Source organism: Cannabis sativa, chromosome 1, assembly GCF_029168945.1.
Source record: "Cannabis sativa cultivar Pink pepper isolate KNU-18-1 chromosome 1, ASM2916894v1, whole genome shotgun sequence".
In the NCBI taxonomy this organism is placed as follows: domain Eukaryota; kingdom Viridiplantae; phylum Streptophyta; class Magnoliopsida; order Rosales; family Cannabaceae; genus Cannabis; species Cannabis sativa.
This window is the reverse complement of record NC_083601.1, coordinates 2817415-2887295: the sequence shown is the minus strand read 5'-3', so window position 1 is coordinate 2887295 and position 69881 is coordinate 2817415. Positions and strand designations below refer to the sequence as shown.

The window sequence follows — 69881 nt, the reverse complement described above, 5'->3', positions numbered from 1 at the left end:
TTAAATCCTGAATGATCTAGTTAGAGCACATATATGTCAGATAATTCCAAATTCCAAGTTCAATTCCCAGCCCCGAATAAGAAGAACAGAAACACCAGACAATTGGAAGCAGTTATGAGGCAAGAACCAAATTCTTAAAATCTTTTACCTCCTTCAGAACATCAATATTGATTTCAGTCTTTGATAAAAAATCCTCTGCACAAGGTTTAACATTAGTCATTCTCAAACGGCCTCTTTTGCTAATTTTCATATGCGATATTGCAGTTGGCCGTTTACTATCAATACAGACCGACCTGGTTTGTACATTGTTGGCATTCATATAACACAACATAGCCTCACCATAGTCATCACTACCAAGTTTCCCCATGAAAGCAACTTTACCACCTAAGCTAGCAAGAGCAATCGCAACACTTCCTGCAGATCCCCCCGGAGCCCTTACAAATTTTTCAGGAGCCCAAAAGGCTTGATTCATTCTTTCGTGTACTTCATAATCTATAAGTCTGTTGGCTGGTCTTCCTGCCGGCACAAAAGCATGTTGTGCAGCTCCAAAGCAACAAACAAGAGGTGGCCAACCATAAGTGAAGCTAATATCCTCTCCCTCATCAATTTTCAACTCTTCCTCACTTTCATCCTCAACATTTGCAATGAAGGTTGACTCCTCAGACTCACTCATTTCTGAGTCACTAACCAAATCATCATTATCAGAATCATCTTTCTGCTTAATCTTCCTCCTCCTCCTTACCTTCTTCTCAGTTATCACATCCTCCGAGCTACTAGTAGCAGAAGAAGCTGGAAACAATTATGCTAATATGTTTAATGCTGACCAATCGAGGTTGACCAAAACATATATGTACTTAAAAAACAAGAGTTGCACAAAACAAAAAGCAATACCTTACACTTACACTAAAAAGATTATGTTAAGAGGAGGGGGGATTTCTTCCCATCCAAACAAAGCTCATTCTCTACCCTAAGGGCACCAACGCTTAGCCAATCCACAGTTACTTAAACAAGCAAGAGTTGCACAAAACAAAAGACAGTACCTTTCTTTCGAGTCTTCCTTGGAGACTTCTTAGTGTCCTTACTAGACGCAGAAACTACGTTATTAACACTCTCTCCATCACTAGTTACCTCCAATTCAGAATTCTCTTCAGGAGTTTCCGTTATGGGTTTCTTCCGAGTGCGTTTGGAAGTTCTAGTTGTCTTCTTCTTGACCACGACCTCATCCCCATCTGGTGTTTCTGAATCCAAATTCTCTGCAATTTTCTTTCTAGCAGCAAAAGCCCACTTCTTATTTTGCAACCTCAAACCCTGCAGCTGTACGAGTTTACATGACGTATAACACAACGGCCAATCCGAGTGGCACCTGCACATTCCAGTCAGAAAATTTCACAGTTTTAAGCTAGTACAGAATGCTTCCATTTCAGGGTTTTAGAGGCTTATGTAAACATTACGAAAACAAACAAGAAATTCGGGTTCCTTGCCAATATTTGGTACAAAATGGTAGTAAAGCAGTACAATTACAATGGCTTTCAATCAAAAGAAATAAGTACTTTTTTTTGTTCCTTCACAAAAGCAAAACAAAAGATAAAGGATAGAGGGGGAAGGCAGAACCTGGGTAACGAGAACAAGTGAGCGAACGAAAGAGACGCCATTGAAGGAGCTAGAGAGAGCTAAATCTCAGCTCTTCCTGTTCTGGGTAATCCTCTTTGGCAACGAAGAGCAGAGAGATAGTGTGGGTTTAAGACGTGTTTTAGCGGTATGATGATTGAGTCTCTGCACCGCGGGGCTTTACTGTATTGTCAAATGACGAAAACACCCCTTCAATAGGATTCACTTCCTTAAAATCAACGGTCTCTAATTTGACACGTGGCTTAATATTTTCAGTCTTCTTCTTCCCACGAAGCAGTGTTAATATGAAAGTGTAATAATTCTTTGTTCAAAACGGTGGCTCAAGCGTTGCCGACCTATGCGATGTCTGTGTTTCTTCTTCCGGTTAAGACTGTTTCACACTTTGAGAGCTTAATGTCAAAGTACTGGTGGGGGTCCTCTAATAATAGAACAAAAGGTGTCAGTTGGTTTAGTTGGCGTCGGCTTTGTAGAAGCAAGAATTCAGGTGGGATTGGCTTTCGTAATTTGTAGGATTACAATCTTTCCTTGATAGGAAAGCAGGGATGGCGTCTTCTTCTATATGAAGATTCTCTTGTGGGACGTATTTACAAGGCCCGATACTTTCCAAATGGTAATTTTCTTACGGCTGAGATAGGTCCGAACCCAAGTTTTATTTGGCGGAGTGTGTTTGAGTCACAACGACTGGTTCGTGATGGTGCTAGAAGGAGAATCGGGTCTGGCGTGTCTACCCCTGTGCTTAATGTCCCTTGGCTGGTTTCTGCTGTGAACCCTTGTGTCATTTCTAGACATCCTGTGTTGGCTCATAGCACGGTCTCGCAGTTGATGTGCATCGATCGTAAGCAATGGGATCTTGAGGTCTTGCATGATTTGTTTGAGGCAAGGGATATCGAGTTGATAATGCAGGGGCCTCTAAGTGATAATGTTAATGTTGATTCTTGGTTTTGGGGTAAAGAGCCGAATGGGTTTTACTCGGTTAAGAACTCCTATCGCTATCTTCAAGAACTGAAAGATGAATGGGGTGTTTAGTTGGAGTCTGACTTATGGAAGGTTCTCTGGAAAGTTAAAGTCCCCCCCAAGGTTCTTCACTTCGCTTGGAAAGCTATCTTGGGGTGTCTCCCAACTCGTACCCAATTGCGTACAAAACATGTTCCTATTGATCCTCGCTGTGTGTTTTGTAATTCTGATGAAGAAACCATTTTTCATGTTTTGGTTGGCTGCCATTTTGCTTAATCCTGTTGGCATAGGTCGGGTGTGGGGTTACATTTTTCTGCAGAATCTACCTTCGCCGATTGGTTTAAGGCATTTCTGTTAGGAGGTAGAGTGGCTTTGGTGGATGAGCCCTTGATGGTAGCATGGGGTATTTGGAAAGCTCGAAATGAGCTTCTTTGGCAGGGTCGTTCTTCTCAGGCTGCGGATGTGGTTCGAGTGGCAAGGTCGTGTCATTCTAGTTGGCTGTTGGCTCAGGAGAACAGGTTTGAACCGCTGTTGTTTGATGCTACTGTTGTTGGTAGCAGTGTTTGTTGGGTAAAGCCGCCTGCTGGGAAGCTGAAGATCAACACGGATGGGGCGATTTTTGAGGCAACAACTCAATATGGTACGGGCATGGTCATTAGGGATTGTCATGGGAAGTTAATCGAAGCTAGTTCCTCTCTGCATTCTGGGGCTTGTCAGCCGGCTGTGGCTGAAGTATTGAGCGTCAAGGAGGCCCTTAGTTGGTTGAAGTCGAGGAATTTGTCTAATGTGCTAGTTGAGATAGATTGTATTGTTGTTGTTCAAGCTCTTAATAGCTCGGTTGCTCTTCCATCAGTTTTTGGTTTGTTTGTTCAGGAGTGTCAATTGATTCTTTCTTCTTTACATAATGATTCGTCATGTTAAACGATCTGCTAACAAAGCCGCACATTATGTTGCTCGCGGTGCTTGTTTTTGGTCTGATGGTCTTTTTACTGAGAGCAATGTTCCACATGCTCTTCAGTCTATTGTGATAACGGATATTGCTGTTTAATGAATTAATTTTTGTTCAAAAAAAAAAGTGTGATAATTCTAAGTCACTTTTGCCCTTTATAAAATGATGTATTTATATTATGTCCTTGGTTGATTTGTCAATGATTCAACTTTTATTCAACTCTCTCTCTTTCTTTGATACAGTTGAGATCAGCTCTACCGATGAGCTCCGACTCTTACAAACATATTTAAAAGTATTCTGAAAAAGAACACATATAAGGATAACAACAAAAGTATAAACTTATTATTTGTGTTAACAAAGAAAAAAAAAGAGACAGATTAATTAGTGGACATAAGACGTGAGATTAAGACCTTAAATATCAGGAAAGTTATCTCAGTAAAACACCAAATATAAAATATCACTAAAAAGTACAACAAGAAATATAAAGTATCACGGCACAAGCAATTAATCAAATATGAATATTTGCATAAAAATAGAAAACTAGAATATTTGTTCAAATAATAATCTTAGTTGGCACTGAGAAAGTTAAAAGTAGATTAGCACAGTAATATGAGACAATTATTATTGTTCAAAATTGTTTCTTATTTAATCTTGAGTACAGTTATTACAGTTATTATTGTAACAACTCAGTTTATGAACATGTTAATATTACTTGCCAAAAAACTATATTCGTATGAATTTAGTGAATAAATTTGCCTGCCATACTAATTTATATGTTATAACTCCAGTTTATTCAAGCCCAACACTATCAGCCTTCATCAATAGACACTACTGCTTTTGGCTTCTCTTCTCCAAACTTCAATTAATTCTCCTTTCATTTTCTTTGACGATTTTATTTTATCACATTAGAAGGCATTTTCAATCCAAGAAAAATCAAGTGCATTTGCAGACATCGACTATAAAAAAACACTACCAATCGAGTAAGGGTTACAAAGGTGAAAATGTGAAAAACAGAAAAATACAAAACTATCTTATTATGAAAGAAAAATAATATCAAAATATTAACAACTCAACTCATAGTTCTCATAGCCATTACATTCTCATCTCTCATTTCTCACTTTTAAGTAAATTGTACTCGAAACAAAGAAGACAATAGAAAAAGCCATGCTTAACAGAACTACTCAACGTTGACATGTAAAACGTCAGACCTCTCATCTTCTTTGACCTTAGGCAGAACCACTTTGAGCACACCATTCTTCATCTCAGCCTTGATCTGATCAGTCCTGTACAGTTTCTCCGGCAGGTCGATCCTGCTCATGTACCTCCGTCCACTCTCTTCGTCGCCTTCCTCTTTGCCGCCTTCGCCTCTGATGGTTAGAGTGTTCTGTTCCACTGAAACCTTCACGTCCTCTTTGCTGAGTCCTGGCATGTCCACTCGGAGATGGAGTGCATCCTCAGTCTCCTTCGCATCCCACCCTCGCCGAAGCCCGGACCCGGCGCCGCGAGAGGCTGAGAGGAGCGGATTCTCCATGAGATTGTCCATTAGGTTTAGGACCTGGCTAAGGCTCCTTGTTGGTGAAAATGGATCAAACACTTCTGTTACATAACAAAGAAAAGATTCGAATCAAGTTTAGAAAAATGCTTAAATTCACATCTCAATTAACGTTTTCTAACTTAAATTCTCTCAGTAACAGACACTAAAGGTATCTAAGAAAATCAAACACTGAAGGAATTACAACAATTTAAAGAAGAAGAACACAGAGCCGAAAAAACAGAGCCATTCAACTATTATTTTTTCTAATCGTAAAAGCGTTCGTGAGAGAAGAAAATGGATCTCTGAAAGGTTTAAAAGAAGGATCAAGAAGACGACTACCTGAGAGGAAATCATCGCGGCCTAGTCGGCGAGAGGGAGAACGGTCAGAGCGGCGGTCGATGTCGACACCGCGCTCGTCGTAGTCGCCGTCGTCGTAACTCCGTACGGCGTTGGTGTTGAAGTACCTGGAAGCGATGGAGGGAGTACTAGCTATGGGGCGAACCGGATAGAGAATGGAGTTGGAGCGTAGGGTGGAGGAGAGGAGGCGCTTGAGAGCGAGTGAGGAAGCCATTAGAGCTGAGCTTAGAGCTTGACAAGAGAAAAAGGAAAGGAAAGAGTAGAGAGAAATGAAATGAATGTTAGCGTTACTCTGTTCGCAGTAGACTAGACTGTGTTGGTTTCTTTTGGATCAAGGCAATGGGTTTTATAGTGGAGTCAGAACAGTGTGGAAGGTCCTGGAGGTGTCGCTGTTGCCACAAATCAAGAATCTTCTAGAAAAATCAGTATGGGTTATGGATATTTCTCGACCCCTATTGATTTGTATTAACATTTACATAACAATACATTAGCATAATCTAATGAAGAGATATAAATATGTTGTATTTTTTTTTAGTACATATGGCTAAAAATTAAGGTAATGTAAAATATATGATAAACTACTAAATAATTCGCTTTTGTGATGAATATTTTAAAATAAATTATAATTTTTATTTAATGAAAATTAAGTAATAAATTGTATTAAATTTTAATTTAATTTTTTATATAATTTTGTATGAAAAATTAAGTGTGATAAATCTAACTTGTATTAACCAAATCTTGTTATTATAATGGAAGTCAAACACGATTTTAGTTAACTACTCACTTTTATAAATAAGTAATTTGTATAATTTTTTTTTTTATAAAAATAGGATAATTACCATTTTGGACTCTGTGTTTCGTAAAAGTTACCAATTAGACCCTCTATTTTGTTAAATGATAAAATAAACTCTGTATTTTCTAAAATTGTACAAATAGGACCCTGAACTGATTTTTTATCAAAATAAAATTTAATAATAATCCGATCTAAAGGTGTTATGACAAAACTGTTTATATTTTCTGTAACTGTTCGTGTTACGAATTGCCTTCAAGTTGGTTATATTAAAAAGAAAAATGCCAAAAATTAAGCTTATGGTCCTATTTTTACCATTTTAGAAAATACAGGATTCATTTTGTCATTTAACAAAACAGAGTATTGTTAGGTTATTTTTAATATTAATCTTAGATTAAGTTTAGAATATTTTTAATTGAGTTTTAATCGTGTTTGGAGCATTTTTATGCTGATATCTTTTATTTTTGCAGATTTAAAATAAAATAAGATTAGAAAAATTTTAGAGAAAAGATGGAAAAAGATAAAAATATCATGATATTTAAAATAGAGAAAATTGTGCAATGAAATAAAGCTGAAACTTCAAGCCTGAATTCGACGATGTTCTGATTAGATTTTGGAAAAAGTCAAAACATAAAAGTTCTAGATCTCTCTTTTATCTTTCCGGAACATCTTGAATCGTCCAATTCCAAGCAATATAGAGAGAGTTATTACCAAAATACTATCAGTCGACGCAGTAGAAAAAATATCTCGTTTGAGGTTTCCCAAAAATTTAAATTCGAATAGGAATTTAAACATGTGCGTTTTTTTCCATATTTTTAGGCCTTCAATGCCTATATAAAGGGAAGAATGGAGTTGATTTCAGCGAGCAATTTCAGAGAGAAAAAAGAAAGAGAGAATTCAGATACAGAGTGGAGAGATCAACTGCAATATTGGAGGCATACTTCTCAGGGTTTTCAGCATTCTTCTCTTCTTCTCTTCTCTATTTTCATCTCTTTTCTTAAAGTTAATATGTGTAATTGTGCTTCCGTGAACATGTGTAGCTAAACACTTTATTAGGATTAGATGGATATTGTTTAACATTGTTTTATAGTTTTAATATGATTTATTTTCCCCCTAAATTCTATGTATTTTATTTCATTCGTACTTATTTACTTTTAATTGTCTGGCCACCAATTAACTGTTTATGATTTTGATGCGAGATCTGAGAAGTGAGTGTCAATTATGCTATAGTGAAATAAAACTGAATTTCGATATAGGACGAGAGTACCTATATGGTTTAGATAGCTTATAGGGTTTCTGTGTTTAATGCATGTTGCATGTTAAATTTATCACGAGAGTAGAAAGTTTGCATGTAATTGAGATTTATATATCTGAGAAGACTATAAATTACCTTAGTAACCTGCTATTGCATAGAAATTAATATTAGGAAGATAATCATATTAGGCCATAATAGATAGAAACAATTGAAATCGAAGCCCTAGTTTTTATTAACTGTCAATTTTCTTAAATAATTGCTTCTTACTAGTTCCTTATTTTTAATTCTTTCTTAATTTTCATTCAACGAAATAGAAGTAAAAGTTTAATTTTAACGTAATTAACTGCACTCCCTGTGGGATCGACCTCACTCCTGGTGAGTTTACTACTTGAAACAATACATACACTTGTGTGTGCAAAATATCGCAACAAGTGTCCAATCGATAACTTTTGCAAAACACAGGGTCCAAAATAGTATTTACCCACAAAAATAATATGTCAAATAAAATCTATTAATTAATAATGAAAAAATAGATTAAATTGTCTCAAATAAGTAATGTGTTTTCTTAAAAAAAAATTATTAAAATAATATAAAATTATTAATTTTGTAAATTTATGTTCTAATAAAATATAAAAAATAAGAGAATTATGGAGAGAAAAGAAAATAGCTTATTAAAATAATGTAAAATATCAATTTGTAGATTTATGCTCTAATAAAATATTAAAAATGAGAGAATTAAGGAGAGAAAAAAAATAATTTTGGAGAAATTTTAAAGTGCCATATCACCGCCTCATATCTCTCATTTATATATATAGATAGATTTCGTCTAAGTTAAAAATTGTGTTAAATTTAACACGAAAGATAGTATGTATCAAATTTTAGCTAACAATAAATATTATTTTTTAATGAGTAATTTGCGGTTAAATCTTCTGAACTCTCATTTCACTTACAATTAACTCTCTAAACTCAAATTTTAGTAGTAAAAACCTCCAAACTACTAAACTGTTAGTAAATTTAAAGTGATATTTATTTACCACAGTTAAGTACCAACATAAATTACTTATGTATACACATAACATATTAATATTGGTACACATAATATTATTATTTATAAATTATAAAAAAAATATTTCAAAATTTATTTTAAAATTAAGAAAATAATTCAAAGTTATAAAATTAATAAATAAATGAATATCTTCAAAAAAAAAATAAAAAATAAAAAATAAATTATTTTTATTTTCTTTTTTTTTATTATTTCTTTGCTAATGACTCTCTCTCTCTTCCCACGCTCTCTTCATTCACTATTGTCACCACCTCCATCACCATTGCCACCACCCCAACACCATCACCATTACAACACTACTATCCACAACCAACACAACCACAATCTTTGCAATAACAATCACTTCAAACTAACACTAAAACACCATGACACAAATCTAAACCTAGATTTTTTTTTTTAAAAAAAAAAAAAGTGGTCCAACCCGAAAAATAAATAATCGAACTTAGATCTAAAAGAAAAATAATGCCAAACCCATATTTGAAATCATTATGAATCCTTTTTTTTTTTTTTGAGAAATTAGAATAATATATTGTCCAATAAATATATTATAACCTAAGCACAAGTGAGCTCTTTCTCACCCTAAAACAATCAATTATGTTGTAGAGTGAGCTTTTTCTCACCCTAAAACAATCAATTATGTTGTAGAGGCACCTTCCACAGAAAGCGAACGGTTCGAATTGATCGTCAAGAGGGCATCCGACGGATGGAAATGAGAAGTCGAGAGGGTGTCTCACTTTCCAACAGTCGACTCCCATCGTTACATGCATCGTAGAAAGCAATCAGCAAATAGAGAGTCACTCAAATCCAATCGTCGTTGTTTAAGCTTCTCACAAAACACGCGCCCAACACGCGCACAAAACCCAGAAGTCGGCATTTAAAATCCTGACAGAAAGATAGAAGAAAATATGCCTCCCGAATCATGACACTTTAGTTTGGCGACTGATGACATAGTGCATCAAATAACTCACCATAAGTCCCACATGCGCAAAACTTTTCAAGAGGAGATACTGCAAGCTCCCGAACCATGGAATGTCCCAGAACTTAGGGGTAAATATTATCTGCATTTTCGTAAGCACGACACGTGGATATTAATCAAAGAAGGTCAAAAATTCGTTAAGCCGCCCAAATGATTCACTTAGCACTCTGAGAGGACGAAGGCATTAATCTCGCAAAAAAGGTCTCTGTGAAAGAAGTCTTCCCGACTGATTGACCATACGAAGGGTATCCCTAAGCTAGAGCCTCATTCCATTCAGAAATCGAGATTGTTTGCTCCTGCGAGGAATATGGATCTTCTCAAACCCGACCAAAGCACTTCGAGGATGCACCAGTCCGGGGTACGCCTTTTGACCCGCGGAGTTCAGCCCAAGCGTGTCAGGCTACAGACTCAGTGATTAGACTTTTTCATGTACGATGTCAAAGATTATCCCCCACGAGACGCAATCGTGCAGAGCATGTGTGTCCTTGTGTACTGGGCTAAATGATCCAACAACTAAGAGCAAGGGAAATTCAAATGAGAATGACCCTGAGGTGACACGCGTCTGAAGCCCAGCCTGTACAGCTAGTACAATCTGACACCCATAAAAGTCACATGGGAAATACGTCACCTACCAATTCAATGGTACGTCGTATTAGTTCTCTTAGGGTTCGTTTGGAACGCCGTATTAGACCGTATTGTATTGTATAGTATTATATTAAATTATATTTTATGCAATATTTTTATATAAAATTATATGTAGTATTAACTTTGGGATTATTTCACAAATACATAAAAACAACAAAAAAAATTACAAAAATACGATTTTACAGAATTTTAAACATTTTTATGATTTTTTTGATTTTATTTACAAAAAATACGATCTTTTTATGTTGTACTCTTGTTACTTTGTTATTGATTTTTTGTTATCTGCATGTTGTTTTGATGTAATTTAGATGTTATTTTCATGTTATTTTTATGTAGTTTTCTTATTGTTTTCGTGTTGCTTTATGAAAAACCGTAAAAATGTAAAAAAAAAAAAAAAATTCTGTAAACGTAAAAATGTAATTTTTTTACAAAAAAAAATGGTGCCTCATGTAATTATCCCATTAATTTTTATGGACACCTAAATGTATAATATTTTAGTATAAATTAAAGTTTAACATAATATTATATAAAAATATGATATGTAATCCAATTCAATATGATACAATACAATACGACCTAATACTATGTTCCAAACGAGCCCTTATAATGTTAATTCTGAGAGTGCTAACAGTTGGATCCAAATCTATAATAAGTTATAGATTAACTGTTCACATTGAATTAATGGTATATAAGTAATCATGAGATAATTAGAAGGGTAAATAAGTATTTTGACTAACTATAATTATGAACTAATAATTGGAGGTCGAACTTGTAAATTTTCAATAAAAAATTAAATAGTTACAGTACCAAAAATAAAACTTAAACAATTATTTACCACACATATAAGAAAAAAAATCATGTTCATGAAAAAAAAATAGACCAAAAAACTTTTTTAAATGCTAAAACAGATAAAAGTCTACGAAAAAATCTCTTTAAGGAGTGTACTATAGACTTGGCCTATACATATTAAAATGAACGACATTTTTATAAATTTTATTAAGTAACAAAACTCATTCAAAATAATAAGGTTAATTAAGATTTTTGCGCCCTAAATTTTGATATGTACCAAATCGTGCTCTTCAAACTTTTTAAGATATTAAAAATTCTTCTTGAACTATTGAGATTCTTGAATTCTAAGGACTTCTATTCACTTCCATTCAATTTTACTAACGTGACGATTATATATCGTGTCCCGTGTACGTACCTTTAAACTTTCATCTACATTAGGCATCGATCAATAAAATTAGACAGAAATCTTTGAATTCAAAAATTTTAATAGTGTGGGTCAAATTTTCAATGGCCTATAAAGTTTGGGGAGAAAAATTTAGTACATACTAAAATTTAGGATAAAAATCTTAATTAGAAGAATAAGAAGAAAGCCCCTTGTTATTTGCTTTTATTGCAAAAGGCACTTCTAAATGAAATATTGCAAAATTTTATTGCTTTTTCATGTACGATGTCGAAGGTTATCCCCCACGAGACGCAATCGTGCAGAGCATGTGTGTCCTTGTGTACTGGGCTAAATGATCCAACAACTAAGAGCAAGGGAAATTCAAATGAGAATGACCCTGAGGTGACACGCGTCTGAAGCCCAGCCTGTACAGCTAGTACAATCTGACACCCATAAAAGTCACATGGGAAATACGTCACCTACCAATTCAATGGTACGTCGTATTAGTTCTCTTAGGGTTCGTTTGGAACGCCGTATTAGGCAAGTATTGTATTGTATAGTATTATATTAAATTATATTTTATTCAATATTTTTATATAAAATTATATGTAGTATTAACTTTGGGATTATTTCACAAATACATAAAAACAACAAAAAAAATTACAAAAATACGATTTTACAGAATTTTAAACATTTTTATGATTTTTTTTATTTTATTTACAAAAAATACGATCTTTTTATGTTGTACTCTTGTTACTTTGTTATTGATTTTTTGTTATCTGCATGTTGTTTTGATGTAATTTAGATGTTATTTTCATGTTATTTTTATGTAGTTTTCTTGTTGTTTTCGTGTTGCTTTATGAAAAACCGTAAAAATGTAAAAAAAAAAAAAAAAAATTCTGTAAACGTAAAAATGTAATTTTTTTACAAAAAAAAATGGTGCCTCATGTAATTATCCCATTAACTTTTATGGACACCTAAATGTATAATATTTTAGTATAAATTAAAGTTTAACATAATATTATATAAAAATATGATATGTAATCCAATTCAATATGATACAATACAATACGACCTAATACTGTGTTCCAAACGAGCCCTTATAATGTTAATTCTGAGAGTGCTAACAGTTGGATCCAAATCTATAATAAGTTATAGATTAACTGTTCACATTGAATTAATGGTATATAAGTAATCATGAGATAATTAGAAGGGTAAACAAGTATTTTGACTAACTATAATTATGAACTAATAATTGGAGGTCGTACTTGTAAATTTTCAATAAAAAATTAAATAGTTACAGTACCAAAAATAAAACTTAAACAATTATTTACCACACATATAAGAAAAAAAATCATGTTCATGAAAAAAAAATAGACCAAAAAACTTTTTTAAATGCTAAAACAGATAAAAGTCTACGAAAAAATCTCTTTAAGGAGTGTACTATAGACTTGGCCTATACATATTAAAAGGAACGACATTTTTATAAATTTTATTAAGTAACAAAACTCATTCAAAATAATAAGGTTAATTAAGATTTTTGCGCCCTAAATTTTGATATGTACCAAACGTGCTCTTCAAACTTTTTAAGATATTAAAAATTCTTCTTGAACTATTGAGATTCTTGAATTCTAAGGACTTCTATTCACTTCCATTCAATTTTACTAACGTGACGATTATATATCGTGTCCCGTGTACGTACCTTTAAACTTTCATCTACATTAGGCATCGATCAATAAAATTAGACAGAAATCTTTGAATTCAAAAATTTTAATAGTGTGGGTCAAATTTTCAATGGCCTATAAAGTTTGGGGAGAAAAATTTAGTACATACTAAAATTTAGGATAAAAATCTTAATTAGAAGAATAAGAAGAAAGCCCCTTGTTATTTGCTTTTATTGCAAAAGGCACTTCTAAATGAAATATTGCAAAATTTTATTGCTTTTTCATGTACGATGTCGAAGGTTATCCCCCACGAGACGCAATCGTGCAGAGCATGTGTGTCCTTGTGTACTGGGCTAAATGATCCAACAACTAAGAGCAAGGGAAATTCAAATGAGAATGACCCTGAGGTGACACGCGTCTGAAGCCCAGCCTGTACAGCTAGTACAATCTGACACCCATAAAAGTCACATGGGAAATACGTCACCTACCAATTCAATGGTACGTCGTATTAGTTCTCTTAGGGTTCGTTTGGAACGCCGTATTAGACCGTATTGTATTGTATAGTATTATATTAAATTATATTTTATTCAATATTTTTATATAAAATTATATGTAGTATTAACTTTGGGATTATTTCACAAATACATAAAAACAACAAAAAAAATTACAAAAATACGATTTTACAGAATTTTAAACATTTTTATGATTTTTTTTATTTTATTTACAAAAAATACGATCTTTTTATGTTGTACTCTTGTTACTTTGTTATTGATTTTTTGTTATCTGCATGTTGTTTTGATGTAATTTAGATGTTATTTTCATGTTATTTTTATGTAGTTTTCTTGTTGTTTTCGTGTTGCTTTATGAAAAACCGTAAAAATGTAAAAAAAAAAAAAAAAAATTCTGTAAACGTAAAAATGTAATTTTTTTACAAAAAAAAATGGTGCCTCATGTAATTATCCCATTAACTTTTATGGACACCTAAATGTATAATATTTTAGTATAAATTAAAGTTTAACATAATATTATATAAAAATATGATATGTAATCCAATTCAATATGATACAATACAATACGACCTAATACTGTGTTCCAAACGAGCCCTTATAATGTTAATTCTGAGAGTGCTAACAGTTGGATCCAAATCTATAATAAGTTATAGATTAACTGTTCACATTGAATTAATGGTATATAAGTAATCATGAGATAATTAGAAGGGTAAACAAGTATTTTGACTAACTATAATTATGAACTAATAATTGGAGGTCGTACTTGTAAATTTTCAATAAAAAATTAAATAGTTACAGTACCAAAAATAAAACTTAAACAATTATTTACCACACATATAAGAAAAAAAATCATGTTCATGAAAAAAAAAATAGACCAAAAAACTTTTTTAAATGCTAAAACAGATAAAAGTCTACGAAAAAATCTCTTTAAGGAGTGTACTATAGACTTGGCCTATACATATTAAAATGAACGACATTTTTATAAATTTTATTAAGTAACAAAACTCATTCAAAATAATAAGGTTAATTAAGATTTTTGCGCCCTAAATTTTGATATGTACCAAATCGTGCTCTTCAAACTTTTTAAGATATTAAAAATTCTTCTTGAACTATTGAGATTCTTGAATTCTAAGGACTTCTATTCACTTCCATTCAATTTTACTAACGTGACGATTATATATCGTGTCCCGTGTACGTACCTTTAAACTTTCATCTACATTAGGCATCGATCAATAAAATTAGACAGAAATCTTTGAATTCAAAAATTTTAATAGTGTGGGTCAAATTTTCAATGGCCTATAAAGTTTGGGGAGAAAAATTTAGTACATACTAAAATTTAGGATAAAAATCTTAATTAGAAGAATAAGAAGAAAGCCCCTTGTTATTTGCTTTTATTGCAAAAGGCACGTCTAAATGAAATATTATTATAATTTCGCCCCTCTCATTCACAAACATCATATTTTCTCTTCAAAGTCTCAACTGTAAATGTAATGATATAACAAACTCAAACTTATCTGACATTCATTTCATTCAGGACCTATCTGAGTTCACTCGTCCGATCCTGAGCGACCTCGGCGGTCAGAATGATGATGGATCTAGGTCCATTCTCGGCTGATAATTTCGACCCGAAGAAATGGGTGAACTCGGCCTGTCAGACTCGGCACCCGGAGGACTCAATCGACAACCATCTCGTCGATCTGGAGATGAGACTCCAAATCTTATCTGAAGAGATCTCCGCCTCGCTCGAGGAGCAGAGCTCCGCTGCCCTACTTCGCGTCCCGCGGGCCACCCGCGATGTGATCCGCCTTCGTGACGATGCGGTCTCACTACGTTCCGCCGTCGCCGGAATCCTTCAGAAGCTCAAGAAGGTACCTACATGATGTCACTGTTTCTGCTATGTTTCTTCTTTTGTTCTGCAATTCGAATTTTGGTTCATGATTTCTTTTTGGATTTAATTCACTAGAAGACGTTAAGTGTGGAAAATTTGGACAATATTAGGGTGGCAGGGTCAGATTCACTGCATTTCGGAAGTTGAGAAAGTATAATTTTCTAAATATGCTATTCCTTGATGCCAAATTTGAAGCTTGGTATAATTCTCGGCTGAGTTTTGTCAATTTTCCCAAGTGAACGAGGGAAATTTGAGGAATATTTCCTAATGTAAAAATTTCAATGCTAGTTTTTTGGACATTTGAGAACTAGTGTTCTGTAGTTTGAGCTATTTTTTTAGCTCAATCTTTTGGCAATGAGTTAGTAAATTTTTGGAAAATATTACAAATCAGCTGGCGCCCTTTTGGTTAAAACGTCTCGTGTTCTCTTTCTCTGGTTAAGAATAAATATATGGAATCACATTGAGTTATACACATGATATACCATGCATATAACTCAAATAGTAGCCTAAATAGATTTGTTCTGCTTTCCATTAGGTTGCAGAGCATTACTATAAATTATAGTAACAAGTTCACATTAATGTACCCACGTTATAATATATTTACCAATGTAATTGGATTATATAATTTACATCGGTAGATAGTTGTTGCTGGCTTAGCTATGTTTATATGGTTTGAGTTTTTAGCTTTTTTCTTGATACATGTGTATGTGTGACAATATTCTCTCTTTCAAACAATTGGTTTTAATTTGCAGGCTGAAGGATCATCAGCTGAATCTATAGCTGCTCTGGCCAAAGTTGATACTGTTAAGCAGAGGATGGAAGCTGCTTATGACACATTGCAGGTGGGTATTTAATCGCAGAAGTTGTAATCAGTGCTGTATTGGCAAATGTTGATGTTGCATTTGATATACTCATTGTGTATGGGTCAACAGGATGCTGCTGGGTTAACTCAATTAAGTTCAACTGTGGAAGATGTCTTTGCCAGTGGTGATCTTCCAAGGGCTGCAGAGACCTTAGCTAACATGAGGCATTGCTTGTCTGCTGTGGGGGAGGTAATATTTTTCTATGATTGTTTCACCACTATACACTACATTTGGTATTTCTAAAAATTTTGAAAGTTTAACATGGTTTTTTATTTTTTGTTTTAGGTTGCTGAATTTGCTAATGTGAGAAAGCAACTTGAGGTCCTAGAAGATAGGCTAGACGCAATGGTCCAGCCACGTTTAACAGATGCATTATCCAATCGGAAGGTTGCCAAATTTATACAGCGCTTATTTTGCGTTTCACTTGCTTTCTGCTCAAGCCACCTCGTATCAACTCTTTTTAGTACATATCATACACAACTTGAATAACTTACATCTATTATAATCCTGCAGATAGACATTGCTCAAAATTTGCGGGGTATTCTCATTCGAATTGGAAGATTCAAGTCACTGGAGCTACATTACACTAAAGTTCACCTAAAGCCTATAAAGCAGCTTTGGGAAGATTTTGATTCAAAGCAACGTGCTATTAGGCTTGCAAATGAGAAGAGTGAAGCTGAAAGGCTATCAAGCCATGAGTTTCAATCAAGTTCTTCAACAATTTCCTTCTCAAGTTGGTTGCCAAGCTTCTATGATGAATTGATTCTTTATCTTGAGCAAGAGTGGAAGTGGTAAATTCTTCTGACTTAATGTTATTTTAAGCACCGGGTAACATATTGTTGACACATAGAAGCTTTCACTGAATTTAGAGATTGAGCTATAACTGTCATCTGCAGGTGTATGGTTGCTTTTCCTGAGGATTATAAAAATCTTGTTCCAAAGCTACTGATTGAGACAATGGCAACTATAGGACCAAGCTTTATTTCACGTATCAACCATTCAATTGGAGAAGTTGTTCCTGAAACAAGAGCTTTGGGGAAAGGTTTGTACTGACTTTTTTTATTTTGTAGGCATTTAATATTTTAAATATCTTTCAATTGGAGAAGCTTTAAGTTATACAATTTTACTTTTGGCAATTCACAAATTATTCTGTAAATATCTTATGTTTCTTTTTATATAGGTTTATTAGATATTATGTCTGGTGACATGCCCAAGGGAATTAAGATTCAGAGGAAACATTTGGAGGCATTGATTGAGTTACATAGCGTGACACAGACTTTTGCTAGAAATATTCAACATTCATTTTCAGATTCTGATCTTCGAGTTCTAATGGATACACTCAAGGCAGTGTACTCTCCCTTTGAATCATTTAAACAAAGGTAAGCAATCATAAAATTGTATGCACGCACTTCCATTTTCTTCTTTTAAAAAACTTCGTTCAGTAATGTTTTCTTTGTCATTTACTAGATTCTGTAACGGCCATATTCATTTTTTAATTAGTGATTAAACATGCAATCTAGGTATGGACAGATGGAGCGGGCCATCCTTTCTTCTGAAATTGCTGGGGTGGATCTTAGGGGAGCTGTTACTCGTGGTGTGGGTGCCCAGGGGATTGAACTCAGTGAAACAGTTCGTAGAATGGAGGAGTCTATTCCTCATATCATTGTACTTCTTGAAGCAGCTGTAGAAAGGTGTATCAACTTTACTGGTGGTTCTGAAGCAGATGAGCTAATTCTTGCTCTTGATGACATATTGTTACAATATATCTCAGCTTTGCAAGAGACACTAAAATCGTTAAGAGTAGTCTGTGGAGTAGACCAAGATGGTGTTGGTTCAAAGAAAGAGATGGGATTGGACAAGAGAGATAGCAACACTGCACGAAAAGTTGAATTGATTTCAAATGAGGAGGAATGGTCCATTGTTCAAGGGGCTTTGCAGATCCTCACAGTTTCAGACTGTTTAACTAGCAGGTCCTCTGTTTTTGAAGCTTCCTTAAGAGCTACTTTGGCTAGATTGAGCACGACATTGTCTTTTTCAGTATTTGGTTCCAATGTGGACCAAAGCCCATCACATGTTGGTGATGACAGCAACGGGGAAGCATCTGTGGGTGGAAGGGCTGCTTTGGATGCGGCAGCAGTGCGACTTGTTGACATCCCTGAGAAGGCTCGGAAGCTCTTTAACCTTTTAAATCAGGTACATAAAGCAATATTTCAATTTCAGAGTCACGGTCTCTACATCTCGTACATATTTGTTTTTAAAGACTTTGAAAAGATATTTTGTTGCATTCCTGGCTAGAACTTCTTGTGGGGTAATGGAACGATGCTGACAAGCTTTGCTTTTTGTTATGTAGTCTAAAGATCCCAGGTTTCATACACTTCAGTTGGCATCTCAAAGAGTGACAACATTTGCTGACACAGTAAATGAACTTGTATATGATGTCCTCATTTCCAAAGTACGGCAACGACTAAGTGATGTTTCTCGTTTGCCAATATGGTCGTCTGTGGAGGAGCAAAGTGCTTTCCCTCTACCAAGTTTCAGTGCTTATCCTCAGGCCTATGTAACCAGTGTTGGTGAATATTTACTTACTTTACCCCAACAATTGGAGCCACTTGCAGAGGGCATTTCCAGCAATGACGCCAACAATGACGAGGCCCAGTTCTTTGCAACTGAATGGATGTTCAAGGTACAACTTATATAGTAATAAAGAATATCCTCAATTTTGCATATTATTTTTTCAGAATACTAGATTGTGTTCTCTTTTTTCTTTTTGTTTTTTTGGTTGGTTCCGTGATTGTTGGTAATAAAAGAACATTTTTTTTTGTATTTTCTTTTAATGAAGGTTGCAGAAGGTGCTACCGCCCTTTACATGGAGCAATTGCGGGGAATACAGTACATAACGGATCGTGGTGCACAACAATTATCAGTGGACATTGAATATCTGAGTAATGTGCTCTCTGCTCTATCAATGCCAATTCCACCAGTTCTTGCAACATTCCACACTTGTCTTTCAACAGCGAGAGACGAGCTCAAACAGCTTGTTAAATCTGATTCGGGAAATCATCAGCTTGATCTTCCAACAGCAAACCTTGTTTGTAAGATGCGTCGAATCAATTTGGATTAACAAATTTTGTCTTGAGATAAAAGAGTTTACTATACCAATACAGTGTGCCCCCAAAATTTGTTCTTTTACACACATGTTAATCACACTGTTGCTTCTTTATTAATTTACCAGTCTTTATTCTTTTTTCTTTCTCATATAAATCATAAATGTTTCCAGTTTTGTTTTCTCCATCTAGGATTTCAAAGTAAGTAAACAACATATTACAATGTGCGCATAATACAAATACTTTTATTATTATTATTATTTAGCTCAAGCTGCTATATTTGTGCGTGCATCTAACGACTTTGCCTTTTTTTTACTTAATTATTAACAGAATCTATCTTTGTCTCTTTCTTTCCTTCCTTTTGGCGTTGGTTTATTGGAATTGATCTTTTTCTATCGGTATTGGGGCCAAAAAAACTGGACCAATGAATGTCATTCATACAGAAAACGAAAAAAGATGCCGCATAGCTGAATGTTTTGATTATACACCAAATCATTCTATAGGTTCAAAAGCCCAAAGGCCAAAAAGCCTGACACATGAATCCTCAACGAAATAACAGCATGTCCTCGATTGTATTAATTATTACACTGTACCTAAAATACAAGAAGAGAGACCAAAAGGGGTACCAACTACCAAATGAAAGTTCAGCATTCACTACACATCGTCCAAGGCCTATTTCATTTGTATTTTGTTTCTGAAATTCCAAAAAGTTGATCAAACTGCTTTGTAATGGAAGTGGTTTCCCCTGCACGAACCATCCTGATTAACAGATTTTTGTCAGCCACCGGACACATCTAATCATCATAGTTTCCTGCCTTGTACCGTTTATTTAAAATACACACTTTTACAGATTCTATACCTCAATTTGCACATAGACACACACTGAAACAAAAAAAATAAGGCATTGTACCACCATCAAGTGCAAATTTGAACCAACATTTCAGCTCAAGTCACAATACAAAAGCCAAATAATAACTTGCACTAACGTGGGTCAGTCAATCCGGAATATGAATTGTCTAAAAATCCAAAATTTACCTATATTTTGTCACTAGAGTACAATTTCACAGCTCGTATTCCTGAGTAAATTGTCCTTGTCAGTTAACCACGAACTGAATTGGCTATGCCACACCAGTTATTTTACCAAAGCGATTGCAGCAGATAGGTTAATACTGAAAGAGCCACAAACTAATTTTTTTTCTTCCTTGCATTGAATCCATGAATATTCAATTAAATGATTATTGACAGCAAAGATGAGATTTACAAGTTACCTCAAGAAATGAAAAAACCCATTATCTCTCCTGCTGCAGTCTCACAGTCAAAGGTATTCATTCATACATAATTGAGTCCGATGTCTAAAATATGGGACACAGAATATATTATATATCCAACAAACAAGGGACGGAAAGTAGACTCCGAAAACATTGTTTCAGAGAAAATGCATATAGAGGGCTAAATGGAATTTACTTCAAACAAAGCCCGAACAAATTGTAATACAAATTGTAGTTGAAAAATAAATAAAACGAGATACCTACCTCAACCTTTTTCTCCTTTTAACAATATTGATGAAAGGAAGATGATATAGTGTCAGTCTACAAAGCTGTGAGATAGGAAACAAAAAAGTTTCACCCATGAAGACAATAAGTCAGGGCTCCAAAAGCACGTGTTTGTAAAAGTTTTGGGATAAAAATCTACCTCATTAAATATCAAAGCTCAGACATCTATCTACAATTTCACTAATATGGGTGAACTGGACTTCTAGGTGACCTCCTGTGTCCATGCCTAACAGGGGAGCGTGACCTGCTTCGATCACGGTTCCTGTCCCTAGCTCCATCTCTTCCATTTCTGGATCTCCATTCCCCACTTCTTCCTCCATCTCGATTACCTCTACCATTCCAATCTCGAGACCTTTCACGATCCAAGTCCCGATCTCGATATCTGTCCCTCTCTCGCTCACGATCACGATGCCTGTCTCTATCACCTGAAACACTTCTCCTTCTACTATCAAGTTCCTTCTCTCTTTGTTTCCTCCGCTCTTCTGTTTCTTTCTCCCTTGCTAACCTTTCTTCTTCCCTTCCCTTTTCCTTAGCCAACTAAAAAGCAATAGTTTTTACTTATTACTAATAGAAAGAAAAATTAGACTTTTCTAAGTTGATTGCTCTTGAAAGGGGAGAGTTACCTTGTACTCAGAAATGAAATCTCGAACCATGCCATAACCAATATGCTGTTTCCCAGTGATATGGGATTGAGTCCTCTCCACAGCATCATTGGCTACGAGAAAAGAACCACAAATCTCACAAAGGGCCATCTTCTTCTCTTGTGCAAGCAGCAATACTTTATCAGGCAGGGTCTGCTGAGTCAAAGCTGCCTTCTCAGTATTAAGCGTGTCTACCTGTTGAAGCAAGAACAAGAGCTCCAAATTAACTACATTAAATCTCATGGTGATACATTCATTAATAGTTAAAAATTTCAATGCTAAGAAATATAGAATTGATGAAGTTTGTGAAAAAGTTTGGAGAAGTAGATGAGCAATCAAGGAATGATTGATGGGCACCTTTCTCATGAGTGCTTCAGCTTCATCCACCTTCCCAGCTTCACCGAGAGATTCCACTTGTTCCAGCAAGTTCTTTATCTTATCCTCTAGCTGAGATAACTGTTCAGCTTTTTCAGATGACAATGGCTGAGCAGGTGCAGGTTCCACCTCTTGAGCAAGTCGTTCCCGTCCACGCCTTACTCTTCTGTCCAAGTCCATAACCTACAGATTTCACATGTAGTAACAAAGTAAGCTTTGACAACATATTGAAAGATAATCATTAGAGATCATAAAGCCGAAAGGAGAAGTGAATCCCACCAATTTCTCACAAAACTGAGCTAGCTCAGTTTCAAATTTTGGCACAAATACGTCATGCCTTGGAGACTTCTCAAAACTATCATCACAAACGAAAAATAAAGTCACCATTAGATTTGAAGGAAACAATTTAATATTACAATCGCATCAGAAAATAAAATAATTATGAACTTGCACAAATTCGAGCAGGAGACAATTGTCACAAGGCTATGTAAAGCCAGCAAGTTATCGGGGTAAGTGAATTATATAATGCAAGATGCACATAAACAATTGTAAATCAATGTTTTATATCTTAAAGAACTTGAGAGAAGAGAATGCAGCACAAAATTCAAGAAGCAGAAATTAGTGTAGTTTGCTTGCATAAGATTCAACTGCATAGCACAAAATTCATCAGCAGCATGTATCAAAACCTCATAAAACATCAATTCATTCACCTTTCTTTCAACTTCGGGTCGTGTATTCTTGGGCATGGTCCTGAAGAAGGTAGAAAAAAGACATCTATTAGCAACTTTGCACTTAACATTATGCAAAGGAACATGATAAACTACTTAAAGACTTCAAAATTCAAATTCTAAATGAAATAATAATAATAACACATTCAACATTTTTTATTCAACAATTTGATACTTGAAGATTCAAATAAGTCAAACTGAATAAAAATTCAACACAATGTAACTCACCTAAATCGCTCCGAGTATTGACGAAGAGATCGTGGGGACAAAACCGAACCATGTACGCACCGCAAACCTCCTTATCATCCCAAGTAACTTCTTTGAACCCTTTTCTCTCTTCGTCCGTCATATTACGAGCTGGGTTTCATCATTCAATCAAACCAAACCGATCAGAGAATAAATGAAATTAAATCAAACAAAAAGCAAATTCAATTGAAGACAATAAAATACATAAACAATTAATTAATAATACCCCATTACAGGAATAGTAGTATAAATACCTGCGCCCATGAGTTCGTCAAGCAGAGCTCTCTGAGCGTCCATGGCTACGGTGAGTACGAATCAAAAGGGGAAAACAAATAATGAAACCCTAAGAAAATGGAGAAGGTTGGGGGAATGGAATGGGATAGTACTAGAATTGTGAAAGCGTAATCATAAAATCCTAGGTTTTCCTAGTTAGGCTTTCCTAGGGTTTGGTCTGTAGCACTGAGCTTCTCTCTGTGGACAATAGACTTGCGGAGAGCGACAAGGAAGCTAATGCTACTGATGTTCACCGAACAAAATTTTAAGATGCGGATTTTATTTTTATTTTTATTTTGAGGGGATTATTTATTTATTTTTTAAATATGCATTTGAAAAAAAGGTTAATTATGATTTTTGCCCTCTGAATTTTGACATGTACTAAATTATACCTCCTGAACTTTTAAGGTTGTTGAAAATACCCCCTGAACTATTGAGATTGTTGAATTTAAGGACTTTTGTTTAATTTCATTCAATTTTACTATTTCAATGATTGCTTATGTACTAAACCATGCTCCCTAGATTTTGATATTTACCAAATCACGCCCCTTGAACTTTGATATGTACTAAATTATAGCCCCTGAATTTTCATCTATATTAGACTTTTTTACTGAAATTAGAAAAAAAGTCTTTAAATCCAACAATCTCAATAGTTCAGGGGGCATTTTTAACGACCTTAAAAGTTCAGGGGGTATAATTTGATACATGTCAAAGTTTAGGGGGCAAAAATCCTAATAAGCCTTCAAAAAATGATATACACTTTTTCTAAAAAAAAATGATATACAATTTTTTTTTTTTGTTAACAACAATTAGTATTTTTGTATCCTAAATTTTTTATACCATCAAATTGTGTTATCTAATATCTATAGTACACAACTCACTAATAATATCTTCTAAAATATAGTTTTTTCATCATATTATATTTTATTTTATCGTAAAATAAGTAGGGGTGTTCATCAAACCGCTCAAACTGTTCGTACCGTAAAAAAATGCGATTTGAAATTCTTTGCGGTGCGGTCGCAGTTTGAATTTTTCCTAAACCGCGCAGTGCAGTGTGATTTGCGGTTTTGAATTATTAATATGCGGTTCAAACCGCACCGCACCACACATTATAAAAATACCAATTTTTATATTTATTTTGGTCTCATATGTGAATGTTCAACTCAAAGCTCACTAATTATTGTATTGTTGAAGCTTAATTTTTTTTTCATATTTATTTTCAAGTCTTATGGTATTTTTGACAAGTGTTGCTCAAGCTTTATTGTATTTGTGATGGTATAATTATTTGGTGATAGTCCAAACTGTAAAAACTGTAAAAATCGCACCGCACCACACCATTTTTTGTAGTGCAGTTTTTGCGATTTTTTAATTTCGCGGTGCGGGTACGGTTTGGAAAATTAGAAAAACCGCATGTGCGGGTTGGTTTGAAAAAATGGTCAAAAACTGCACCACCCGCACCGCGAACACCCCTATAAACAAGTAACGCGATAAATAATAATTGATAAATAGAAATTTCACAATCAATACATAATAAAATATCTCATATCAAAATTTAAACTCAATCTAATTTGTACCAAAAGATACTAGTATTTTCTATAGATACCCAAAATACCATTATTATTTAATTTTTCCTCTCTCTATGTCCCTCTCTCCCTCGTGCTCTCTCTGTCTCGAAAACCCCAACCACCACCGAAAACTTAAATGATGGCACCCCAAACAACAGACAATCCTCCATTTTAACTTAATTTTCACTCCAGATTCTCTCTCTCTCGCCCTTGCTCAATCTCTCTCTCTTTCTCTCTCTCTCTCTCTCTCTCTCTCTCTCTCTCTCTCTCTCTCTCTCTCTCTCTCTCTCTCTCTCTCTCTCTCTCTCTCTCTCTCTCTCTCTCTCTCTCTCTCTCTCTCTCTCTCTCTCTCTCTTTTCGCTTCTCGCAGGTGACCCAACGACCACCATGACCACGAACCAAGTTACCACGACCACAACCACAACCACGAAGCAGATCGAAACCACTGCAGGCCACCACAGAGAGACCCAGAGCCTAAGATTCAAATTGTCGCCACCACTGCCAAGCTCAGTCAAAAAGTAAGTTTTTTTAAAAGAAAAAAATTAGATTTTCATATATTTGGATGCGAATTTGTGTATGTTCTTGAGATTAGTTGAATTTATGTAGATTTTGTGTTCTTTCTGATGATAGCTAGAAGTTTTGGATATGTTTCAGTGGTGTGTGTATTTTTACATTGTTATTGATGAAATATCGATAGGATATCAACGAAAATCAAAATGGGTAGTTGATTGTTTAAGCATAACTAGTTTTATCAAATTTTTTACTGTATATCGATAGGATATTGATATTTTATCTATGATTTATCGACAATTTTGGTTAGGCTATAATTTTTTTAGAATTTCTTGAGTATGTCGATAGAATGTCGACATTTTATCGACAATTTGATTGTATTCTGCGATTTATTATGTTGATAATTTGTCAACGGGATGTCGACAATTTTATCGTATTCTATTCTTTTTTTATTTAAGATAATGTCGACAATTTTCTTATGCTCGTTATTTTTTTTATTGAGATAATGTCGAAAGGATGTCGACAATTTTCTTGTAAATTGTTATTGTAATGCCCTAATCTATAGAGACGTCACATATGAAATTTTATAAACTAGTTTAATACTAGTAGATTAACTAATTTTAACAAAATCGTAATAATATTAAAAAATTGACTAAAATAAAACACTAAAAATAGACATCATAACGACACTAAAAATGTGTTATGGGGATCCCTGTTATAAAAGTTTTATAAAGGACTATATACAACGACAATTCAAAATACGAAATCAAGATACACAGTAGATACAACCCAAAACAACTCCTGGCAACTCGGTACACAGGCCGAAGGGGTCAATATGTACATTACTGGAGAAGACTGTCATCTCATGGCTGCTCTAACTTTTCCTTGTCTTTACCTGCACCACAAAGCACCCGTGAGTCATAAAGACTCAGCAAGAAAAGTAACAAAGAAGAATACATAAAATAACTAATTATCCATTTCACTATTATAAAATGATTAAACAATAACATTCAAGAGTGGATACCATAACAAACCATATGCACAGAAATAAAAATGATTATATATTGCATTGCCTATTAGGCAAGCCCGTAACATAATTTAACATCATACATAATATCACTGCATCACCTAATCAGGTGAGCCCGTGCCACAACCTGGCACTAATGTATCACATCACCTAATCAGACAAGCTTGTGTCATAGCCTGACACTCACATGTCATTGCCGCTTGTACCTAATTATGTATCGCTGACAAGTTGAAACCCAACAACGGTTTCAGTTGTTGGGTTTTGTGCCATAAATAAAACTCTTTACAATCTGATTAGTTATCAATATAAGAAATTTGAAGTGATTTATGTTTGCATGAATTTTACATGCTAATAGTTTAATATGTTTATTACATTTATACACAAAATCAGTTAAATCCAGATCATATATGTTTATTCACAATTACAGTATCGTCAACACAGTGGAATGTGATTGTGATCATATGAATCAAAAGACTAAGTTCCTGTTTCATCAATGTTTTGAATTTACACTAATGTGATAATCAGCGATGATGTGTACTTACACTTGGAGTAAGTGTTATGTTCTTTCCAGAACATTAGTAAAGTATAATAGTTTCGAATGTATGGAGTATACATTGGACTGGACTGATATTGCAACTTAGTTAAGATATTACAAACTTACCATTATATCTTTCCAAGTCAATATCAGTAGTTGATCTTCAGATTAAAAGAATCTAAATCCTGATATGCTTAGACTCAACTCAGGAGTACTATTCATGTTCTTTGATTTATTAGTTAAGCCTACTTTTGGGTCAGGGTGATACGTATATTTTAGGAATATGATAGTATGATTGAGTGGGAGTGCTGAACATAAATATGGAATCTATAGCTTCTACAGGTGTATAGAAGTTAAGTGATGATTCCCTTCGAGCTTAGCTAAATAGATGTAAATGGATGAGCTCTTGTTTAAGTGACTAATTCTTAGATCACTAAACATCATTTACAGGTAGCTAAGTGTTTTAAGGGGCAAAATACATTGAGGGGTGAGAACGGTAAAATTATCCCATCTCGATGTAAATCATCTATATAGAGGATCTTTGATCACAATAAGATTATAACAATAGTTAAATGAGATAGCATATCTATATCGTGGAACATATAATATGCTCTATATAAGTCTGAGAGTGCAATTCTAAGTTCTAAGAGTGGATTCAACAAAGAATTAATAAGTAGGAATTTACTTAGTAAATTCGGTTCACTTATTGGAAGCTCAGCATATAGATCCATGGTTCCCATTCTAGTTGAGACTATTCTGCTTGTAAGACTCAATAATCGATTTGTGATTAATCAATTATAATTCTAAAGTTAGACTATGTCTAATTTGTGAATTTTCACTAAGCAGGGGCAAAATTGTAAAGAAAAGAGATTCTAGGTTTATTTATTTATTAATAGACTTTATATGTCTAATTAATAATTAAATTAAATGACAATATTATTTAATAATCTATTTTAGTTATTAAATAATTAGTTTTGGCATTTAAATGGTTAGAATTGGAAAATTGGCGTTTTTGAGAAAATAGAAATAAAATTTGTGAAAACTGCAAAACCAAGTGGGGCCCATTACACACACCATGGCCGGCCACTTAAAGTGGTTTTTTCAAATTGATATTTTCATTATTTTAATGCCAAATAATTCCTAACCTAAACCTAGTAGTTGCCTGTAAATAGAAAGTGATGGCTCAGTCAAAATAACACACTTTCATTAGTTTTCTGTCAGAAAATTTTCTCTTCAGAAAAACTGAGCCTTCCCTTTCTCTTCTTTGGCTGAAATCATTCTCTCTCTTTTCTTCTTCAAAATTTCGAACCTTAGTGAAAGAGTAAGTGCCCACACACAGCAAGTGGTAACTTGATAACTCTAAGATTTAGAGTTATTTTCATATCTTTAAGCTTGAATTTAATGTGAATTGTAGAGCAATTAATGTCTATACTATGTAATTGTGTTTCGTTTGTTGTGTCTTTGCAATAAATGGAAGTGTGTGTGTTAGTAAGTGTTAGATGGGCTTATGTTGTTGTTTTTATGTGTTTTAAGCAGAAAAAAATACAAGAATAGGTATTTGGAAAAATTTGGGACAAGGAGAAAAAGGAGCAGAAAAATTATTATTGCTGACTGGCATTGCTATAGCAATCATCGTGTAGCCATTTGTCAGCCCAGTAAGTTTATTTTGGCAGATAGTCCAGCTGGCTTTAATGAAAAGAAAAACGAGCTGAGGTGGCGGAATTTGGCTATTGACTCAACAAACATGTGGAAAATGAAGGACAAGTGGGTGATGATTGGGATTTCCAATTAGGGTAAAACTTTGGTACCCTAATTGGGTGGCAAAAAAAGGAAAAGAGGACATGAATAGATGGTGGCTGGCTGCACTTGAATAGCAGTACGAAACTTACAGCAGCAAAAAGTTTCTAAGTACAGAGAAAGAAGAGAGTACAAAGAAAGAAGAAGAAGATTGAGAAGAAGGAGAAGAAGGCAACTATCAAAGAAAGGATTTGAGCTCACCACTCATCTCTCTTGCTCTCCACTTCGTTTTGTATCATTTTCTTCTCTTTAAGTTTCTCTTTAACTCCATGAACAATACATTTTCTGGTTTTGAGTTATTAATTTCAGCTATGAACTAAACTTTTTGAGATTTGGGTGGTTATAAACCCTTGTATGGACTAGTGTTTTGACTTTGCAATGATGAAGTAATCTTGACTTAGTTCAATTAGTTGTGATGTAATGTTGAATGAATGTTAATTTTTGGCCATTTTTAACATTTAGCAAGCTAGATCTTACTTGGAAAAGTAAGACCTAGTTGAACCCTTCTAATTGATGCATGATTTTTACCTTTTCTTTTAGGTATCAATTAGTAGTGAAATAGGAATATTTTGCTACCATGCATAACTAAAGATTTGATACTTTATTAGGCTATTTATGATCTAAACTGATGTAGGAATGCATTGTGAGATTGTGAATGGTTTATTGCAAGTTTTGGAAAAAGCTTGCTGGTTTTTTAGAAATCTGTTAACTTTGCCAGGATTGCTGAGTCAGTGCTGGGTCATTGCTGTATCAACTGGGACATACAAGTGGAAATTAATCACCCAAGTCTATTTTCTAAATCTGAAATTACCACCATTTTAATCACTTTTAGTTTCTTATTTTTAGTTTATTTAGTTTAAAAAATTAGTTCTCAAGTTTAGATTCAAGGCTATAAATTTTTCTTGTGAATTGATGTGTGATTTTATTTTATTTTTATTTGAAATTCTTGGAATTGCTCTTAGTTGATTTAGCATTATTTAGTAAAAAGTCCCTGTGGAGACGAACTTTGATTACTTATCATTGTATTACTTGTTTGTGATTGTGTACACTTGCGCAATTATAAAGAAATATAATTTTCACAACATAACTCAATCATAGATTGGAAGACTGTGAAGGATCACACACAAAGAGAAGGACATTCGGGCTCAGATCTTGATAATACTCTGCGACAGAAAGGATACAAGGGTTAGAGATCTGAGTGGAAGGAGACATTAATTCCGCTGCATCAATGTAAGGTTTTCTTAACTTTATATGTGTTTATTTATCGTTTTAGAAAGTTCATATTTAGGGTGTTAAACAACATACTTGTGAGTAGATCTAAGATCCTGGTAAAATAAATTCCAATATCAGTTTATTCCATAACCTGACATTTACGTGTCACTACCGCCCGTACCTAATACGGTATCGCTAACAGGAAGAAACCTAACAACGGTTTTAATCTATGCCATAACCTGGCAATCTCATATCATTGTCGCCCGTACCTAATCAAGTATCACCGATAGGTACATTGCATCACCTAATCAGGTGAGCCCGTTTATCACATCCATAGTATCATCATATTGTCATTGCCTAATCAGACAATTGACAATTACAAAACATGTCATGTCATGTGGTACATTAACTTTTCTTACCTTAAGTGTCGGTTCAGGTCTGTTGGACGACCTGCTTAGAGAACGATCAATAATCCCAGGCCCATGTCATAACAATAGTCAACCAATAAGTATATATCCCATAAAACATCTTAATAGTTACAAAGGACAACCTAGGGTTTCCTACCAAACTTTGTGGTATAAATATACTGAAATAAAACTTATATTTCAGCTTTAAGACATATACCATATTGTAGAGCTCGTCGAAATCTTTGATAAAGTATATAGAACGTCTAAAATGGATACTCGAGTGAAAAGTTATGATAAAAATATGATTCCCAATTTTCTGAAAAAAAAAAAACCCAGAAACGATAAACCGATTAGGAAACAGTTAACTACTTCCCCACAAACCAGTTAACCAGTTCCACCAACTGGTGGACCAGTTTGGCAGTAACATAGGTCAAAAATCCCAATTTTCGCAGTCACTGAAATACCATAGAAACCTGTCTAAATCACTCCAAACTTCACAGGGCACACATGTTGGGTTTTATGCCCTAAATAAAACTCATTTCAATATAATCAGATTTACTTATTAATAAAGATCAGAAATAACATTATATGTTGCATGGTTCACATGATTTATTTCATGATTATATGTATATAATGTATGAATTCTTTTTAAGTCCAGAACATATGAATTTGTTAAAGATTATAGTGTTGTCAGCACAGTGGAATATAATCTTAATTATATGTTCAAAAGTTTATTCCCTGATTTGTCAGAACACTGGATTTAGACTGACATGTATAATCAGCGATAGGTATTCTTACACCTTGGAAAAGTGTTATGTCCTTTCCAGGACATTGGCAAAGTTTACCAGTATCGGATGTATGGAGTATACATCGAAAGGGACCGATATTGAACTTTGATTAGATATATTAAAACTTACCGTAATATCTATTCAATTCAATATCACCTGTTGATCCTAGATCAAATGATCTTAATCCTGATATGGTTAGGTTCAATCTCAAGAGTGTTATCCGTGTTCTTTGATTTGTTAGTTAAGCCTACTTTTGGGTCAGGGTGATACGTACATTTTGGGAACACGGTAGTGCAATTGAGTGGGAGCGCTAACATAAATATGGAATCTATAGCTTCTATCTGGCGAATAGAAAGTAAAGGATGATTTCCTTCGAGCTTAACCAAATGAAAATAAATGGTGGAGATCTCACTTCACTTAGCTGAAATATCATTTATACAGGGTTAAGTGTTTTAAGGATAAAATACATTGTAGGGTGTTACGGTAATTTAATCCTTTTACAGTGTAAATCATCTATATAGAGGATCATTGATCACATTAGGGTTATAACAATGGATAACTAATGACGTGTCTATATCATGGAACATATAGAGCATTCTATATGACTGAGAGTGCAATTCCAAGTTCTAAGTGTGGATTCAATGAAGAATTAATAAGTTAGGGAATTTACTTGGTAAATTCGGTTCAACTTATTGGAAGCTCGGTTATATAGACCCATGGTCCCCATACTAGTTGAGACCATACTGCTTGTAAGACTCAGTTAATTGATTTTAATTAATTAATTAAAATTCTAAAAGTTGGACTATGTCTACTTTATGAATTTTCACTAAGTAAGGGCGAAATTGTAAAGAAAAGAGATTTTAGGTTTATTTATTGATTAAGAGACTTTACATGTCTAAATTAATAAATATATTTAATGGCAATATTATTTAATAATTATTTTCAAGTTATTAAATAATTAGAATTGGCATTTAAAAGGTTAAATTGGAAAATTGGCATTTTTGAGAAAATGGGAATGGAAAATAACAAAATGAAAAAGTTGCAGAGTGAGGCCCAATCCCTTTGTATGGCCGACCACATGCATGAGGATTTCTATTTGTAGTTTCCATTATTTTAATGTCATACAATTCTAACCTAAACCTAGAGGGTTTTCTATAAATAGAAAGTGTTGGCTTTAGGAAACTCATAACTTTGCACTTAGTTTCCTTCAGAAAAGGCCACACGCCACCTTCTCTCTTTTCTTCTCTCTAAATTTTTGAAAATCGTTGAGTGATGAGTAGTGCCCACACACATCAAGTGGTATCTCAATCATAGTATGTAAGACTATGGAAATTCTGCATCAAAGAAGGAGAAAAGAAGATCCAGATTCAGATCTTGATTATGCTTTGCTACAGAAAGGAATCAAGGGCTAGAGATCTGAATGGAAGGAGTCATATTATTCCGCTGCACCTACTGTAAGGTTTTCTAAACTTTATATGTGTTTATTTTCATTGTTTTAGAATTCATATTAGGTTGTTAATCAAACATACTTGTTAGTAAATCTAGATCCTGGTAAAATAATTTCCAACAACACATATACCATAAATACCACCATCCTAACGTAATAAAATTAAAAATCAAGTCCTTAAATGGAAAACGCCACTAATGTTCAGACATAAGTTGTAAAGGTTTCAAACTCAATTTTTAACGCAAAATCACCTCAATTTTAACAAGTAACTATCAAAACTAGTCCCATAGCTACCCAAGAATAATATTATGAGGTCAGAATCTCTATAACTATTCTAAATCACAAAGTCACTATATAAAACCAATCAATTTTAATTTAAAACGAAATTAATCCTTACCTCAAGTTTTTTCTCTTCAATGATTTATTGTCCCGCTACTATTAGAGCTTGAATTAGTAGATTTTAGATTGAAAATCAAAGAAAATGAAGGGAAGGAGAGTTTCATCGCACGGAGAACAGAGAAGAGTTTCATTTTCGTTCTTTATTCGTACTGTTATAAACTTAATATATATTAACTTATCAATTTTAAAAAAATTAATATTGATAATATTATAATAATAATAATAATAATATTAACAATAATAATAATAAAAACTTTATTATTAATAGTTATCTTATCATTTCTTAACCGCGAAATCTCTATTTCTAGGACACCAGGTCAAATTCCGCATACTCTTAATTATCCCAATACTTACACTATCAACTTATCATAATATTCTCCTCAAATCTATAATTAAACATGTTATGACATTTTTAGCCCTTGATCGAGTCTCCAAGGTTGCCAAACCTGAAAATATTTTTATTCCACAGATAACTCATATTACATTCACACATGCTATATAATTATCCGTAATTAATAAATAAATTACGCTTATTTATCCACTTAGGGCCCGTTTGGTACGCAGGATTGGACTGGATTGGACTGAAAAGGATTGGACTGGACTGGACAAGATTGGATTATGCTGAAAGTAATCCTGTGTTTGGTTTAAGAATGGACTGGACTATTTTATTTATTTCCTTTTAGAAAAAAAAAACTTAAATGAAATAAAAATATATAATAATAAATTAAAATTAAAATATATAATAATAAATAAATAATTCGTAGCAAAAAAAATAATATATCATATATAATTAAGAATATATCATAAATATATAATAAAATATTTTGTCATATGTTTTATTTGATAAATAATTAAAATAGTAAAATAAAAATACTTGAATAATATAAAATTGTTTATCTAACACTAATTTAATATAAATATTAATTTTTTAAAATATTTATATAAATCTTTTAGTAATTTAAAAATAATATATAATTTTACTGTCATATTTTTTTCTTAGAATCAATTTAAGTAACTATTATTTAATTAATAATATTCTAAATTTTAAAAACTTATGTATAATAATTCAAAATTATACATTTTCACTAATTTTAATGAATAAGTTTTTGATAAAAAAAAATGTATAAATAAATGTGTGATAATTATTTCCTTGAAATTCTTATTAAATTTAAAATATATTAATAAAATTTAAATTAAAGAACGATAAAAAAAAAATCTCACCTGCATGGGATTATTTATCCCACCCTGCTGGATGGGATAAATAATCCCAGACAGATGAGGTTAACTGGATTAGTTATCCAGACTTGTAACATGTCCAAACACTGGATTGGACAAATTAGCCTGTCTAATCCAATCTAGTCCTGCGTACCAAACAGGCCCTTATAACAGATTTAAAATTTATGTTGAAATAGATTAGTAGGATCATAATATCACTTATTACATAATTAACCCATAATATAAATATAAACCCTAATTATTTACCATTAGGCTTATTGGGATATTACAGTTATTTTGGTTATTGAGAAAATGTCGACAAGATGTTAATATTTTGTCAACAATTTTCTATTATTGTCCATCTTTAATATTTTAAAGAATTTTTATTTGGCAATAGTTTATCTATATTTTATCGATTATTTTTCAATGATGTGCTTACTGTATGTTTTTGTTATATATTTTCTCAGATGGCTCCACGACTCATTGTTCTAGCATTTGACTATTTTACTCGCCGCGTGACATATAGAGGCACTAGTGCTTTTGCAGAAATTAAGATGTGGTTTAGGGAATACAATTTGAATGAGACGGCAAAAGCAAGCGGTTTTGATAATTTTTAGAATGTCGTACCTCTCACATTTTCTTGGTGTTATTTCACCAAGTAATGCTGCATAAGATGAAGGTTGATGTTGAGAAGGTGGAAGAGATACGTTTTTACATTGGCAAGAAGGAGATCAGATTTGGAGTGGTTGAGTTTGCACTCATTACAAGCCTAAACTTTACCTCAGGGCCAACAGAAGATGAGAAGGCTGCGTAGGCTACCCGCTCGGGGTCAGATCGGTTGATCAACAAATATTTCAACTGGTTTGATAGTATGAAGACAAAAGCACTCCAAGAGAGGTTCTTAAACTGTCAGATTCGGAAGACGTGTACAAGCTTGGCTTGTGCATGTTTGTTGAGGTAGTGTTACTGGACCGTGAGGCTAACACTTTGATTACGCCTGACATACTTAGATGCCGAAGATCTCTAGTTCTTCTTCAGGATTCCTTAAGGGAAGTACTTATTTTATGCACTCCCTTCAAAAGGGCATGTTGAAACAAAAGGCAGACTTTGAGAAGAAGCTAAGTTTGGAAGTTCAGCATGAGTGCAAATACACAACGTATAACTTCGCACCTGCAATACAATATTGGGCATATGAGGCCATTTTAGAGGTTGGGAAGAGGTACGACACAAATCATGGGATTCGATTTTTGAGAATGCTTAGCTGGACGAGCAAGGGTGGGATAGTTCAAAAGGATCTCAGTGCATTATTTTCGAGCCGAGTATTATTTATTTTATGTTTAGAGTAATTATTCAAGAGAAATGTTTGGAATAAATGATAACTCATTTTTCTCTTTTCTTCTTTAAATCTTAAACAAAAACTTGATGCGATGGTGGGGTTACTTCTTCACCCAGGTGAAGAGGAGTATGCAAAGAGCATCACTTATAATGGTGTGGAGATCCTAATTGAGGTTGGTGTAAATGCCACACAAACTGAGGATGACACCTAAGACCTAGCCATTTTCAGAAGCCAAGCAAAAAAAGCAGTGAAACATGTCAAAAATGCTCTTATGCTTGAGGCAGAGACTCAGGCCACTGCATCAAACCCTCAACCCATTGCATCATCTTCAGGCCTTGGTGGTGTTAAGTACAGATAACTGATGGGGAGGTTGGACAAGATCGAGCCTGAGCATAAGGGTCTTTATGCTTCTCATGTCGAGCTGAAGGAGGCATATTAGACTAGCCATATAGAGTTGAAGGGTGGCCAGAACCTCATCATGGAGCAGCTCAAATCTATATTGACTATGTTGCATGGTAGGCCAGCGACAAATCTAACACTAGAGCCATCAACATCTGCATCACCTCCACCATCTCATATGGGTAGAGATGCATTCATCTTTCACGACATGTATGATCCATATGTCAAAGCTCCATGTGTTATATTATTTTATAGTATAATAAGTGTAGATTAAAATGTAGTAATATATATTATTATGTGAATAATATGTATTAAGTGTTTGGTAAATAAATTGCGTAACATATAATTTATTTAACCTAAAATTGTAACCTACACTTTATAACATGGAGAGGAGTTACAAAGTTAATTGCTTTTGTAACTTCTTTTGGTTGATCATAATATTGTGTAATAAAAGAGATGTTACACAATTTGATGATAGGATTCAAATGGTTTGAAATATAGTTGTTACAAACTATATTAATGCTCATTATATGAGAGAAATGAGATGGTGAGTTTGAATTCTAAGTGTGATCACCTAAACACTATATAAAGGAGTCTAATGTGCTCATTTGTAAGAGATGAAGTTTTCTATCAAGAAAGCACTTTGTTAGAAAACCCTAAAAGGCTTGATAATTCCCAAAGCTATTTCCTAGAGAGTTCCCTTAGTGCTTAGAGATGGGGGAAATAAGCTTCTGGACAAAGGTGCAATACCTTGTTCAAGTCATGGTGATCCCCACTAATCTACACTCAAGGTTGTGAGTGAGTGATCTTCTTTTTCTTCTTCATATATATGTGTGTGTTATATAATATTGTGTAATCTATCTTCTCTTCTACCTTTCATATATATATGTAATATATAGTGTATATATGTGTATTGTAACATATATTTAATCAATCTCTTATTCTAATCTTTGTATTATTTCTTTGTATTATTTTATAATAGAGTTGTAATGTATCTTGATTTTTCTTCCATTGTAATAATATCTCTAACACCATGTACCCCTGTCGATGCACCTATTATTTCCATAGGTGACAGCGAGTCACAGGATGATATTTTAACCTTAGAGGGACTACTTGAAAGGTTTCAGTTCAGTAAAAGAAAGAGAAATTTGATAACTTAAAAACTTAAAAAACATACAATTGTTTTTTTATTATTATTTTTATTTTTTAGCTTAAAAGTTAAAATCAGATTTAGTTTTTGACGACATTCTATCAAGTATTTTTCAATTTAAATTTTTTTAAAAATATAATTTTCCAAAATATGAAATTATTTTTATATCCCAAAATTATTAAAATGATATTTTAGTTTTTTTTTTAACAAATATATAAAAGGAAGGGGTTGAATTGTCTATTGTCCCATAGTTTGGACTTTGGAGACTTCAATCAAATACATTTCGTGTGTTGGACTGTTTATTTCAACCAAACACACCCATTATTTACTATTACGCCACTCTATAATCCCCATTTTTTTCGAAACTTCCTTACCCCGGATCTAGCTACCTACCTCCTCTCATTTTCGTTTCCTTCACCAGTAAGTTCTCTCTCGTATCTGGTCTACAGTTTGATTAACTGAAGAAAAAAAACCTTATTACATTTTTCAATTTAGATGTGGAATGGTATTGTAGGTTGTTTTGAAAGCTAATTTTGTGAGGATTGAAACTAATAATTTGGAAGTAATTGGGTTGTTTTTTTTTTCTTCTTCTTTAAAAAAAAAGTTCAGGAATTTTGAAGAGATCAGATGGGGGATGGGACTGGGCATTCGCGTTATGTGAAGCTGACTAAAGATCAAGTTCCGATTGAAGATATCAAACCCGGGGAGCTTAATCAGCCCATTGAGGTTCCTCAGGTCTTTTTCTTTCTTTCTTGACATCGTAATTTGACAATTTTGTCTTCTATTAATTAAAGCAATTCTCCTTAAACACTGAAAATATCAATCTTGGCTTGCTACTCAATAATAATCACAACACTTGTGCGGTAATTCAAATACTGTTAGATCGATTTCAGTGGCACCCCCGAAAAATGGAAATCTTGATGGATCCGTGTTTTTCTGCGGAGAATATAGATTATTGATATATTTTTTTTTTTATCATTATAGCTTTGTGTTAATCTTTTTTTTTTTTTTTTTCTGTTCAATATTGTTTTGGTTCTGAATCCCTCTGATGAAGGTCAATGTGGAAGCATCTCTGGTTTTTGCTAAGGATTTTTCATTTTTTATCTAGGAGTTTGTTTTCAAAACTAGTACTTGGTTAAGTTCTTGTGGAAACTTTGTACATCTATTGCATCTAAGCTCAATTTACAACCCTTTTTTTTGGGCTTGGTATATGGATTAGTTATTGCTTATACTGATATTGTTCCCAATTTGATGATAATTTATTGTTGCAATGGAATATCTAGGATGGATAGAAAGAAACTGAGTACCCAAATATCAGTTACTTACATGAAATTACTTATCTGTGTTTAACATCAACAGCTGAATGTTCGCAAGTGCAATGAGTGTGGACAGGCTCTCCCAGAAAGCTTTGAACCACCTGCTGATGAACCATGGACAACTGGGATCTTTGGTTGTTGCGAAGATAGAGATAGTTGTAAGTGGATGTCTAACTTTGTTGTACATACACAGTTTGTTGGTTAGATGGAGATGTAGTGATCCAACCTAACAGTTCTGGTTTACCCTTTTCAGGTTTGACAGGACTATTTTGCCCATGTGTTCTGTTTGGTCGCAATGTCGAAAGCTTAAGAGATGATACGCCTTGGACCACCCCTTGCATTTGTCATGCTGTTTGTGTTGAAGGCGGGATGGCACTGGCAGTAGCTACTGCAATCTTACACGGTGCTGACCCGAGGTCTGCATTTCTCATTTGCGAGGGTCTATTCTTTGCTTGGTGGATGTGTGGCATATATACAGGTCTTGTTCGTCAATCATTACAGAAGAACTACCATCTTAAGGTAGGTAACTACTAACTTGAGCTTTTTCCTTTGCACTGCAATTAAGCAAATAGCCAGATGATCATGTTCTTCTGCTGTACACTTCCTCTAAATCTCTCTATTCAAATAATTTGATGGTTTCTTCTCCTAGTTCTATGATGCCCTTAAGTGAATTTGTCCTCATAAAGCTTAATATGAATGTTTGACTACTTAATAAACAAGTTATGCCAAAAGAACAATCTGAAGGAAATTTAATTGTCTTATCATTTGTTTTGTGAGCGCAGAATTCGCCATGTGACCCTTGCATGGTGCACTGCTGCTTGCACTGGTGTGCCTTGTGTCAGGAGCACCGTGAGATGAAGGGGCGTCTTTCTGAGAACTCTGTGTCACCAATGACCATCGTCAATCCTCCCCCAGTTCAAGAGATGAAGTCTGAGGATGAGACTCAGCCTTCCGCACCAAACACATCTGCTAACAACAACGGCCATACCAATTTGGAAATGCAGGCTTTATAGAATATTATACATGATTTCAAATGCTAGCAATGTAGGGTTTTCAAATGGCCTGTAGAAATCCTAAGATTATAAAAAAAAAAAAAAAAAACGTTTGGATTCACATACACAATCACCCCAAACTTCTGGTACAAATGTCTGCTGAGATTTTTCATGATTTTGATTTTTGAATCATTAATGTATTGTTGGAAGATACAATCTTTGGTGATCATTTTTTTTTTAAAAAGAGGCTTTCTATATATTAGCAAAATGAAAACAAGACCAGCAACCAACCAACCAGCTCAACTCTACATAAGAAAAAGACCCTTATGAACAAAACCTTCTACACACCCAATAAAAACAACATAAAGAAATCAATTTTACTTTGTTCATCAAAAATTTAAATTAATTATATATATGCTACGCAGTAACAACAACACATATCATTTTAGTGTTGAGTTTATGGGGTACCAGAGGTGTTTGATGATTCATGAACCTGACTCTGTTTGAGTCCAAAATAAAACACATGTAATCATCAAAATCAGCAACCACTCTAAAATTTTGAATTTCCTTGGTACAATAAGGGGCATGGCCTTCCATTTTGGATCTGTGGGAGCACGTGATCGATGATGATTCCCTAAAAATAAAATTTGTAATCGTTGGAGCTACCAAATCAATTGTGTAATCAAAGCCGTCCAAATCCATGTCACCACTTGTATCCATCAAACGAATCAAAAAGTCAACAGATTCTACGTTACCGATTCATTCCTTTTTCCTAGACTGACTGCAGAGAATAAAAACCCTAAGGCCCTGTCCTATTGTTCAAAGTCCTCAGTCAAAGTTACCAAACATTTCAAAACAGTCAATCACTCACTCACTCACTCTCTCTCTCTCAGAGCTCATGGAGAGACCAGGGGAAGAAATTAGAAGAAGAAGAATCAGACGAGCAGAAAAACAAAAGGAAGTAATAGTGTGCCGCCCTCGCCCCATATTACCTCCTCCGTTCAGAGAAGTCAACTTGGCGGCAATAGCCATCGATTTGAATATACGGCTGAGATCGGCGGACATGCCGGCTGTGATGCAAGACCGTGCATTCCGGTGTACAAGAGCGTTGCTCGACTCAAATAGTGACCAGAAAAAGCCCAGTCCCACCCACTTGGCCATGGCTCTCAAGAAAGTGAGCTTCTATTTTTTTTTTTACTTAAACAGTACTTTTCTCGTGAAAGAAAAGCCTTATTTTCTTTTCTTTTACTTCTTTTTGTATATATTTGAAGCTAAAGTTGTCTCTTTTTCTTTATGGTAGGAATTTGATTCACGGTATGGTCCAGCTTGGCATTGCATCGTGGGAAAGAGCTTTGGATCGTTTGTGACTCACTCGAGTGGAGGGTTTGTATATTACTCAGTGGAGAAGCTCAGTTTTCTACTGTTTAAAACTCAAGTCCGTCCGGTTAAGAATCGTTAAATGCATTTAAATTCAATTAATTAATCTTGATCAGGATTGGATTGGAGATACTAAGCTGTTTTTGTTCTTGCTTTTAAAATTTGCTTTATTATACCTATGTATATTGTACAACCCTTCAATTAATATTAAATGCATGTAACTTAACTTATGGTTTTGTTCTTACGTGTCATTTTTTTGTTGCCCAATTATTATTATTATCATTAAAATATTAGATCATTTATCATTTTTTGGTTGCTGAATTATTATTATTTTAATTAAAATATTTGATCATTTATCATTTTTTGGTTGCTGAATTATTATTATTTTAATTAAAATATTTGATCATCTACCATGTAGTACAATCACTGAATGAGATTAATACCATTCTAGAATCTTCAATCATTATAATTTTCTTCTTTAAATAAAAATATACGGATACGATTTTGTCTGGTGATATAGAATGTATTCCGTGATATATTAGATGGGTCTCGGGGTACATTAAATAAATGTCAGGGTACGTTTTTACTTTTTAACCCTAATTACTCCTAGATCAATCTCAGCCGTCAGATCAAATAAGTCTCTCATCTGACAGCTGTCGTACCGTACATCACGGAATTGATTCCGTGAAAGTACAATCACGGAACAAAATCATATCCCTACAAATATAAATGTATTATTAGCCTATTGTCTTTTTAACAAATTATTAGCCTATTTTTTATCATATTGGAAACCGTATATATCCATAATATATAAATACAAAATTAACCGTAACTCAGATTTAAGTGGAAATTTTCTTGTGTCAACCTTATTCTATATAATATTTTTTAAAATTAAATTATCTTTATAACTATTGGACGGTATTTTAAATATTAATTTTGAAAACGAAAGGATATCTTTTCCACATTCTAATAATAATAATAATCATATACATATATCTCTACTCAGCAAAAAAATAAAAAAGTAATATATATAATATATCTCTATGGTGAAGGCTCTACCACCAAACTCTGTCGTTGAAGAAGTATTCAACGCAAGCCATACATAGCGTAGTTCATTGGTTTGGTCATATACAAAACCATTGTCAACGCATTCCATACCAATACTATAAAAGAAACAGATTTAAGCCAAGTCAGGCTTGAATGGCGATAGGAGTTCATCACCATCCCACAGTAGCCGCCGCCGCCGAAGATGGTGGCCTTTGGCCGGCTTTCGTTGATACTCCAGCTTCTGCAAAGCATAGGCCGAGAGCTTCTGAGAAAGAGAACAATGGAATAAGTAGTTTCTACGGATCAGATGATCTGACTGATATGTGTGATTTATTGTACAAAGAAGACTTGTTTGAACATGTGAGAAGGGCAACAGATACTGAGTGTTTCAAGAATCGTAAGAGGTCGACTGGGTTTCTCATGTCTTGCTTTGAGTTCTTGAAACTCTTCTTCTCTAAATCTTGATATTTATTTTTGTGTGGTTGGATGAACATATATAGTTTCTTTCTTTTAGTTTTAGAATGTGAAAGATTAGATTTTTCTTGTTCAAGTAATAATAAGTCATAATGGCTATTTCTCTGTATATATTATTACCCTTTTTTATATTTCTTACAATTTGGTTCTTTTAGTAATGTTCAAAATATGTACAATTTGGTTCCAAATTCTATCCGAATCGTTAACCAAGCAAATAAACAATTGGCCTATCCACACAATCCAGTGTACTTTCTATAACCAGGACCAGCAGCAGCCTTGTTCATCCAATATAATTAAACTACGTAGCTCAATTTGTTGCAAAGGGGAAAATATTTGCTAGAGAACAAGTATTTGTATTTGCACTGTGTTGAGAGAATTGGGGGAATGAATCAATACAAATGTAACTTAAAGAACCAAACATTAAGAAAAGAATTACAGAACTTGACTTTAATAATCACCATTGTTATTAAACATAGCAGCCTTACAACTTAAAAACTATCAAACCAAACTAAATAGGAGCTATCGAATTCTTTTCTCTACTCCTTGATCATAGACAAAAATTCCTTAGCAAAGGCCCAGCAAGATCCCGCAGCATGGTTTGCATTTACATATACATTGTAAATATTGCCAACGAGAGTTGTTTGGATCTACAAGATTACACAATGAATGCATTAATATTCTAAGTCACTTTCCACGTCGTATCAAATAGACTCCTAAAACAATATTGTCCGAAAAATTACTGGTATGGTATAACTAAAATTGAGTTACAGAATACAAAAGTCCAATCCAGTAACCCATATGAGCATTCTTATCTGACAAGTATTCTGGTCAAGCAGAGATAGTTGAAGTTGTTGTGGCACATTGGCACCACAATTGCTAGTACTGAAGTTGAACTGTTGATCTTAACCCAAAAATGAATGAAAAAGCAAAAATGAGACAGAAGTACACCTACTCAACTCCCTTATGAATGAGTAGCTTCCTTCTCAGTTTGGGTTCTTTCTGAGTTGCTTTGCATTTCAAGTAGCTTCTGTTGTTCTTCCTCGCTCTCTAGCGTCCCCTGTGCTTTTACTTCTTGAACAGCAGCCTTAGGCTTGTTGCTTGTAGATTGTTGATACATAACACCCCCTAACATGCATATCAAAAGCCCCAAAGTTCCGACAAATGTCGAATGCTTGTCCCAAATTACAAAATTGATCACAACTGTTAAAAGCTTGTTCACTATTCCAAGAACTGTGAAACCAGTTGCAGAAATTGCCCGTCTACAAGAGAAACCAAAGAAAGAAATTGACAAGCCAAATAAACAAGAAAGCCCCACCGGTAAAATCACTCCAAAAGAATACCAATCTGTCTCATCTGAGATTTCATGCTTTATCTTTTTCAATTCACCCATAATAAGCAATTCCAAAGGAAACAACAGAAGGGCCTCAAGGTTGTTATACAGTACCAACCCCCATGTATTTAGACCAATGGTCATAACCACATGTTTTATGTAGACAAAGTCTATGGACATGCTAACCAAATAAGCTAAAGCCCAGCTATAAGCCATGAATGTGAACTGGTAATCTGTCAATACATAAAGCACGCTTCCACCAAAGATAGTACCAAGTGAGATCCAAGTCTTCACTGCGGGCCAAGGTTGGTGTAAGAAGAGAGTCTCTCCTATGGCAACAAATATAGGCACAACTGAACGGAAGACGATGAAGGTGTCAACATTGGCATGAAGGAGCAACTCACTATTGGTGAAAAGGGAAAGATAGAATATAACAGCAGCAGGTAGAAAGCGCCACATTGTGAGGAGCTCAAGTCGGTCGTGCTCAATGAACTTAAGCCACCCACAAATGAAGACCCCAAAAGCACTAGTGAAATACTGCAGAGCAGTTAAGGCACCAGGATAAGGGAATTTCATGATGGCCCATTTGTTAATTATAGAGAGCAAAGACGCAGATAAGCAGTACCCAGCAGCTACACCATAGACAGAAGCATGTTGGAGGAAAACATTATACCAATTTGCTTGAATTTCACCAGATGCTTTGGGATTTATCTGAGCACTACCCGCTTTAGGATTCTCCTCATCATTCTCATTAGGCATATCTAACCCAAAACCGAAAAATCTAAATTTAGTCACCAAAAAAGTAGAGGAAAACTCAAACCCAACACTATAATGCAAATAAACAAAAACAGATTCATTTGATACCCAGATCCAGAATGATAGTCACAGAAAGACCCAGAATTCAAAATTTAGGAAATATGAAGTAATATCAATCAACCAATGCATTTCAAACATAAAACAACTACATTGAAGAGCCTGCTTCAATTCAAACCAATATACATTCTCTTTTTTTTCCAAATCAACCTAAGGACGATTTTGATGGATCTAACAAGTAAAATTGAAAAAAGTAAAAATTGGAGTGGTGCCTAACCTTAGGGATAGAGGGACTCTGCTAGTACTGAATTCCTTTCTCCTTTACTTCCCTTCTGTTCAGACAGACCCAGCGGTTCCTCTTTACTCCGTTTCGTTTTCTCAGCTCACACTCTCACGCGTTTCGCTTTCAGTATGCAAATTTCTTTCTTTCAATTTTCTCACTTTTATTGTTCCTCTTTTTACACGAGTGGGCTTGTTTAGAATACGAGTACATTTTGGGCCATACTGGTAGCCCAATAAGGACAGTACAGCTCAGGCCTAATCTAATTTTGGGATTTAACTTCCAATCATTAAGCATAATTTAACTAAATAAAAAACGTGCTCAAAAAACTTTCTTTGAAAGAAAAGGGTCTAAACTAAACCACCACATGCATTTCAAAAAGGAAAAAAAAAAAACCACCTCGATCAATCTTATCTTTTTCACCCATGAAGTGCCACGATGGCGGCAGTTATTTTTTTCGTCTTTAAAATAACTGAAGAACGTCGTAACCCTATGGTTAGATTATTTAAGCACTGTTCTGCCTTTGTATTTTGAAAAACTGGAACGTAATAGCACTAGAACACTATTGCACTTGTAAAGTTTTCTCTCAAGAGAAATATTGCTTCTTCTTCCAAAGGTAGTGTTGTGAGTGAAAAACACAAAACACTAAAGTACTAAGTGTGAGCGATATTCACATAATAATATATATTGATACAATGGCTAGGACATCACTATTCGGACAATCAGTCAGTCTCAACGCCCTTCGATCATATATTGCTGAGTTCATCTCAACCTTCTTCTTTGTCTTCGTTGTTGTGGGCTCCACCATGTCATCACGTTAGTACTTTCTTCTTCTAAGCATTTTCAATTACAGTATGAATTCAATTTTTCTTTTTTTGTATAATGGCCTGTGTTATGATTATTGATATTTTTAACACGTGGCAGGGAAATTGCTGCCAGATGCTTCTTCTGATCCATCCAGTCTGGTGGTGGTTGCAATTGCCAATGCCTTTGGCTTGGGGGCTGCTGTGTTCATGGCGGCCAATATCTCTGGCGGCCATGTGAATCCAGCAGTCACTTTTGGAAAGGCGGTTGGAGGTCACATTAGTGTTCCAACCGCTCTTTTTTATTGGATTTCTCAAATGTTGGCCTCTGTTTTTGCTTGTGTTGTTTTGAAAGTCACTATTATTGGACAGGTATATTTTTCTTGGTAATGTGACTGTTGTCGAATTAAGTATTTAATTTTCATAAGATAAAATGTTACTGGTTTATGCAGCATATTCCAACATACTCAATTGCTGAAGAAATGACTGGGTTTGGAGCCTCAATTATGGAAGGTGTGGGTACATTTACACTGGTCTACACTATCTATGCTGCGGGGGATCCTAGACGAGGCCCATTAGGTGCAGTTGGGCCTATGGTGATTGGGCTATGTGCAGGAGCCAATGTGTTGGCACTAGGCCCATTTTCAGGAGGTTCAATGAACCCAGCCTCTGCATTTGGGTCAAGCGTGGTTGCTGGGACTTTCAAGAACCAAGCAGCGTACTGGATTGGGCCCATATTGGGAGCCACGATTGCTGGGCTTTTGTACGACAATGTTGTGAACGCCAATCAACCTACAGCAACGGCAGGAGGATCAATTGGAGTTGAGGTCTAAGGCAAGACTTCAATTAATGTAATAGTTATATGTTGTTATGATAATCAATTATTTGTATGGTAGTTAAGATCTATGGGGACATTATCTATGGCAGTAATTGTAATTTTATGTATTAATATCTGATGAAAAAAATTAACTCTTACTAATTAATATAATATGAAATTATTTCACTTTTTTAAATTGTTTATCATGCTCTCTTTTATTTGACAGTTAACTTTAAAGTCAATATAATAGTACGAAAACAGTTACTTATTTGTATCTCAAATGTATAACCAACTTGACTAAGCAAAAAATGTTCAACCAACTTTAACTTTTTTCTTTTTTTTTTTTTTATTAAAACCAATTTACTTGAGTGCGCAAAATATGAATAACCAACTTATAGATGATATATACTTACCAAAAATTTGATATTATATTATGTTGAGCTTGTAAATTGTATTTTCCACCTTTTTTTGAGAAAGATGTTTGATGAATAACATAAGATATTCTAGTTTCAAAATAATAATAATAATTTTTTATTTTACAAAACATTTATGATTAAAGTTATAGGGCAAATAAACAAAGATCCACCAAAAATTCTTGTAGTGAAATAAAGTAAAAAATATGAGAACGATGATATGTTTTTTGCATTATTTTTTTCTTGTTGTGTGTTACTAAATACGTGTTCATGATTGAAGCAAAATGCCAAGTAATTTAAACTAAAAATATAATTTTGTCAATTATTTTAACTCAGTCACAACATGAAAACGAAGAAGAATGTGTGACATTTTATTTGTATATAGAAATATACTTTTTTGTAGAGAAAGAAACTTTAATTTAAAAGAGAAATTTCACTTTTTGCCCCTAATAAAATCCCCAATATTAAAATTTAGACCATCCACTAATTTGTACAAACTAATTACATAAACTCCCCATTTTACCATTTTTTTTTAAAAAAAAATTGTTAAAACTAAAAAACTTTTCTCTCTCTCTCTTCCCTCTCTCTTCCTCTCTCTCTTCCCTCTCGTGCACCTCTCTCTCTCTAGAAAAAACTGAAAAAACTTTCCTCTCTCTTCCCTGTCGAATGTTTATTTCTCGGTGGGCGGTGGTGGAAAACCGAAGCACACCCTAATCACTCAAGAATCTTACACTATTATGATGGATAAGTTGTGTTTTAAGCATTTTGTTAGACTTTATGTAATTTGCTTTCGTTATATGTGTCGTATTTGTTGGAACTGGTGTTTTTTGGTCTGAAAGGGTAGAGATCTTGCAGATCTAGTTTTCTGTCGTAATTTGGGATTTCCAGATGTTATCGACAGTTCATCGATAGAATATCGATGTTATGTCGATATCCTGCTAAGAAAGGTCAAGGATGACCATTATCGACATGTTGTCGACAGTTTGTTGATATCATATTGATTAAAAAGCAAATTAACATACATAAGTTATTTGAGAATTTGTCGACACAAAATTGTCGACACAATATCGACATGATGTCGACATTCGGTCGATATCACATTTAGCAATCACATAAAGTAATTATATCACATTGTCGCCAACATATCGACATGTTGTAGATATTCCAAGTATATGATCACGCCTATTTAGCAAACAAAATTGTTAACACAATGTCGACGTCATGTCGATATGAGGTTGATATTATCACACAAAAAGCAATTAAATCACATTGTCGACAAAATATCAACATACCGTCGACAAATTATCAACATTTTAAGTCAAATTTTTTTTATTCTCATTGTGTTGACATCCTATCAATACACCTACAACATCCTATCGATATACATTAACCACACAGACAATTTTATTGGTCAAACTCTCAATTTTGACCGAATGTCGACAAATTCTCAAATAATTTATGTATGTTAATTTGCTTTTTAATCGACATGATATCGACAAACTGTCGACAACATGTCGATAATGGTCATCCCTGACCTTTCTTAGCAGGATATCGACATAGCATCGATATTCTATCGATAAACTGTCGATAACATCTGGAAAACCCAGATTTCAACAGAAAACCAGATTTGTAAGATCTCTACCATTTTAGACCAAAAAACACCAGTTCCAACAAATACGATGTAATGACCGCTCTAGTAATGTGGATTAGTAAAGGCAATTAGCACTAATTTTTATTATTTTATTATTATTTGTGAATTAATTTAATTGTGGACCCCAATATTTAGAAATAAATATTAGAGTTATAATTTCTCAATTCCGGAGATTTTATTAAACTCTAGGGGTATTATTTAGCTTATATGTGTAATATGCTATTTTTGTAATTTTTGCTCGGCGACAACGGAAAATGCGATGGATGGCTAGATTGATCACATGGGTAAGTTTAGAATCTTATTTCATAGTGGGAAATATTTTAGAAAAAATAAATTATCGGGATTGAGCGGGGTTATGGGATTTGACCATTTTACCCCTAGTTTTAGAAATACCCTAGTTTTAAGTTAAGGGGCATTTTAGTCATTTTCTATTAAGTGGAATAGGTGGCTGTCCCTTTAGTTGACACCTAGCACTCTCTTTAAAATTCAGCAAGGGATTAGTGAGTGATTCCCTTTTCATTTGAAAAATAAAGGAAATTAAAAGAAAAATCAAATCCTCTCGAACTCTCTCTCTCTCTTGCTTTCGGCTGGGACAAACCAAGGGGCTAGGACCAGAATTTTCTTCTCTTTTCTTTGGAATTAAGGAAGGATTCAAGGCAATTTCAAGTGAGGTAAAACCCTAGACCTTTGATTGTTGTTTTTAAGCTTTTTATTTAGGTTGAGTATGTGATTCTTGGTGTTGGGAGCTGTTAGGTTTTAAAATACTTAGGGTTTGAATTCTAAGTCTACTTTGAGTTGATTTTGAACTCTGGTTATTAACTTTGAGCTGTGGTGAGGGTAGTGAGCAAGCTTGAGCTTTGAAGCTCAAGGTTTGAGCTTCAATGGCATAATTTGATGTATTGGTTTGTTCTGTGAATTATTGGTTGGAAATGGTTGTTTATGCATTGCATAAGTGTACTGGAGAGTTTGATAAAGTTTGGTTAAGATTTGAGGTCATGGGGGAAATTTTTGGGTTCCTAGCATAGAACCGGAATTCCGGTTCTGGGGGACCTGTACCAACCGGTCGACCGGATGGTGACCCAGAACCGAATTTCCGGTTGGGAACTGGTCTGCCTGTTGGGGGAATTTCTAGAACCCTAGTTTTGGCCAATTTTGAGATATTTAGGGTATTGCCACGAGGTTTATCGATAGGGAAACTTTTAGTTTCAAGTTTAAGTACCGGAAAGTGATTTGGCGAGTCACTCATCTGTGTTACAATTATTGTGATTAGGGCATCCATCTAGCACGAGATTTCCGTTCAGGTCGGCCAGCACACTTGAATTCGGAAAACAGGTAAGAACTGTGTATAATATATGATGTGATTATCTGAATGTGTGTATATGTGTTTATATATGCATGCTTGAATTATGTTAAGCACTACCAACACTTGTATGAATAAGTTATAGAGTGCATTGGTATAGTGATTATTGTGATTGTGAGTACGATACAGTGATACCAACACGGGCACGGGAAAATACTAAGGTGTGTGGTACATCCCTCAGTGTTACTCAGTGTTCGGGGTAAACCCTACCAACACTTGTACAGTGAGGTACGATGTGTATGTGGTATAGTGGTTGTACCCTGGTGTTGAGCGTTCATACTCATCTGTTAAGCTCTGTAAATAGGTGTATGGGTGCCTATTTACAGGTCGGAAATTATATGGTATGTTATATGCATTTCTTACTGAGTCTGTTGACTCACAGTTTCTGCTTCCATGTGTAGGTAAAGGAAAGGCGAAGGCTGAACAAGAATGAACCTGAGCTCGGGTGAGATTGTACATGTCAAGCAACGCGACCTGGAGTGTTCGGTCTCGAGACATCTGGGAGTCGTATTTTGATAGTCGCTGTGCGACTTGGAAATTTTGTATTTTGAAATGTATAGTTTGAAAAGTATATTTTACAAAGTTTGAAAACGGGATCCCGGAATCTGTAAATATTATATTATATTACGAAGTTTAATATTTAAAGCAAAAGTTTTAATTTGACACGTTTTTCGAGAAATTTCTTTGATTAGCAAAGATTGCACAATAATTGAAAAAACACTGTAGCGTGCCTTAGCATTAGGACGTTACATACGACACATATAACGAAAGCAAACTACATAAAGTCTAACAAAATGCTTAAAACACAACTTATCTATTATAATGGTGTAAGATTCTTGAGTGATTGGGGTGTGCTCCGGTTTTCTACCACCGCCCACCGAGAAATAAACATTCGACAGGGAAGAGAGAGGGAAGTTTTTTTAATTTTTTCTAGAGAAAGAGGGGTGCACGAGAGGCAAGAGAGAGAGAGGAAGAGAGAGGGAAGTTTTTTTAGTTTTTAACAATTGTTTTTTTTATTTTTTTTAAAAAGGGTAAAATGAAAAGTTCATGTAATCAATGAAATTAATTTGTACAAATTAGTAGAGGGTATAAATTTTAATATTGGGAGTTTTATTAAGGACAAAAAAAAATTCCCATTTAAAAATTGAAAAGGGCAAAAGTCTAGTTAACTTATAAGCTGTCTAGTAAAAAGAGTTCCACAAACCACTTAGAAGGAGAAGATGAAACAAACAACAAAAAATTAGGTTTGTTTACAATATGGAAGCACTATGGTTCATGAACATAGTCCTCCGTGAATAGGTGAACACAAATAAGATGACTTAGACTAGGAGTGTACGTCGGTCGGTTTGGTTGATTAACGTTATATTTTATTTAATCCAATGTAAAGATCGATTTACAAAAATCTAAGTGCAATCCCCCCAATTAAGAAAAAATAAAGTTTCAACCCGCCTTATGAATTCGTCAGTTTAGTTGGGTTAACCCGTCCACACCGAGCACTAATGTTTAATTTTTTTTCACATTCAATTATTATGTTTTAGTTATTGTGATGATGTGATAAATATAATGATTAAATTTAAAATTCAAATTATCCGTCATAAAAAAATATAATAGTTTGAACTTTCTATTTTTTATAAATATTTATATAAATTATATAATATATAAATTATATATAATAAATATATCTATAAAAACTCTCTTAATCGAGTTGGTCGCGGTAGTTCAGGTTGATATTATTTTCAACCCGCCCAATATAAAGATTGGGTGGGTTATATTTTCGTTGGGTTTTTCGGTTTGTATTTTTCGTCGAGCTATCTTGGTTTGGTTTGGACGGGTTGTTCGGCTTGGACGGTTTACAAAAATTTATGTACAACCCTAACTTAGACAAACAAAAACATAGAAGAAAACTTAGTGCATGTTTGGCATCATAACTAAAAAACTGTTTTTTGTTTTTAAAAACAGAAAATTATTTTTTGAAAACAATTTGGCTTGTTTGGCCTTGTTTTTTGAAAATAGTTTTCAGAAAATAAAGTTACAAATAACAAGAATTTTTGGTCAATATTGTTTTTAAAAAATACTAACCAAACATGACTTGTTTTTAAAAAACTTCAAAAACTATTTTTTGTTCTCATTTCTATAAATAATTTTTTGAAAACAAAAAACAAAAAACAATACCAAACATGCTCTTACCTTTTAATAATTTTGCAAATAAGTGGTGATGTTATAAATCGAATATTAACACATTTTCTAAATGAAAGTTGAGCTAAAAATATACCAAAATAAAAGAAGCATAAGCCTACAAACAAGGTTATATAACACCATTTTTTCTGAAGTAATATAACACCATTGTCATAAAAATTAATGGCAAATTCTACAATACACCCCCTTAAAATGGATATATTGATGCACTTTTATCTGTTTTAGTACCTGTAGAGGTAAAAATTTGCTTAATGTTTATGATATTTTTGAGAAGTCCAATATACAAGTCAGACGAGCCCATCAATAATGGATCCAACAATATTGGGCCCAATAAGACAGTCAGACGGACTCGCCAGGTCTTGAAATAGACTAACGAGTGAGCCGATGGGCCACAAGCCGGATCGTCCCGCAACCGGGTTTGAGCCCGGCCAGTCAGCCAAACGGGTGAAATCAAGTTAATATGGAACCGAATCGAAGACGGTTACTACTCCCTAATAATTAGGGAAGTAACCAATTTGAACGAGTCCAACGGGTGACGTGGACAGAGGGCAACGGCACTGAGAACACACGATAAAAGGAACCATACGATAGACGCTGGAGAGGACACATTCGATACTCACACTACTCACTGACTCAAGCAGACAGTCGTTTTTTCTAAGCTTTTCTCTTAAGCCTCACCATCGGAGTTACTCTTTTAGTCCGTCTGTCCGCTTGTCCACTCATCCGTCCGGCTACCATTTATATTACATTTATTTTCCGTTATTATAATTTTTTACTATAATCGTACTGACTTGAGCGTCGGAGTCCCTTTGGCTGACACCCCACCGGTGCTCCCAATTGAACTTTTGTCTCTCTCTTTGTTCTTGACGGAGTTCTTTGGTGCCCAAATTCCGTATTGTAGATTTCACCCTCTACAATTTGGCGCCGTCTGTGGGAAACTAGCAATCGTTCATTCGACAAAGACTCCAAAGGTTCACCTTGAGCACCATGGCCGACGTAACTGAGACTCCAGACCTAGCTTCCCAGATCGCTATCCTCACTGTCGAGGCAGCCAAGGAGCGAGAGCAAGCAGCCAAAGATCGAGAGCAAGCGGCTAAAGACCGTGAGCAACTAGAAAAGCTGCAAGCTGAAAACGCAGACCTGTTGGTGAGGATGGAGACCTTGTCATCCCAGAACATGACCGACCCTCCGCCACCTCCATCCCGCTTTCGAGTTCCAATCAGTCCGATGCAGTCCTTGGGGAGCCTCACTCCCAACTCCTCTATTGGCGGATCGAGTCAGATGGATCCGCCAGCCTTGGTAAGGAACCAACAAACTCCAACCATTGTCACTAATACACCGAACTCTTCTATTAATGCAAGTGGACAGGTAACCTTAACGACACCAGAAGCCCAGACAATTTCAGACAATGGGCAGACAGCTCAAGGGGTTAACCTCCCCTCCTCCGGTGATGGTAGACAGCCCACCACCTTGGAGCAACAGGTTACAGCAACTGAGGCAGCCCGCCAGACGGTTAGCGCATCCCCAATTGCAGATCCGGGTTTGGCCCGCAAGCTGGCCGAGATGGAAGCCCTCATTCAGCGTATCCCTGGAATGCCTGCTCCTATCAAGAAGAGTGTCGCAAGCTGCTACGCCGACTCACCATTTGTCGATGAGATAGCTTTAGTGGAGATGCCTAAGAAATTTAGCTTCCCCAACATGAAGATGTTCGACGGGACATCTGACCCAGACGACCACATCGCCCAATATCGACAAAGGATGTTCACCGTGGCCATTCCACGTGACATGAGGGAAGCATGCATGTGTAAGGGGTTTGGTTCGAGTCTAATCGGACCAGCCCTCCAGTGGTATACTAATTTGCCTAATAATTCTATTAAAACTTTTGCACAACTCACTGATACTTTTGTTGAGCAGTTTGCCAGTAGCAGGAAATTAGAGAAGCAATCAGAAGACCTTTACGTCATCGTCCAACGACGTGGGGAGGCACTGAGAGATTACGTGGGGCGCTTCAATAAAGAAAAAGTGTCTATCACGAATTGTAACCAACACACAGCCATCTCAGCTTTCCGCAAAGGACTTCGTTACGACTCAGATTTAGACAAAGAACTCACCAAGTACCCCTGTAAGACTATGGAAGACGTCCTCGCCAAGGCATGGGCCCAAATCAAGTGGGAAGAAGATGAAGTCAACTACTACAGATCCTCTCCAAGAAAAGAGACTCGCAGAGATTCTAGAGTAGACAGACGGCACAACGACAAACGGTCTGAGCCATACCCGACTTCTAACAAGTCAGAGAACCGAAGAAGGGATTACAACCGGCCCACTGATACATATCCTCGAAGTGGACCGAAGATGCCCGAGTACAACTTGTCCATCTCACCTGTTGAGGCTGTTCAAGTACTTAAGGGGCTTGGAAGCAAAGTAAAGTGGTCTGAGAAGATGAGGACTCCAGCTGAGCAAAGGGACAGAAGCAAGTGGTGTGACTTCCACAACGACCATGGCCACCGGACTGAAGAGTGCATTGCCTTAAGATTAGAAGTAATCAACTTGCTAAAACGGGGCCACTTAGTCGACCACCTCACCGACAAAGGAAAGAAGACTTACCAGGGTCAGAGGGACACGATAGACAACCAGAGGGACATAACACCGCCCAGGCCACCTGTTCATGAGAGAACGGTCAACGTAATAACAGGTGGCTCAGAAGTAAGTGGAGTCACCCAGTCAGCTGCAAAGAAACATGCACGTCAGGCTAACTGGACCAAAGGGGAGACCAGCAGAACATCTTCCTTACCGGAGCAAACCATCAGCTTCACGACATCAGAATCAACTAGGCTTCTTAACCCACATCATGCGCCAGGAAGAGTTATAGCATATATATATCAATATATACAACGTGATGACTGCAGTAGCTAGTCAATGAACTCCCAGCTTGGAACGGCAGGCCAGTAAGTAGCTAACACTGGATCCGGCCCAATGGGCTAACCAAATGTCCCATTTCCCACATGCTCCCATCACATGATATAATATTCTCACGCTTCTTCACACTTGAGTATGACATGTATATATATAGTACATGATAATTGATGGACTCCTGCCCCACTTGGTTACAGGCCCACGTGACTGGACCCTGTATGATAGTCAATGAACTCCCAGTAGAATATATATCAATATATATCATGTGATGTCAGCTAGTCCATCAATTATCATACAGTACGTAGCGTGAGAATATTATGTCTTTAATATATATACTTTTCAGGCTTTGACAATAGTGAACTAGCCAGCTATTGACACAAACATGGGGTTCAAACCCTATAAATATGAGGTAGATTATATATATTAAAGCCAAATGTATATGTCTTGACACATCAACTATTACACTATTTGTCATATACATGCATATGTCTATCTCCTCACTTGATGTCCATCTCCTCACAATACTTAATGTATGTCTGTCTACCTCCTACTATTATTTATATACATGTCTATCTCCTCCCATTATCTACATACATGCCTCTATATTATGTCTGTCTACCTCCTTCCGTTATTTATATACATGTCTATCTCATCCCATTATCTACATACATGCCTATATATTATGTCTGTCTACCTCCTTCCATAATTTATATATATGTCTATCTCCTCCCATTATCTACATACATGCCTATATATTATGTCTGTCTACCTCCTTCCGTTATTTATATACATGTCTATCTCATCCCATTATCTACATACATGCCTATATATTATGTCTGTCTACCTCCTTCCATAATTTATATATATGTCTATCTCCTCCCATTATCTACATACATGCCTATATATTATGTCTGTCTACCTCCTCTCATTCATATATATAAATATATATCCATCTCCCTACAATATATATGCATATAAATGTTTATTTACTTACACCTCATACACATGTACGTCCATCTACTCTCATCTCATATTTTGAGATAGACAGCCAAATATTTTTTATTTGACCCAACAAGACGACTTGGTCTAGTTAAGAATCTCTTTGAAGAACTAATTGATCACACAAAAATTATTGGCCAAGGTAGCCACATACACGCATGCGACAAGGACTACCCAACCACCATGCTCGAACCGTTCAGACTATTTTCTTATCTCAAACAGCAAGACAAGCGTACGATGCTTACTTAGACAAAACCCTTGGCCAACACCTAATTCGGTATTAATAACTCTCCAGCTAAAATAAATTCTAGCTAGAGAGTGAGGGACAAACTGTAGAGGTAAAAATTTGCTTAATATTTATGATATTTTTGAGAAGTCCAATATACAAGTCAGATGAGCCCATCAATAATGGATCCAACAATATTGGGCCCAATAAGACAGTCAGACGGACTCGCCAGGTCTTGAAATAGACTAACGAGTGAGCCGATGGGCCACAAGCCGGATCGTCCCGCAACCGGGTTTGAGCCCGGCCAGTCAGCCAAACGGGTGAAATCAAGTTAATATGGAACCAGTCAAGAAGACGGTTACTACTCCCTAATAATTAGGGAAGTAACCAATTTGAACGAGTCCAACGGGTGATGTGGACAGAGGGCAACGGCACTGAGAACACACGATAAAAGGAACCATACGATAGACGCTGGAGAGGACACATTCGATACTCACACTACTCACTGACTCAAGCAGACAATCGTTTTTTCTAAGCTTTTCTCTTAAGCCTCACCATCGGAGTTACTCTTTTAGTCCGTCTGTCCGCTTGTCCACTCATCCGTCCGGCTACCATTTATATTACATTTATTTTCCGTTATTATAATTTTTTACTATAATCGTACTGACTTGAGCGTCGGAGTCCCTTTGGCTGACACCCCACCGGTGCTCCCAATTGAACTTTTGTCTCTCTCTTTGTTCTTGACAGGTTGCTGGTGCCCAAATTCCGTATTGTAGATTTCACCCTCTACAGTACCCGAAATAATTTTTTAGTCAAATTTTTTCTTATGGTCATGTACGTTATAGTTATTTAAGACATCCTGCAAAATTTTAAAAAATTTAGAAAAGTTTAACACGCCGAAAACTACATTCAAACAGTATATTGCACGCATGACTATTTTATTTTATACGAGTGTAAAATAGACTGTTTGAACATTGTTTTCTATATTGTAAATTATTCGGAATTTCTCAAAATTTTGTAGGTTATCTTAAATAGTTACATTTCTCTTACACCGTTGGTACCACTTTCGTTAACTTATCATAAATATAAACACGTGGCGGGCTCAAATACATTATATTTATTTATTTTATTTTAAAATTTAATATTCTTAATATCAAAAACTAAATACTACTTTTTTTTTTTTAAAAAAAAAGAGAGATGCATACTAAATTACCATAGCTGAGTGAACCAGTGCAGTTATATGGAACATAATTATCGAATTGAAGTACCAATATCATGTGAAAATTGTTATGAGAACTGATTTTTTTTTTTTTTTGGAACAAGTAGCATTTAGTTTCTGATATTAAGAATATTAAGTTTTAAAATAAAATAAAAATAATGTAATGCATCTGAACCCTCCACGTGTCTATATTTATGAGTTAACGGAAATAGTAGTAACGGTGTAAGAGAATTGTAACATTAGGTATTTTTACCTAAAAAAATAAACATTAAGTGTTTAAGTGTATAAAATCTGAAACATTAGGTATTTATGCCGCAATTTACCCCTTAAATAACTATAATTTACACGACTATAAGAAAAAATTTGACAAAAAAATTATTTCAAATACTAAAACAGATAAAAATATATGGGTGCTAGGGCTGTACAAAAAAATTTGTAAACCGCCCAAACCGAATAACCTGCCCAAACTAAACCGAAAAAACCGATAAAAATTACAAACCGAAATAACCCAAAAAATTATAAACCTCCCAATCTGTTAATTGGGCGGGTTGAAAATAGGTCAAACCTGCCCAATTAAACTGAATAACCCGACCAACCCGACTTTATTAGACTTTTTAGTTTTTATTATATATAACATAAATGATTAAATATATAATAATATAAAGTTATATATTTAATTGTTAGTTTCAAAGTCATATATATTGTGTTGTGCTTTGGTGGAATTTGATATTTTTAATTTATCTTTTTAATTTTTATTGACTTTGAAGCAAAAATAAAATGTTTGGCCGCCCAAACCGTTGGTCGGTTTATAATTTTTTTTTTTTTAAATTGGGCGAGTTGTACTTAAATTTTAGCAACCCAAACTTTAGACTGGGTTAGAAAATATATAAGATAAACCGACCAAACTGACCGATGTACATCCCTAATAGGGTGCATCCCTTTTAAGTTTATGTATAGAATTTTTCAATCATTTTTTTTAACAAAAATACTTTTTTTTTTTTTTTGAAAAATGCGTTTATAAATAAAATTGAAGTTAGACCTCATGGTCATTACAAAAGATATTATCAGGTATAGTAGATATCTCTACCTCGTAATATTGTTGGCAAACGCCCATTTAGCCACATTATGGGCTGCGTAGTTACAGTTTCTAGCTATACAAGAAAAATTACAAATAGTCATAAACGTAGAGAGGAGCTTGCAATGATGCACATAGTTCTCAATCCCCCAAATAAAGTCACTCATTTTTAAGTTATTGATAACAATCTTTGAATCACTCTCCACCAAAACAAAAGGATGATGCAAAGAGATCGCCGTCTCCATAGCTAAAAGACAAGCTGCAGCTTCTCCAGTGAGTAGGTCTGAGAATTGTAGCATTTTTGCCGCCACCCACAAAACTGATTCGTTATGGTCTCTCGCAATCGCCACAACACTCATAGTTTCACCTCCGACTTTGACATCGCAGTTGATTTTAACCCAATCTTCTAGCGGTGGAGACCAAACCTGAGTCCCAACAGAGGAAAGAAGGCAGGAGCCATAATCGACTTTAACAAAAATACTTACCTAAAGAATTAACCAACTAATACAACTAGATAAAATTTAATTAAATCCAAAAAAGAATAATGTATTATTTGGCGCCATTGTACATTTTAGTGATTAGTAGATATACTACATAACTACATTTCCATAATCTTTTTTCTTTTTGGCTACGACATTAATGTCCAATATCCTCTTCGGTGTTCGGTCTTCCCACTCCCAGCTCAACGGGAACCCACCCCAAGACCCCTATTTTACATCTAAACCTTCAAAACGCCCATTAATGGCGCTCAAAACCCTCTCCTCCATTCTATCTCCTCTCTCTTTCCCCTACAATCCCACCCTTTTTAGTTCCAAGCTTCCCAAACTCCACTCAAAGCGTTCTCTCGTCCTCTGTAGATTATCGCACCCACAACAGGGCTACAATAACTCACCCATTTCTAAGGTCGATTTATCGGACCCTACTCCCGGACCTGACGGAACCGGCGCCGCCGCTCCGACACCGGGCGACCGCTTTCTGGAAAGACATCGCTCAATTGAGGCTGCGAAGCTTGTTAAGAAAGAGAATAAGAAGAAGAAGAAGAAAGAGAAGCCATTTAAGGTCTCTACTGCTGTAGCTTCTTGTTATGGCTGTGGAGCTCCGTTGCAGACCTCGGAGCTTGATGCTCCGGGTTACGTGGATGCAGATACATATGCATTGGTATAAAATCTCGAAGCTTTTCTTTGTGGGATATATTTTCTTCTTGTTTTGGCTGTAGGGTTTTGGATGTTCAAACTCAATTTTGCACTCAAATGGTTTTGCAAAATCGGTCAATTCTAGTTTCCACAACATAAATTAACATTACATGTGAAATGAATTTGTGCAGAAGAAGAAACACCGCCAGCTTAGAAGTGTTCTTTGTGGAAGGTGTAAGCTTCTGTCCCATGGACACATGATAACCGCTGTTGGCGGAAATGGAGGTTATTCTGGCGGGAAACAATTCATCACAGCTGATCAGCTCAGAGAGAAGTTATCTCACTTGCGTTATGAGAAAGCCCTGATTGTTAAATTGGTGAGTATTACTTTTATCCTTTTGTTTCTTCTTTAGTAGAATCAGATTGCTTTTGAATGTTGGTTAATTTCTTTAAGGACTCATTGACAGTAAATAACTCTTTCTCACTTTATCAACTAAGTACATTTAGGTTGATATCGTGGACTTCAATGGTAGCTTTTTAGCTCATGTTCGTGATTTGGCTGGTGCACATCCTATTATATTAGTTGTTACAAAGGTAATCATATTCAGATTGGTGGTGTTTTCGAATTCTCAGTTTTTTGTATGAAATGGATGTTTAATTATGTATGTTCTCATATCAGATTGATCTTCTTCCAAAAGGAACCAATTTAAACTGCCTTGGTGATTGGGTTGTAGAGGCTACAACAAAGAAGAAGCTTAAGTAAGTCATTAGGCATTTTGTTACACTTCTTTTTGCATACTAATGTAAAAGGAGTTGCTGGGATTATTCTGACTATATATTTGTTTGAACTAGCCCAAATATCTTGGATGAGCTTTAACTATATGTTGATGTGTAATTCTTTAAAGCAGTCATTGCAGATAGATGTAATTTTTTTCTTATCAAAAGCTTAGATATGTATATTTTTATAATTATACTATTCTTTGCAGTGTTTTAAGTGTTCATCTTACAAGTTCAAAGTCTTTGGTTGGGATAACTGGAGTAGCATCAGAAATTCAAAGGGAGAAGAAGGTTTTCTCATTTACTGTTAAACGCTTTTGTGTGTTTATATTCTCTTTGCTTGTAAACATAAAAGTATCAGTGCCATTTATAAAAATTAACAAGAAATTTGGAAAATAAAATGTGAACATTTTCAGATTTTATTTAGTGAATAATAATGTAAGATGAAGTATCGAATGATTTTCATTAGAATTTATGTCTATATTCATAATATTATAGAAGATTTAAACATTTTCTTCCGCATAGCATAATTTTTCCTCTTTAATACTGTCAATAACTCATGCTCTTTGGCTGACTTTTCGTGTGCAGGGTCGGGATGTTTACATTCTGGTTAGTTTCTGAACTGGAAGTTAATTGTGTTGATTTCAAATATTAATTATAATACAAAAATATTACATTTCTTAGTTGATTAATTTAGGTTTTTAATGTAAAACTTTCTTTTTTTTTCTTTTTTTATGTAGGGTGCTGCTAACGTTGGGAAATCAGCATTTATCACTGCTTTGCTGAGTAAGTCAGTTTATGAAACTTGCATTGGTTTAAATGAAGCTACTACATTGATTGAAGTTTGTTAATGAGTTTGTAAACAATCTCAATGAAAGAGCATAGACGTCTTGTTAATAATTGTCAACTTCACTTGTTCCTCTATATTGTTAAGTGAGATGATAATTGGAGGATTTTTTAAACCCCTTCACATCATTAGGGTGATTCTTTACCCAATGTCTTCAGTGTTGGGGGCAGGGCCAGACGGCCAAAACTATAAATAATGATATGGCTGTAAGGCTGTGATTGAGGTTTTATTAAATGTTTTGTAAGTGAGGATCTATCCTGGTTCTAGGTCTTTGGTATGTCATGTTATGTAATTTATCCATGAACTTCAAATATCTATTGCGTAAAGCAAAGCTACATTCCTTTCAGCTGGAATTATGGGCCAAGGATGGACCTTCTGAATGCCACTGTTGTTCATTTTTATTTTAACTTGTACTACTATTTTGTTTTGATACCAGAATTGATGGGGGAAAAGGACCCAGTTGCTGCAGCAGCACAAAAATATAAACCGATACAGTCTGCTGTTCCTGGAACCACATTAGGTCCCATTCAGATTAATGCTTTCCTAAGTGGAGGGGTATGCCTTTTACTTATCAATTCTTTTATGATAATTCCTCTCTTCTTTACAGTGGTATTAGTTTTAATGGTAACTTAATATTTAAACTTGAATGGTTTTATGGAAAGTTATGTGTGTGCACGCGCTTATATATCTAGGAACCAACATTGGTGTAACTTTCTTCTTGATGCAGAAGTTATATGACACGCCTGGAGTTCATCTCCACCATAGGCAAGCGGCAGTGGTTCATTCAGAAGATTTGCCAGTCCTTGCTCCTCGGAGTCGAATCAGGGGTCAAATATTTCCTGTAAGTTTAATTTCTGTACTACTTTGACTTCCTAGTCTCTTTTCAGTAAACTTCTTGGTTCTTATTTCACATAATTATCAGGTTCAATCAGAAAATGGTACTGCAGTGAACAATATGGCCAATCTCTTGAACGGTCAATCATTATTTTGGGGAGGTCTTGTCAGAATAGACATATTAAAGGTCTTGTCATTAAATTAACATGCTCTTTTTTATATCGTAATTCACCTCAATCCAACGTATTCTAAAATCTTGATACTTTCAGGTTCTTCCAGAAACACGCTTAATATTTTACGGACCCAAGAGTCTTCAGATTCACACAGTATCGACTGACGAGGCAGATGAATTTTACCAGGTTATCTTTCATCACAATTGTGATAAATTAATATGACCATTACATGAAACTATTTCTCTTAAAGCTAAATAGTGCTTACTATGTTACAGAAAGAAGTTGGAGGTCTGCTGACACCTCCAACAGGAGAACGAGTAGAAGAATGGCGAGGACTTGAAATAGTGCGTGAATTACGATTAAATTTTGAAGATGTAGAAAGGTTAGATTGAATTGTCCATAATGTCTCCTTTCCATTTTGTTTGCCTCAAACTTTTATGAAGGAAGTTGAAATGGTACATCGTTTTAGTTCATTTGGTCGAAACTATCTATGAAAATTGGTTTTTGTCTATTTGGACAGGCCTGCTTGTGATGTTGCTATATCAGGCCTAGGATGGTTTAGGTTGGAGCCTAAGAGCAAAATGGTCAGCAATTCAGACTCAAGCTCAGAAAAAACCGCAGGCGAACTTCATATAGTAGTCCATGTTCCGAGACCAGTCGAGATATTTGTAAGGCCCCCATTACCTGTTGGGAAGTCTGGGGAAGATTGGTACCAGTACCGGGAATTGACAGAGAAAGAGGCAGAAACAAGACCAAAGTGGAATTTTTGATGATTGGTGAGTCGTGTTTCACATGTGTGTATATACACATATACCCTACAATTCATTCTGTGAAAAAAGTGATCGACCTTGAGGTCTTTTGAGTTTTGAGGATAATTATAATTGCGGAATTACAGCTATGGTCTTGTCGATAACAAAGATTTTTTTTATTGCATCCGTATATATGTTTAGTAATTTTGTAATTTGATTGTATATTTAACCAAGTATTTTCTGTAAGTAACACTTGTTACACATATTATAATAAGGATAAGCTAATAAAATTGCTATTCAAAATCTCAAAACAAACCATGATGCACCTTTCTGAGGTCAATCTTTACGTAAAAAAAATTAAGCTTGAAAGGCAAATTAGTTTACTTCACTTGCATAAATTTGGTAGATTATACAGAATGTGACGTTCTACTCTTCTTGAACTTGAACAAATGTAACTTTCTAAGGTTGCTTTTACCATTACTGATGCTGTTGTGATATTACAATTACTCAATGGATGGTCAAAAACAGAATTCAAGAACATAAACAATCATCTAAAAGAAATGAAAAATAGAGTTGAATTAAAATAAAAAATCAGTAAAGAAAACTTAGATGAATAAGATTGAAGAGAAAAATAATTCAGCTTTCGATGGCACTTCTTGTGACAGTCAGTAGTCCCTAAGGGGAAATTCTGGGTAAGCTGTGCAATCCCACATTGCCTGGGAAAGGGCATGTGTGATGATTCTGAGACTGTGTATGTATGGGACTACATAATTGAAGAGGGCTTAAATGGATTGATTGGTACTACCTATGTCAACAAGATGCATCTTGCTTTTCGGTAGCCCATCACGAAAGAACTCCACAGTTAAGCGTGCTTGATCTGGGATAATTTCAGGATGGGTGACAACCTGGAAAGTTTTCCCAAGAAGCGTGGGAGTGAGGATAAAGCACGCTGGAAATACTCGTGTTGGTTTGTAGGGTCAGTCGTCATTCCATGAAGCAGCTACAGTGACGTACTCGTGTATAAGAGTCATTCATTCTCTGGGTGTAAGGGCCCAATGGAGGCTTGAAGCGGGGACGTTACTAATGGTATCAGAGCCTTGACCCAGCCGGAAGTGTGGTCGACGAGGACGTTGGACCCCGTAAGAGGGGTGATTGTGACAGTCAGTAGTCCCGTGATCCATAAGGGAAAATACCGGGTAAGCTGTGCAATCCCACATCGCATGAGGAAGGTCATTTGTTATGATTCCGAGACTATGTAGGTATGGGACTACACAGTTGAAGAGGGCTTAAATGGATTAATTGGTACTACCTATGTTAACAAGGTGCATCTTACTTTTCGGTAGCCCATCACGAAAGAACTCCACAGTTAAGCATGCTTGACCTGGGGTAATTTCAAGGTGGGTGACCTCCTGGGAAGTTTTCTCAAGAAGCGTGCGAGTGAGGAAAAAGCACGCAGGAAACACTCGTGTTGGTCTATAGTGTCAGTCGTCATTCCATGAGCAACCACAGTGACATACTCATGTATAAGAGCCATTCATTCTGTGGGTGTAAGGGCCCAATGGAAGCTTGAAGTGGGGACGTTACACTTCTTGTATTGATTAGCTTGAGAATTAGGTTACATGGACAATGGTAGTATCACATAACAATGGAGCACATCTCCTTACACTTGGTTCTTCACACTGAGAAGATCAATCACACAATCCTTTAAATTACAACCCTCTAAGAAGACTAATCTTCTTTAACTAAAACTATCACTTAGGGCTCGTTTAGTACGCCGTATTGTATTGTGTTAGATTGTATTGCATTATATTAGTATTAATTAATACAATACTATGTTTGGTATTGACTTGTATTAATAAATTGTGTAAAGTTATAATATATTTTCAATGCACTCGACCCCAACACCAACTATGGGTCCGGGTTCGGGTTTGGGTCTCGAGTTCGAGTCTAGATTCGGGTCTCGTGTCCAGGTCCTGGTCTAGGTCCGAGTCCTGGGTTTGGGTCCGGGTCCGGGTCCGAGTCTTGGGTCCGAGTCCCGGGTCCCAAATCCCGGGTCCGAGTTCGAGTTTGGGTCTCGAGTCTCGAGTCCGGATCCGAGTTCGGGTCCTGGGTTCGTGTCCGGGTCCTGAGTCTGGGTCTGGGTTCAGGTCTTAGGTTTGGGTCTAGGTCTCAGGTTCAAGTCCGTGTTCGGGTCGGAGATCGGTGTTGACCCCGAATCTTTTGTAAATATTATAATACAAGCTAATACGGACCATCTGCTATGTATTAAATAATACAACATACATTGTATTAAAAAATTTAATCGTAATAATTAATACAATACATTACTTTATCCAAACATAGTATTATTTATTATTTGATACAATACAACTCTTATATGGCGTACTAAACAAGCTCATAATCTAACTCTATAACTTAAAAAATGACCCTTACAGAATCGTAATTTAAAAGATTTGATTAGTCATTACAAAATTATTCACGGTTAACTATGTAAAAGCATAACTAATTAAACTAAGTTTGGGAGATAAATAAGAGAGGCCAATTGTCCTATATACAGTGACTAGACCCAAATCTACATTGGTATAGACACTAGGTCTTGACCACATAGGGAGAATAAATGGTTGAACCTTCTGCAACTAGATGGAATAATCATCTAATTTCACTAATGTTTACCAAATCCAAATAATGTCTGAATTTGGCTTGAGTAACACATTTAGTAAAAATGTCTGCTGGATTGTGATCAGTGCACACTCTCTTTACTTAAATTTCCTTCTTGGCAATAATGTCTCGAATGAAAAGCAACTTTATGTCAATATATTTTGACTTTTCATGGAACATTAAGTTCTTCATCAAGTGTGGGGTACTTTGATTGTCACAGTGTCTTATATCTTCAAATTTAAACTCTAGTTCCCTAGCTAGTGAGACCGTGTAACTAAATAACTTTTTTTATTGCCTTTGTAGCAGCCATATACTCAACTTCAGTAGATGACAATGCTACTATCTTTTGGAGATTTGATTTCCAGCTTATACATCCACCTGGAGTTGTGAAGATGTAACCTGTGAAGGACCTTCTTGTATCAATACAACCTGCATAATTTGAGTCTACAAAACCTTCAACTTCACAACTTTCTTTTCTTTCAACTTTGTAGACTAGACGAGTGTTTATAGATCTTTTCACATACATCATCACCCACTTGACTGCATCCCAATGTTTGCTGCCAGGATTAGCAATGAATTCGCTAATTATGCTCATGGCATAGGCTAAATTTGGCCTTGTGAATACCATGACACACTAGGTACCCTACACAACTAGCACATGGTATGTTGTCCATATGCTTTCTCTTCCAGTCTGAGGTGATTGTTCATTTGAGAGTTTAAAGTGCTGAGCCAAAGGTGTGACAACTGGTTTGACTTCATTCATCATAAATTTCATTAACACTTTTTGTAGGTGTCTTTTTCGGAGTACGCATGATCAAACTAGACCTTTTTCTTTTGATTAGCTCTTTAATGGTGTGTTAAATCTTGTATTAAATTTAGCTCATGCTAAAATTTGTATTAAATTTAGCACAAAACATAACACTGACAATAAATAAAGTTTTTTTAATTATAAATTTGTCATTAATTATTAATACTAAGTTTTAATATATATTTTTAATTATAATAACTAGGCGGCAACTACGTGCGAGGCACGTGTTATTTTGTCTTTGGTTTTTTTTTTTTTATCTAAAATATTTAATTTAATAATAGAAATATTACTTTATTAAATATTTTGTAAGATAAGATGTTTACCCATTTAAAAAATATTATATCGGATAAGTTTTTTATTATAATTTTTAAATTATTACTTATATGCAATGTATAATTGAAGATAAAAATTTAGCAATTTCTTCTTATTTTATTTCTTCAATAGAATATATATTAAAATTCTTATATCGATCTTTGAGTTTTTATCTTCTTTTGATCAACATAAATTTGTAGTATCCAACACTTAGTTAAAAATTTATTAAAAATACTTTCAATATATTTAATCTTTTTCAGAGAAATAAATTATAAAAGTTAGTATTAGTCTTCAATTAATGATGATGTTACTATATAAATAATAAATAAGTATATAGCTTGAAATGTTACCTCTTCAGAATAATCTATTATTTATATTACATTAGATCTCAAAAGTTATTTTACTTCGTGATTAAGATACGCTTTTAATATTGTCATTTATTTGAGTATATAATCTTACACTAAAAATATAATTATTTTTACGCTTGGATAGACTTGTATGTATCAATGACTTATAATTAGCTATCACTTTTGCTTTCCTGTCATATATGTTGTTGGATTGATATTGTTAATTGTGGTATTTATACGGTTTAATTCTATAATTTTTTAAGATTAATAAAATTAAAGGTATATTGTTACAAATATAAATATTTGATAATAGTATAAATTAAAAATATTAAATGCAATATTATGACATAATTAAAAAATTAAACTTTAAGAATTATTAATATTGCAAGTAAATAGTAAAATAAAATTATAAGACATATAAATATAAAATTAAAAGAAAAGTGTTTCTTTAAATAAGTAAAATGTTTGTTTTATTTATATAATTGGGTGTTCGATGTTTTGATTTTATTTTTCTTTGAACTTTCAAAAAAATTTAATATTTTGATTATTTTTGACATAAATTTAACAATAGGGTTTTTTTGCATATATTTCCACATGTGTTATTATTATTTTTAAAAACTAAAATTATTATCTTTAATTTCTATTTTGAATAAGAATAATATTTTGCATATATGTCCCTAATAATAATAATATATAAATAAATAAAAAAATATTTCAAAACAAAAAAATATCCCAAACAACCTTCGATAATTTTTTCGCCTATACCGATAACGAACATTCATTTTCCTGCAATCACATCGTGTGCCTCCTGTCGTTTTTAATTTTTTTTTATACCTACAATAACATAAAAAAAATAATTAGTGATGAAATAGAGTTAGTAATCCTAGTCCCCGTCGTAGGCGGGATTTGCGGGGTGACAATTATGCTGCACCCGAGCATGCCCCCTATCTAATGCAACGCCACCAATCTACCACCCTTAATCATAGTCGGGGTGAAACAGTGTTTGGTTTACATGAATGAGTGTAGGAATGGAATTGCTATTCCTAAAGAAAGATCATTCAAGTGTTTGGTTTGTTTATTGTCATTGGAAAACTCATTTCATAGGAATTGTAATTCATGTAAACTAAGGAATTACTTTTCCTAAATAAAATGACTTGAAAAGTCATTCCATACCAACTTAAAATTATTTTTCCTTATCTACCCTTCTCATAAATAAATGATTAAAGTTATAATTATATGGGTAATATTTTTTATTTTAAAATATATATCTACAACATTTAATATTACAATAATATGTTTATTATATTTTTTTTACAAAATTATAGGAAAAAAATATTATTATTATAATTATATGAATAAATGATGTGTGATGATTAAATTATATGAATAACATTTATGTTGATATTTAAATATTTAATATAAAATAGACTATTAAATTAAATTTTTATTAATATTTTATTATTTGATAATTAAATCTAAAAAACACAATTTGAGAGTGATACATAAATATATATCATTTTTTTTATTTGTACCATAATGGTAATTTTATAAAACAAAAATTATTTTAAAAAAGTAAAGGACATTTTGGTCAAAATAATAAAAATTCTATTTCATTTTATACTATACCAATTATCACAATTCTTATTCATTATTGATTCCATAGTCTTTTGTTGGGTTTTATGCCCTAAATAAAACTCGTTTCAATATAATCAGATTTACTTATTAATATAGATCAGAAATAACATTTAATGTTGCATGGTTCACATGATTTATTTCATGATTATATGTACATAATGTATAAATTCATCTGAAACCTTTTCACATACTTGATCCTGTTTATTGTGCCGTCAACACATTGGAAAGTAAACATGACTATGTGAATAAAGTTTCCTAGATTTATCAGACATAGGGTTTTACTGATATGATAATCTACAACAGAGTTTACTTGCATTTGGAGAAGTGCTATGTTCTTTCCAGAGCATTGGTTAAAGTAAAGCTCAGGTTGGATGCATGGAGTATGCATCGGAAGGGACCGATATTGAACTTTGACTTAGATTTATTAAACTTACCGTAATATCTATTCAAGTCAATATCGCCTAGTTGATCCTAGATCAAATGATCTTAATCATGTTATGATTAGGCTTAATCTTGAAAGGCTATTCGTGCTCTTTGATTTGTTAGTTAAGCCTACTTTTAGGTCAGGGTGATACGTACATTTTGGGAACACGGTAGTGCAATTGAGTGGGAGCGCTAACATAAATATGGAATCTATAGCTTCTATCTGGCGAATAGTAAGCAAAGGATGATCTCCTTCGAGCTTGACTAAAAGAACATAAATGGTGAAGTACTCATTTCACATAAGCTGAAATATCATTTATACGGGGTCAAGTGTTTTAAGGATAAAATACATAGTAGGGTGTTACGGTAATCTAATCCCTTTACAGTGTAGATCATTCATATAGAGGATCAGTGATCAAATTAGGATTATAACAATGGATAACTAATGATGTGTCTATATGGTGGAACATATAGAACATTCTATATAACTGAGAGTGCAATTCTAAGTTCTATGCGTGGATTCAACGAAGAATTAATAAGTTAGTGAATTTTAGTGCTAAATTCTTGATCTACTTATTGGAAGCTCGGTTATATAGACCCATGGTCCCCGCACTAGTTGAGATAATATTGCTTGTAAGACTCATGTAATTGGTTTTGATTAATCAATTATAATTCTCAAATTAGACTATGTCTATTTGTGAATTTTTCACTAAGGGCGAAATTGTAAAGAAAGAGTTTTAGGGGCATATTTGTTAATTATGATACTTTGTATGGTTCAATTAATAAATATGATAAATGACAATATTATTTAATAATTATTTATAGTTATTAAATAGTTAGAATTGGTATTTAAATGGTTGAATTAAAAAATTGGCGTTTTTGAGAAAATCAGATGCAGAAAAGATAAAACTGCAAAATTGCAAAAAGTGA

The 69881-nt window shown here is 34.5% G+C and overlaps 9 protein-coding genes across 28 annotated transcripts in view; 5 read left to right on the top strand and 4 right to left on the bottom strand.

Moving 5' to 3' along the window:
- LOC115707743 (fructokinase-like 2, chloroplastic) overlaps window positions 1-1808 on the bottom strand; it is a 3122-nt gene extending 1314 nt beyond the window's left edge. The window contains exons 1-3 of the mRNA XM_030635784.2: window positions 1612-1808; window positions 1041-1363; window positions 149-789 (exon numbers count right to left, since the gene is read on the bottom strand). Coding sequence (XP_030491644.1) covers window positions 149-789; window positions 1041-1363; window positions 1612-1652 — 1005 coding nt within the window. The 5' untranslated portion in view covers window positions 1653-1808. The remainder of the gene's footprint in view (window positions 1-148; window positions 790-1040; window positions 1364-1611) is intronic.
- A 2726-nt stretch (window positions 1809-4534) lies between these two features.
- On the bottom strand, window positions 4535-5758 carry LOC115707101 (heat shock 22 kDa protein, mitochondrial). 2 transcript variants are annotated; one of them, XM_030634949.2, is made up of 2 exons: window positions 5403-5758; window positions 4535-5128 (listed from the first exon to the last, which is right to left on the bottom strand). In XM_030634949.2, the coding sequence occupies exons 1-2, from the start codon at window positions 5635-5637 to the stop codon at window positions 4710-4712; spliced, it is 654 nt and encodes a 217-aa protein (XP_030490809.1). In that variant the 5' UTR covers window positions 5638-5758; the 3' UTR covers window positions 4535-4709. The 2 variants fall into 2 exon arrangements, with proteins under 2 accessions (XP_030490809.1, XP_030490810.1); XM_030634950.2 differs by having other exon boundaries at window positions 5406-5757.
- Window positions 5759-14944: 9186 nt separating this feature from the next.
- LOC115706048 (conserved oligomeric Golgi complex subunit 7) lies at window positions 14945-19608 on the top strand. Its single transcript, XM_030633550.2, has 10 exons — window positions 14945-15364; window positions 16137-16226; window positions 16317-16436; window positions 16533-16634; window positions 16761-17038; window positions 17144-17289; window positions 17428-17626; window positions 17768-18440; window positions 18598-18930; window positions 19087-19608. The coding sequence occupies exons 1-10, from the start codon at window positions 15080-15082 to the stop codon at window positions 19366-19368; spliced, it is 2508 nt and encodes an 835-aa protein (XP_030489410.2). The 5' UTR covers window positions 14945-15079; the 3' UTR covers window positions 19369-19608.
- A 160-nt stretch (window positions 19609-19768) lies between these two features.
- LOC115706049 (uncharacterized) lies at window positions 19769-23445 on the bottom strand. 16 transcript variants are annotated; one of them, XR_009684057.1, is made up of 11 exons: window positions 23149-23429; window positions 22877-23005; window positions 22631-22670; window positions 22200-22275; window positions 21903-22103; window positions 21528-21740; window positions 21044-21441; window positions 20884-20948; window positions 20620-20703; window positions 20387-20536; window positions 19769-20110 (listed from the first exon to the last, which is right to left on the bottom strand). XR_009684057.1 is itself a non-coding variant. In XM_061102552.1 (8 exons), the coding sequence occupies exons 1-7, from the start codon at window positions 23189-23191 to the stop codon at window positions 21085-21087; spliced, it is 1059 nt and encodes a 352-aa protein (XP_060958535.1). In that variant the 5' UTR covers window positions 23192-23436; the 3' UTR covers window positions 19896-20948; window positions 21044-21084. The 16 variants fall into 16 exon arrangements, 2 of the variants coding, with proteins under 2 accessions (XP_060958535.1, XP_060958532.1); XR_009684056.1 differs by having other exon boundaries at window positions 20387-20520; XR_009684058.1 differs by having other exon boundaries at window positions 20387-20427.
- Window positions 23446-37193: 13748 nt separating this feature from the next.
- Window positions 37194-39498, top strand: LOC115708278 (cell number regulator 6-like). 4 transcript variants are annotated; one of them, XM_061102529.1, is made up of 5 exons: window positions 37194-37374; window positions 37559-37689; window positions 38314-38428; window positions 38524-38789; window positions 39053-39498. In XM_061102529.1, the coding sequence occupies exons 2-5, from the start codon at window positions 37582-37584 to the stop codon at window positions 39281-39283; spliced, it is 720 nt and encodes a 239-aa protein (XP_060958512.1). In that variant the 5' UTR covers window positions 37194-37374; window positions 37559-37581; the 3' UTR covers window positions 39284-39498. The 4 variants fall into 4 exon arrangements, with proteins under 4 accessions (XP_060958512.1, XP_030492365.1, XP_060958524.1 ...); XM_030636505.2 differs by having other exon boundaries at window positions 37213-37374; window positions 37564-37689; XM_061102541.1 differs by having other exon boundaries at window positions 37371-37459.
- A 130-nt stretch (window positions 39499-39628) lies between these two features.
- LOC115706562 (uncharacterized) lies at window positions 39629-40873 on the top strand. The gene is made up of 2 exons (XM_030634252.2): window positions 39629-40436; window positions 40563-40873. Exons 1-2 carry the CDS (start codon window positions 40161-40163, stop codon window positions 40719-40721), a joined length of 435 nt encoding a protein of 144 aa, XP_030490112.2. The 5' UTR covers window positions 39629-40160; the 3' UTR covers window positions 40722-40873.
- A 1707-nt stretch (window positions 40874-42580) lies between these two features.
- Window positions 42581-44777, bottom strand: LOC115707087 (GDP-mannose transporter GONST3). Its single transcript, XM_030634927.2, has 2 exons — window positions 44581-44777; window positions 42581-44251 (listed from the first exon to the last, which is right to left on the bottom strand). The coding sequence occupies exon 2, from the start codon at window positions 44247-44249 to the stop codon at window positions 43122-43124; it is 1128 nt and encodes a 375-aa protein (XP_030490787.2). The 5' UTR covers window positions 44250-44251; window positions 44581-44777; the 3' UTR covers window positions 42581-43121.
- A 212-nt stretch (window positions 44778-44989) lies between these two features.
- On the top strand, window positions 44990-46399 carry LOC115708196 (probable aquaporin TIP5-1). The gene is made up of 3 exons (XM_030636406.2): window positions 44990-45399; window positions 45508-45758; window positions 45839-46399. The coding sequence occupies exons 1-3, from the start codon at window positions 45279-45281 to the stop codon at window positions 46217-46219; spliced, it is 753 nt and encodes a 250-aa protein (XP_030492266.1). The 5' UTR covers window positions 44990-45278; the 3' UTR covers window positions 46220-46399.
- Window positions 46400-58867: 12468 nt separating this feature from the next.
- On the top strand, window positions 58868-63083 carry LOC115706802 (putative nitric oxide synthase). The gene is made up of 13 exons (XM_030634536.2): window positions 58868-59413; window positions 59580-59765; window positions 59896-59982; window positions 60068-60147; window positions 60375-60456; window positions 60754-60774; window positions 60906-60951; window positions 61449-61567; window positions 61740-61853; window positions 61935-62033; window positions 62116-62205; window positions 62295-62401; window positions 62540-63083. The coding sequence occupies exons 1-13, from the start codon at window positions 58895-58897 to the stop codon at window positions 62787-62789; spliced, it is 1800 nt and encodes a 599-aa protein (XP_030490396.2). The 5' UTR covers window positions 58868-58894; the 3' UTR covers window positions 62790-63083.
- The last annotated feature ends 6798 nt before the right edge of the window (window positions 63084-69881 follow it).

Coding starts and splice junctions, on each gene's coding strand:
- LOC115707101 (XM_030634949.2), bottom strand. CDS start 5,637: ATGGCTTCCTCACTCGCTCTCAAGCGCCTCCTCTCCTCCACCCTACGC. Junction 5,129..5,402: donor CGATGATTTCCTCTCAGGTA/GTCGTCTTCTTG, acceptor GTTATGTAACAG/AAGTGTTTGATCCATTTTCA.
- LOC115706048 (XM_030633550.2), top strand. CDS start 15,080: ATGATGATGGATCTAGGTCCATTCTCGGCTGATAATTTCGACCCGAAG. Junction 17,627..17,767: donor TTTGAATCATTTAAACAAAG/GTAAGCAATCAT, acceptor CATGCAATCTAG/GTATGGACAGATGGAGCGGG. Junction 18,931..19,086: donor CAACTGAATGGATGTTCAAG/GTACAACTTATA, acceptor CTTTTAATGAAG/GTTGCAGAAGGTGCTACCGC.
- LOC115706049 (XM_061102549.1), bottom strand. CDS start 23,191: ATGGACGCTCAGAGAGCTCTGCTTGACGAACTCATGGGCGCAG. Junction 22,276..22,630: donor GACCCGAAGTTGAAAGAAAG/GTGAATGAATTG, acceptor TTGTGATGATAG/TTTTGAGAAGTCTCCAAGGC. Junction 22,104..22,199: donor CTCAGTTTTGTGAGAAATTG/GTGGGATTCACT, acceptor TGAAATCTGTAG/GTTATGGACTTGGACAGAAG.
- LOC115708278 (XM_061102529.1), top strand. CDS start 37,582: ATGGGGGATGGGACTGGGCATTCGCGTTATGTGAAGCTGACTAAAGAT. Junction 37,690..38,313: donor AGCCCATTGAGGTTCCTCAG/GTCTTTTTCTTT, acceptor TAACATCAACAG/CTGAATGTTCGCAAGTGCAA. Junction 38,790..39,052: donor AGAAGAACTACCATCTTAAG/GTAGGTAACTAC, acceptor TTGTGAGCGCAG/AATTCGCCATGTGACCCTTG.
- LOC115706562 (XM_030634252.2), top strand. CDS start 40,161: ATGGAGAGACCAGGGGAAGAAATTAGAAGAAGAAGAATCAGACGAGCA. Junction 40,437..40,562: donor TGGCCATGGCTCTCAAGAAA/GTGAGCTTCTAT, acceptor TCTTTATGGTAG/GAATTTGATTCACGGTATGG.
- LOC115707087 (XM_030634927.2), bottom strand. CDS start 44,249: ATGCCTAATGAGAATGATGAGGAGAATCCTAAAGCGGGTAGTGCTCAG.
- LOC115708196 (XM_030636406.2), top strand. CDS start 45,279: ATGGCTAGGACATCACTATTCGGACAATCAGTCAGTCTCAACGCCCTT. Junction 45,400..45,507: donor GGGCTCCACCATGTCATCAC/GTTAGTACTTTC, acceptor AACACGTGGCAG/GGAAATTGCTGCCAGATGCT. Junction 45,759..45,838: donor AAGTCACTATTATTGGACAG/GTATATTTTTCT, acceptor TGGTTTATGCAG/CATATTCCAACATACTCAAT.
- LOC115706802 (XM_030634536.2), top strand. CDS start 58,895: ATGTCCAATATCCTCTTCGGTGTTCGGTCTTCCCACTCCCAGCTCAAC. Junction 60,952..61,448: donor ATTTATCACTGCTTTGCTGA/GTAAGTCAGTTT, acceptor TTTTGATACCAG/AATTGATGGGGGAAAAGGAC. Junction 61,568..61,739: donor ATGCTTTCCTAAGTGGAGGG/GTATGCCTTTTA, acceptor TTCTTGATGCAG/AAGTTATATGACACGCCTGG.